The 68,447-nt window shown below is 50.5% G+C and overlaps 5 protein-coding genes across 6 annotated transcripts in view; 3 read left to right on the top strand and 2 right to left on the bottom strand.

Annotated features, from left to right (window-relative positions):
- HSPB2 (heat shock protein family B (small) member 2) overlaps positions 1-1,602 on the bottom strand; it is a 1,958-nt gene extending 356 nt beyond the window's left edge. Inside the window, exons 1-2 of the mRNA XM_082330522.1 lie at positions 1,485-1,602; positions 1-593 (exon numbers count right to left, since the gene is read on the bottom strand). The exon at positions 1-593 is cut by the window's left edge and continues 356 nt beyond it. Of these exons, the coding sequence (XP_082186648.1) occupies positions 142-593; positions 1,485-1,578 (546 nt within the window). The 5' untranslated portion in view covers positions 1,579-1,602 and the 3' untranslated portion in view covers positions 1-141. The remainder of the gene's footprint in view (positions 594-1,484) is intronic.
- A 2,124-nt stretch (positions 1,603-3,726) lies between these two features.
- On the top strand, positions 3,727-7,148 carry CRYAB (crystallin alpha B; the record flags this gene model as incomplete). The annotated part of the gene is made up of 3 exons (XM_082330589.1): positions 3,727-3,924; positions 5,530-5,652; positions 6,818-7,148. The coding sequence occupies 3 exons, from the start codon at positions 3,727-3,729 to the stop codon at positions 7,019-7,021; spliced, it is 525 nt and encodes a 174-aa protein (XP_082186715.1). The 3' UTR covers positions 7,022-7,148.
- Positions 7,149-8,281: 1,133 nt separating this feature from the next.
- On the bottom strand, positions 8,282-9,919 carry CFAP68 (cilia and flagella associated protein 68; the record flags this gene model as incomplete). Its single annotated transcript, XM_082330535.1, is given in 9 exon segments — positions 8,282-8,467; positions 8,470-8,517; positions 8,521-8,585; positions 8,937-8,975; positions 8,978-8,999; positions 9,523-9,601; positions 9,603-9,633; positions 9,636-9,744; positions 9,857-9,919. Coding segments are annotated over 9 exon segments (642 nt in total).
- Positions 9,920-10,560: 641 nt separating this feature from the next.
- FDXACB1 (ferredoxin-fold anticodon binding domain containing 1) lies at positions 10,561-14,251 on the top strand (the record flags this gene model as incomplete). The annotated part of the gene is made up of 5 exons (XM_082330663.1): positions 10,561-10,729; positions 11,032-11,188; positions 11,328-11,531; positions 12,167-12,325; positions 13,063-14,251. The coding sequence occupies 5 exons, from the start codon at positions 10,561-10,563 to the stop codon at positions 14,249-14,251; spliced, it is 1,878 nt and encodes a 625-aa protein (XP_082186789.1).
- Positions 14,252-30,001: 15,750 nt separating this feature from the next.
- On the top strand, positions 30,002-64,601 carry ALG9 (ALG9 alpha-1,2-mannosyltransferase). Of its 2 annotated transcripts, none has more exons than XM_082330665.1 (15): positions 30,002-30,122; positions 30,781-30,919; positions 31,115-31,249; positions 32,100-32,170; positions 33,081-33,169; positions 34,215-34,350; positions 34,719-34,806; positions 34,949-35,054; positions 40,185-40,307; positions 42,227-42,381; positions 44,632-44,737; positions 45,478-45,625; positions 45,948-46,077; positions 53,631-53,761; positions 64,232-64,601. In XM_082330665.1, the coding sequence occupies exons 1-15, from the start codon at positions 30,028-30,030 to the stop codon at positions 64,353-64,355; spliced, it is 1,776 nt and encodes a 591-aa protein (XP_082186791.1). In that variant the 5' UTR covers positions 30,002-30,027; the 3' UTR covers positions 64,356-64,601. The 2 variants fall into 2 exon arrangements, with proteins under 2 accessions (XP_082186791.1, XP_082186790.1); XM_082330664.1 differs by having other exon boundaries at positions 44,608-44,737.
- The last annotated feature ends 3,846 nt before the right edge of the window (positions 64,602-68,447 follow it).

The following is a 68,447-nucleotide window of genomic DNA, read 5'->3' as shown; positions in this document are numbered from 1 at the left end:
CCTTAAGAAGCAGAAGTCTGGCATATATATGGCTGCCTCACAGCCCTGCTAAACACTGATGGTGAGAAATAGGGGTCTGGTACCATGGATTTCCCATCCCTGTCCCCCCTCCCTCCCTGCTCAAGCCCAGATCTGGGGCCTTTAGGACTCTTCCTTCCCTTTTCCTTCCTCAGACTGTTCTTCTTTCTCCACTGGCTGCTCTTGTTGGGTTATCTTCACCTCGTTGACTCTGGCCTTCACCTCCCTCCCCGTCCGGGGAGCCACAATGCTTAAGATTCCATCGTGGGACAACGTGGCTCTCACCAGCAAGGGGTCGACATCCAGAGGGAGGATGTAGGTCCTGGTGAACTCTCGGGAGATGAAGCCATGGCGGTCAGCCTTCTGTGGGTGCTGCCCCATCACCTCCAGCAGGTTGTCTACAGTGCGGACAGTGAGCTCATCCGGCAGGAAGTGACAGACATCCAGGAACACCTGGAATTTGTGCTCATTGAGGCTGATCTCAGAGGTGCCTCGATCCAGCTGCTTATTGATCCGAGGCCTGATGTAGTAGCCATGGTACAGGGCAGGGGCTAAAATCTCACATGGGGACACACCTGAAAATGAGAGTAAGGAGTGTGGGGTTTCCAGGGGAAGGAGTTGGAGAAGGATGGTTGGCAGCAGATAGGAGAAGGTGACAGGAGGAGGCTGGGACCTGGCAAACACCTTGGTTTTGCCACTACATCAGCACAATATGGACAGAGTCTCTTGCGGTTCCTACCTTTGTGTGTCCAAAACACACACAGACCCAGATGCCCGCCAGCCCCTGCCTTCCACCACGCACCCGGCAACTGCCAGCAAGCCAAGGGCTGGCATCCAGCTTTCACATGTCTGCTGGGTGGACAGGGAGGGACTGGTAGGTGCGCTGGGCGCTCTGCAGTGCAAAGCCCACAGCCAGGGTTGGGCATGGAAAATGCTGATGGTGAAGAAACTGCCCTGAAGAACTAAAGGCCTTTTGTGTGCCATTGTCCAGGAGGCTTTCCTTGGAGCTTTTTGCCTTTTCATGCTGTTGTGCTGGTGTTGAATGGTTCTGCTGCTGCCCACATTCCTTCCCCTCCGCCAACCACTGCCCAGCTTTGTGCTGAATACCCCAGCTCAGCTTTTCTCCACTGCCCCCGGCTGCACTCTCCCCCCCACTTCCCCCCCTCCCCCGGCACATTTTGCTCCATGTTTGCACAGCATGTGCATGAATACCAGACCACTGGGGGCATAAGGGAGGGACAGGAGAGACAGCAGTAGGCATGGATGGAGGAAGTGGACCTGAAGAGAGCAACCCTGGCAATTCCCTGGATATTCCCCCCTGATTTGACCTGGGTTCTTACGCTCAAAATTCCTTGGCTCCAGCTTCCCTGGCCTGCTCTGGAGCTCAGTCTCCCCAGGGGGACTCCACCAGCCCTCCTGAACCAGAGGAGAGAAAGGTGCCAGGGGGATCCCATCTCCTTTCTTACCTTCTCCAAAGTTCTGGTCATATATCTTGCTAGGGTTGGCAAACTCGTACTCCGAACTCATGGGGTAGGCGTGAGGGACAGTCCGTGCAGCCATGGTGTGTCTGGGAAGGGGACCTTCTGAGCACTCACTGCCTCTGAGAGTGAAGGCTGCAGATTGCAAGGTTTTAATTGGGCGAATTCCACAGGGAGGAGTGTGTGATAAAAAGATGGACCAAAATAGCCACGCGCAAAGGCCCCAGGATGCCTCGCCAGGGTGACGAGGGAAGCTTCTCACTGCATTCCAGCAGGGAGTGCAGGCACTGCCCGCAGTCAGGGAAAATCCCACACGTCCTCCCAGCCTCTGAGATCCCCTCCTTGAGCAGGGGGTGCAGGAGGCAAATGGGAAGCCAAATACAGCAGGGAGGCACACAGGTGAGCTGAGGGAGGCTGAAGTAGGAGAAAGCAGGACAGACCCCAGGCTCCGCTGCCTGTGGTGCTCCCAAAGGCAAGGGCCAGCAAGAAGGCTCATTGCAAGCAGGTTCAAGGAGACCCTAACACTGGTCCTGCTGGCCCTGAAGCACCCCATGGGATCGGGGCAGTACCTAATGCTGGCTGGTGCTTCATCAGGTTGTACAAAGTCACGTGAAGTCACTATCACACCCATCACCTCACCGTGAGCTTAGGGCCCAAATCAGCCCCTCCTGTGCCCTACAAAAAGGAGCTTGATTTTCCCAGAAGCTGAGTGGACGGCTCAAGCTCTTTGTTCCTGTGAGTGGTGAAGTGCTGCAGGTAGTTAAGCAGGGGTAGACTGGATCCAGATCCCACTACTGACACCTCCACATCCCGAATTGTGCTGCTGCAAGCTGACTGTCCAGACTGTCCCCTGGCCAGGGCTTTGGCACAACATAATGAGGCCCAGAGAAATGCCTGTGCCAGAGACCATGGGATCTGAAGCTAGCATAGATCCAATTTTATTGAACTGGGGGATGGGGAAGTAGTGCCCAGTTAAGCTCCTTGTACCCTGAAACCAGAGATTTCCTTGTCTCCATGTCCCTGCTGTATGAGAGAGCAGGTGCACTGCTGCTGATGTAATGGGGAATTAGAGAACATATTTATGGCCTGAGCTTGCACAGCACAAATTCTGCTCCCTATTCTTGCAGGCAAGCTGAGAGGAAGAGGGTCAGACCCTTTTGCAAGGGTCTGGTGGTGCTAGCAGTAAGAATGATGTGCCTCTGAGCCAGTAACTGTATTTAAGTTGCGAGCTCTGAGAGGCAGAGACTAGCTCTTGCCCTTTAAGGACAGTTGCTAGGCGGAACCCATTCCCATGATTTAGGTTCGCAAGCAAGGCAGGAATTAAAATAAATGTGTGAATTAAGACATAGTAGGAGCATAATTACAGGAAATCAGCTTACTGCAGGGGCACAGGCAGACAGAGGTAGCTTGCATCCCCGAGAAGGCACGTTGCAGTGCAGCACCATGGAGGCCGTTGGCATGCCTGGTTTCTCTCTGCTAACAGCCCTCTGGAGTGCTCTGCGGTCACAGTGTCCAGCTCTTCTGCTCTCTCCAGCAAAGTGGTTTCTGTAGTGGGCAAAGGACGAGAGGTGTTGGGCTGAAGCACTGTGGAGAAAGCCATCCTTCATTCACACACACGCCGACGGGCGTGCACTGAGGCAGCAGGGCTTACTGGGCTGCAGAGAGCCGCACTGCCAGGGGTATCTCAGCAAAGACCTCCTGGGATGTGTCCTGCCCTCTGACTAGAGCCTTACGGAGAGGCAAGGGAACTCTCTAGTCTCTTCCTAGACTGGTGGGTGATGTGGGGAGCTGAAGTCTCAGTGCTGGCAGTAGGAACAACGGCCCCTTGTCATTTTCCCTGTGAGCCAAAGATAGGAGCTGCATTGATCCTGCTGGCATCCAAAGCAGCTGGGAACATCCGCCAAGCCTGCCTGGGACTCTGCAGATAAACAGCACGTGGGGAGTGGGGCGGGCGGCTGGGCAGTTTGGCTTCTTGCTGCCCCATTAGGCTCCTTTTCTTCTTCTCCCCTTCCCCCTCCTCCTCAGAAGCGTGTTCAAATCCCCGAGACAGCTACTGGGCACCGCTGAAGGGACCAGCCCAGGAGTGGGACAATAAAATCCCTGACACCACTGTTCAAGAGGCCTCGGGCGGGGGGGAAGGCCAGGCCAGCTGCACGGGTATAAAGCTGTCCCCCGCTCCCGGCACAGCACTGCAGCACAGTTGTTTGCCAGGCTCCTCCAGCGCGCTCCAATGGATATCACCATTCATAACCCTCTGATCCGCAGACCCCTCTTTTCTTGGTTGGCACCGAGTCGTATCTTTGACCAGATTTTCGGAGAGCACCTGCAGGAGTCAGAGCTGCTCCCTGCTTCCCCCAGCCTCAGTCCTTTCCTGATGAGATCCCCCATTCTTCGGCTGCCCAGTTGGCTAGAGACGGGACTCTCTGAGGTAATCTTCCCTTCTTAATGCTCTTTGTTATTGCTGTGTGCACATCCTGATGGGTCTGGAGCTGGAGACCCACGAGAGCTGAGAGCTTGGAAGCTGCTTGTAGGTGGTTATTAGGAAAACGCTGGGGAAAAGGGTGCTGTGTTTGTGCCTCTGCTCCTCTGCATTAGGCAAGAACCTCTGCATGCTCTGCTAATCATTTGTGACTGAGAGCAAGTATTGCCATAGTGTTAGGAATAGAGGCAAACTGAGCTGAGCGTGTTCGAGAAATGACTGTAAGAGCTGACGGGAGAAAGGAGGAAGCCTAATTTCCCTGTCTGCTCAGCAAAACTTTCAATCCCACTCCCTCCTGAGAAGCAAACAGCACGGGGTAGTGGGCAGGGATAGTGGGATCCTCATGTCAGGCAGTGTGGGAGCTCACAGTTGCTGAGGAAAAAGAGTCATTGCTGAGGAGAAGAGCATTTTAAGTAAGATACAGGACCCAACGGATCATGAAGCAGCCGTCTGCTTGCTTCAGGGGCTGAGCCAAGAGGCACACAGTTCAAACAACCTTGCCTGTTCTGCAAGTCAACTGTCTTATTTACAGATAACTTGTAGAGCTATTCTAAGCCACAGGAGTGAGAGGAAAGTATTTTTTTAATCTTTGCGTAATGTTTCCCTTGATTTAGTGACCTGGGTCTGGCTGTCCACTGAAGCAGCCATAATAAGCACCACAGATAACAACGTCTGACTATCTCATTGGAGAAATCTTCACAAATAATCTAGAAGGAGGAGGAAGCACTTAGACTCCGAGGTCAAACTGCGGAAACCAGTAAGCCTAGAGCTGGCACAGAGGCTGCCTCCACATCCCAGAGCAGAGCTCCAGGAGGCCAACAAGCTCCCTGACCACGAATGCAGCAGAAAGACAGAGACACCCAGCTCATATAGCACAGTTCCACAAGCATGTCCAAGACAGGCAGAAAATGCAAATTCAACCTCAGGAAGCAGCAAAAAGCAGTATTTGTTAGAGGTGATAAAGTGCAAAATGGAAGGCAAGGAGGTGAGATTAGCAGCAGGTGACAGAGTTCTGGCAGAAGTCCTGATGCTCAGATAACAGAGGTGAGCAGTGAGGCAGTAGGGCTCACCAGTGACACACTATTTTGGTTACTAAAGAGTGACAATGCAGGGGAAAGCCTGCAAGCCTGCAGATGAGCTGCAGTCAGCTGCACAGTCAGGGTTTCTTTTGCTTGAAAGACTGCAAAATCCAGTCACAGAAACAGGAAACCTCCAGACATTCTGTAAAAAGAACTGGATGCGAAACCTGTACACCAACTAAAGAGTCAGTTTTAACAAATTCAGATTAAGAGAATCTCTTCCTCACTCCCAAGGAAAACATTTATCCCATGTGATCAAGAGAAAGCATTCAAGTTTTAGATGCCGTAGTGATGGGTATTAATGTAACAGGCCAGCAAGGGACAAATCCACCCAGATCAGAATCCCAGGATCGAATGAGAGTCAGACAGTGCATGTGTAGATACCAGTTTGAGTCTTGAACTGCTATATTCTGAGACACTTTTTAAGCTGAAACCCTCACCTGCTCTTTTCTGAAGTCACCTCCTTGTTTTGCAGATGCGACTGGAGAAGGACAAATTTTCAGTAAATCTTGATGTGAAGCATTTCTCCCCTGAGGAGCTAAAAGTGAAGGTGCTTGGGGACATGATAGAAATTCATGGGAAACACGAGGAGCGCCAGGTACTTCTACTTTAACTGTGCAACTGATAGAGTCAGTGTGAACTTCCTCATCTATGGTTAAACAAGGAGACTGCAAAACAATCCTCTCCTGTGCTCATCTCAAATTCTTCTAATGTTTTTTATCAACCAATCTTAATACAAGATGCTCTGTGCAACCCCCCCCCCAGCTGATCCCAGACTGGGCAGAAACAGGGTGGAGATTTATTGCTGATGTTACCTGAACTGTGAACTGAACTGGAAAATCATCTTTGAAGTGGGCATTTCTGGGCCTCCGTCTTTCTGGGAAAAGGCCAGGAATGCAGGGAGGCATTCAATAAGCTAACAACGAACTGTAATAATTAAACCACATAATGAATCAGTGCATTGCCCTATTCCATTAGCATGAGGCTACCTCTTCCTGAAAAAGGCCCACCTGGCAGTTTGTAATCCTTAAAGGCTGTGTTCTGCTGTCAGTCATCCCACTGGTTGCTGGCTCTGGAGACCTGTGTGGCAACTGGGCAAACAGAAGTCAAAAGCCATGTCCAAAGCTGTATGTAACAGGGTTTTCCATTCCCCCGATCCCTCCCACCCCCCACCCTCACCTCCTTGCCAGAAGGAAATGAGTCCGCATGATAAAGTAGCTATGTCACTGGAATTTTCAGCTCTAAGAGCTTCTGTCAGTCAGGAAATACAGCATTACTTGTAGCTGGTGGAAGCCTGTCATCCTGACACAGCTTCTGCAAATTTTTTTGGCTAATAAAATAATCAAGCATTATAGCAGAGATCCGCTCACTAGAAAGCTGTATATTACTAGAGCTCTAGAGACCCTCAGGAACAGGCGTGGTTGGCAGTGCACGTAGGTCTAGCTGCTGCATCTTAGGAATGACAGCACATCACTGTGCAACGAAGCCAGTCTCTGGCTGGCACAAGAGCCGGAACATAAAGCCTCCTCCTGTAAACAGTGTACCTGCAGGCACTGCAGCCTAGGCAGGGCACTGTCTCACTTCGGCCAGTCTTGGCTCTTTAAAAAGGGCATCTCATAATAAAAACCTCTTTTAACTTTCTGAAGTTTTCCTTTGAGAGCTGGAGCTTCCTGATCTCAGACTTTATGCAAAGGGCCCATGGTTTAGGTGGAACTGAGTCAACATTTCTAATCAGGGCTGTTCCTTCTCTTCTCCTTTTGAAGGATGAGCATGGCTTTATTGCCAGGGAGTTCAACAGGAAATACAGGATTCCAGATGATGTGGACCCTCTGACCATAACCTCATCACTCTCTCTGGATGGCGTCCTGACAGTGAGCGCACCGAGGAAACAAAGTGACGTCCCTGAGCGCACTATCCCTATCACCCGTGAAGAGAAGCCTGCCATTGCAGGAGCCCAAAGGAAGTAGGCTGCTATTTAAAGTCACCCTGGGGGGCCATTCAAGAGCACTTTTCATCAGATGCCAGCTATAGTGAATGGCTACTCTTATTATTTATGCTGAGTAAGTTTACTAACAAATAAAACATGAATAAGCAGTTTGTATTTTTTTGTTTTGAGCACTGAGGACAAGGGAAGTTTTGGGTCAAGAAAGCTGTGTAAGGTTGCCGTGCAGGGAAATATACCTGGCATCATTCTTGCTTACAGCTTGAGTGGCAGGTGTGTCCAGAAAAGCTTGTCCTGGTGTTCAGAAACACTTCGCTAGTTTCACTTCGTGTACTCTAATGTTTTGCAAACATCTAATTGCATGGGCCTTTTCCTTCAATGTTCCCAGAGGATTTCAGAGTGTTTCACAAGCAACAGAAAAGTTTTTCCAGTGGAGATTAGACTGGTAAAACAAGTTCATGACAATCAAAACCCATTTGAAGTGTGGGTATTAGATAACAACTGAATGGAAGACAATTGTATCTTAAATCTCTAGAATGACTCATGTTATGGAGAAGCATCCAAGTGCTGCAACCAATTCAGAGCAGTTGCAGATGAAAACTGCATAGCTGCAGTAAACACAGATATATCCAGAGAGGAGAAAAACGTCCTGCTCTCACGGTGCAAATCACATCACTTTGAAACTATAGGTTGTCAGTGCCCTTCAAACGATGAACAGGATCTGACATCTACAGTATTAATCTGATTTATGCTAACATTGTTGAGCGGTACAAAACACTATTAAGTCCTTCTCAGGTGTCATCATCTGCTTAGCACCTCTCTTCAAAGGGATATGAGCATAAATGAAAGTCTGTATTACCGGAACTGAATTTCTAAAATTCATCTCCAAAAAGGACAGAATGCCATAGATCTGTTGTACAGATCATCAGACTCAGTTATGACCTGACCTATTTTCTATGTTCCTTGTAGCTGCTAAGACAAAAGTTATATTAGAAGGGATCAGTTTAAATCTCAAATGAACTGAGAGGGCATCCTTCTTCCACGGTTTTAAGTGAGAAAAATAAAATGAGCACTCAGTGATGTGGGGTCATTGTCAAATAGTGCAAATCCCACCTAATTGCCAAGGTCTAGTGTTTCCTATTAGCTGGTTCTAATAAGCTCTTGCAGTTAAGGTGTTAGTTGGGCTCGACTGAGAAGGCGCAGGGTGACCTCTGTACACAAGACAAATGACAGAAACACATGTAGGTTACAAACAATACAGCTTAGAAAGCAGGAAGAACGTTTTTCACAGGATGCTACGTTTGGCTTTAATGTGTGACAGGTCTTTTTGCTTGAAGGATATCCTTGTAGCACTGCTAGCAGACAGGCCTCCTGTTTTTCTGAAGCCATAGTCTGCAGATTCTCTCCATCTCTGTTGCTTTTCCTTCATCCTTCTTGTTCCTTCTCTGAGTGTTGGACACGAGCAAAGAAAAGGCTGCCATATGGAGGTCTGTAGTCTATTGTGGAGCAGGACTGAGCAGTTCAATTGAATGAAGGAAGTTCCAGCTCAGAGTGGTGGCCTGGAAACCAATGAGGTTCTGGTTCAAATCCTAAGAGAATAAACACAAAACCACTCAAGGAAGTAAGTGCAAAATAGTAAGAATATATCCAGAAAATACAACTGAGGGAAATCTTTTCTATAGAGGAGGGTTTTGTTAGGCTCAAACTCAGGAGCTCCTTGGGTATAGGTGTGAGGTTAGCTAGACAAGAACACTTGAAATGCAAATGCCACTTCCTGAATGACTCGAAATACCTGTTCTGTGGTGGCACAGGAGCACAACTCTACAATGAGAAACCCACAGAAAACAATTCTGTCATCTCTAAGCACAAGTGTCATTCAGAAGCTCTTCTTTAACTACACTACAGATCCAACAGACTATGTTTTAGTTCTGTGCACGTACTTTTTATTCTCCACCGCTTTCCCTTGTAATCTGAAGAGATGTTGTTTCAAAGCAGTGAGTATACTGAAATGAAAAACTCACATTTAGCATGGCTAAATATAAGTAAAAAAATTTTATAAGTAAAAAACATTTTATATCTTACAGGAAGACCAAAGTACCTGCAATTGCACTACTACTTTCAAATCAGTCAAACCTAAGATCACAAAGCTTCGGTGATGACTTTTGATTCACCATCTGAACAGCAAAGGAAAGAGAGCTGGACTGGGGCCACTGTTACAAGGAGCAAGACTGAGTTTAAACAAAAAAGCACTCTTCCTCACATCTTTACTCCTGTAGTGGGACTGTTGTAGGGCATGCATCAGAGAGAAGGGTGCTGACTGTTGCCTTTCTGCATTTTTAAAAAACAGTAGAAAAGACTAGGAGTGGGGCTGCAGGAAGGGAAGCTACTCACGGGAGGCTTACCTCCAGTGTATTCGTAGCTGGGGCTGGAAAGGATAATGCCCTTGTGCATGACAAATTAAGTGGCCAGTGATCATCTCCACTGAGATTTGCTATATCCACAATAAGGAAAAGCACAAGGACATACCTGGGAAGGAAGTGGCTTGGGCTGCACAATTCTCTGGATATCGTATCGCTCTTCATTCCAGTTCCCTCTAAGGGTTTTTGTTATCATTTTCATTGGTGGTGCACCTCCAGCATACTGGGAAAACCTAGAAGTGCTGTCCCAGTCCATCCACAGTTCCCCATGGCCAATAGCATGCATTAAGGAGCCATGGAGGGAGTTGTACAAACAGATCTTGGACGTGATCTGGGAATAGAAATCAACAGCTCCCCAGGATCAGCTTGGATCTCAACAGCAGGTAACATGACATGGACATTGCCCCTTCCACCCCTCTGGTGACTGGAGAGGGATCTCCTACACTTCCACGTGTGACAGAGGGCATCAGAGAAGAACTGTGCTCCTTCTTGATGCCAAAAAGCATTTTTTTTGGGGGGGGGGGGGGGGGGGGGAGAGGTGGTATGGTAAGTATCTGTTTTCCCAAACTGTGATACTGCATTTGTCAGCTTCACCTTACTGAATACCTCTCAGAGTAACTTGCCCACCCTCTGAAACAGACGAAGCCATTTCCCCAAGGCCACGGGGGCCTCATGCCTGAACCAGGACCGGACCTCATAAACTGCGGGCGGCGGGTCTGTGTTGGAGCTTGCCTTTGCCAACTTTCAGCCTTCCGCTGTCGTGACTGATGGGACTCCTGGGACGCTGCCCTTGCCCCGTGCAGCAGCTGAGGGCACTCAGATCGAACAGGCCGCAGTAAAGCACCGCTATTCCCTCTCAAGCCGTCGCTGGCGGCCCCGGCAGTGCAGCGGCCCGCCAGCCACGGCTGCCGGCCTCGCCATTCGGGCCCCGGGCAGGGGGACCGGGGGGGAGCGGCTGCCGACAAAGCACCGGGGGGGACCCGCGGAGGCCCGGGCCGCGCCGAGGGGAGAAGCCGCTCCCGCGGCTGACAGGGGACGGGGGCGGAGCGGAGCGGTCTGACGCCACCGAGAGGCGATGAGCTCATCGGCCGCCCGCCGGCCGGCAGCAACGTCATGAGGGAGCGCCGACGGGCGGCGGGGCGGGGAGATGGAGGCGGTCCGCCGCGTCCTGCTGCTCGGGGAGGGCAACTTCTCCTTCGCCGCCTCCCTGTGCGGGGCCGCGGGGACCCACGTCGTGGCTACTTGCTACGAGAGCGAAGAGGAGGTGTCCGGGCGGGGGCGAGCGGCGGAGAGCATCCGGCGACTGCGGGAGGGAGGTGGGTCGGTGCCGGCGGGGCTCGGCGGGAGCGGGGACCCTCGGGCAAGGCGCTAAAGCAAATACCCTAAAATCGGATCAGAGCGAAGTAGTACTGAAACAAGCAGTTAGCAGAAGTCTTTGAAAGAGAGCAGAAGGAGCCTGGGCTTTCTGGTTTTCCTGATGCCCATGAGTGGGAAGATGTCTGGCAGCTGCCTCTCTGACGTGCTTAAAAACGGACCGGAGGATTTTAATTGCTCCCTTTCTTTAAAATTTTTCCCTAATGATAAACATCAAAGTCTTGTTTTTCATTTACTGTTGAAGGAGCTGAAGTTGTGTTTTCTGTGGACTGCACCAAGCTGAAGGACTATTTTTTACCAGAAAAAAGACAATTTGATTGTATTTATTTCAACTTCCCTCACTGTGGGAGAAAGGCTGGGGTAGTGAAGAATAGAGAGCTTCTTGCCCGCTTTTTCCATAGGTGAGTAAACCAGAAGTAGTTCTATGCTAATTGACTGCTGTGGTACGGATTTCTAGCCGTGTTACAGGTGTTTTTCTAGCACTATAAAATTTCTGGGTGTGCTAGCAGGACTTTTCTTGTTGCCTGGCTTTCCTTCCAGCTCCGCAGAAGTGCTGACAGAAGAGGGAGAGGTCCATGTGGCTCTTTGCAATGGACAGGGTGGGACACCTGCTGATCAACCAAGGAGAGAATGGCACAACAGCTGGCAAATAGTGGCCGTGGCAGCAGGAGCTGGATTTATCTTGAGTAACGTTCATCCTTTTAAAGCAGAGACTATCCACGGATATAAATGTACAGGCTACAGGTAACCATCATGTGGTAAAACTGAAAAGTTGATATTCGTGCTCTTGTACTACCTAGCACTAGTATGTTCTTTTAGTATCTTTTTTGTTGGAGGGAGGAATTCCCTTTAATTTTCCTTAAAATAGCTACTGTTCTTTTTTGCCTCTAAGCAGAATAGCCAAGATAAAAATTCAAGCTTCCTGCCAAAGTACCCTCTAAAAAATAAGATTATCTTAGGATTTTAAAGGTCAAAATGGTCCATTTCAGAACAAATGTCAATCCCGGCCTAAAGACAGCAGGAGGACTGTGGTATGTGTATCTGCTTAGCAGACAATCACAGAATCACAGCAGGGACCTCCAGCAATCATCTGGTCCTACCCCACAGCTCAGCAGAGCCAGCTAGAGCAAGTCACTCAGAGCCACATTCAGTCTCCAGGGATGGAGACTGTACAGCCTTTCTGTGCAACTTGTTCCAATGTTGGACCACCGGCCCAGTAAAAATATGGTAGTGTTGCATTTTCGTCACCTTATAACAAGACCTGGGATTCAACAAGAGTTGAATTAGTGTTACACAGAGTTATCTGTGTAATGCTGACTTGTAGCACATTAAATATAGGAAACGATCAATGACTTTGCTCTGCTTCTGTGTATTGTCAGGAGTCAAGATAAATCTTTCTGTGTGGAGGGTGCTTTAAACCACATTTTCACACGAAGCACACCACTTCTGTGTTTCAAACCTGTGATCTGCGAGACAGAACTGGAAAGCCGAAAAGTTTCTTTTCAAGTACCACAAGTACTTGTGGATAAAATTAATAGGTAAGTTTTATAATTAGTTTCTGTTTGGCAATAACACACACTCCTGCTCTCAGTGGGAATGACCACCATAGGTGTCAGATAAAAAGGAATTGCTTCACTTTCCCTTCTTTCCCCTTTACAGAATTTCCTGTTCCATTTTTTCTTGAAGTCTGCTTCATGTTGGCTTGTGGTTTTGGACTACTTAAAAACAAGTCTACGGAACAAAAAGAAACTTTATGGTTGAAACCAAGCTGCTGTACACTTGAACACACAAATAAAGATGAAAACTTTAATCTATTTTACTGTACTGTGGGAGAAATTCAGGAGCTGACTTGGTGTCTGCTAATACCACAATACTAAGGCTAGCTAGGGTAAAAAATGCCAGCCTCTTAGGTGAACTGCTGCATACTTTGGAGACTACCCAGGGCTAGCATAATTTGATTCATTTCTGTAGTTCGGTAGTGCCTGTGCTGAGTGGAATTGGTGATGCTGAATGTTAAGTCCCATTCCTTTTTTACCAGTGAAAGTGCAGTTAATTCTTGATTGCAACCTGGAGACAATCACCTCTGTCCTGAAAACGTGTTAGCCATTGCAACACCGTTGATGAAAGACTTGGCTTGTTCAGGTAGTTACTAGAAACCGGCTTAATATCTGAGATTGTTTTGGGTAAATTGCTGCACTCAAATTATGATCACAGGAAGGCATTTCAAGGAAATCTGTTTAGTGGTGTCTGTAATTTGCACTTTTATTTTTCACAGGGGTTTCCTAGAACTAAATTCAAATCATCCAGTACGGACAGTAAAGGAGAAGCTCACTGCAGACCTCAGCCAAGCCTTTCCGTTGCAAAACATTGACTACTGCCTTCCTCTGCTCCACCAAGGTCATCTCAATGGTGTTTGTCACTCAAATATCTTTTGGATCATTCTGAGCCCAGAGGAGACTCCAAGCACTGAAGAAATGTCTAACGGACTAGCAAATGCAGTTTTATTTTCCCATGTTGATTTTTGCAGGGACACAGATAAGAATGGCTGGGTGAATGTACAAGAGGGATGCCACGTTTCGAAACAGTATTATCTTAGACCTTCCCTTCTACCTTATGCTCAGGCAATAATACAAAGAGGAGCCTTTCTCCCGGGGACACTTCATGTTCTTTCTGGTCCAGTTTTCAGGAAGTGTCTTATCACTCCTTACTCCATGACTGTTTTTCATGAGATAGTTTTTGTATGTGCAGTTAACAGGGGTACAGAGAACAGCTATATCCAGATGTTGGTGAATAACATTAAAACCAGCATGCATTCTCTTCACCAGACTGTTTCCGGCTTTAAGCTGAATATCAGTCTGCAGGAAGCAGCGAGCTTTGAAACAGCTGAGCTAAATGACTTTGCTGCTTTTGAATCTCAGCTTAGTAAAATTCAGTACTTCATCTGTATGGAGATAGATACTTCAGGCTCCTGTGAGAAGGGCTCCTGCGTGGGAATTATAAGGACAGCTCATTATGAACTAGGAAGCAGCGAGTTGGTTGTTGTCTTCGCTTCACTGAATCTTGACCTCCTAGCCATGCTGATCTGTGGAATATCTGACTGGCGAATGCTCTGGACATCAGACACACGGTTCCTCTCTCAATTTCCTAGAGGAGAGTTAAGGCTTTTCAAGAGTTTTTCTCTCTATCCACCTTCCTATGTGCATGATGTCAGCTTTTGGGTTCCTGATGGGGAACAATTTGATGAAGTTGCTTTTCACACCATTGCTAGGCAGGTGTCAGGTGAAATGGTGGTATCCATCCAGTTAATTGACAGTTTCCAGCAGTCAGAGACTGGACGGAAGAGCCTCTGCTACAGGCTGACCTTTCAGTCCTGTGACAAGGCACTGAGCCGCCAAGAGGTGGCAGAGATGCAGCTGCTCTTTCGGGAGGAAATAAACCAACACTTGCGTGTAACTCTTCGGTAGAGCATTGTATGTTGTTTTCAGGTGCTTGAGCAGCGTCTACACTGGTTTTTGATCTGGAAAATGTGGCCGGCATCTTGTTGGACCTAATACTGTGTGTTATTGCAGTGCTTCTTATAAAGGTGATGTGGGCTTCGAGTACCTGCACACATCATAAATGTGGAAATTCCTGTTAATGAAGACCAAGCACCTTCCCGTTCTGCATGTGTGTAATGAAACCTCATTTTAAAAAGTGGAGCCTTTCTTTGCTAGGGTCCTGTGAAACTGGGCTTAGTCTCCTTACTGATGCCAATTCACTTTTCCTATTCTTGCTTGTATTTGCCCAGCGCCTTGTGCCGGTGGCGACTGTATGTAGTACACTGAAAGAGGGAGGATCTTACTATTTCCAAAGGGAAACAAACTTGTACACAAGTACAGTTTGAGCGCTGAAAGCTCCCTGCGCAGGTGCTCAGCGCCTATGGGAGGACGGTGTGTGCTGGGCTGCCAGTGCCAGGGGTGCACCCAGTGGGGCCCCGCTGCGTGCACCAGCAGACTATTTTCTGAGTAGATAACACAGGCAGTAATTGCAAATCGTAATTCCATTGCTAGATTCCAAAGGATGCTACTACCTGATGCTAAAAGATAGCTGTGCCACTGGTAGTGCATTAATAGCTTCAGCAGATGTAACCGCTGACAGAGAACTCCAGTAACACCCCAAGGTACTGGAATCTGCAGGATCACACTGGGGAAAGGTATCAATTGCACGGCGGACACTAACAGGTCTTTCTGCTAACGAATGTCACAGGCTCTAGGGCCGCAGGCCATTGCTGACTCCCAGGTCGTGCTCAGTGATTGCTGGCTGCCGCAGGCAAGGGGAAGTGCTGCCAGGGAGTCCTGTCAGACCCTTCTACCAGTGAATAACTACAGCAGGCAAGTCTGCTCCTGACTTCTACCAGCGGAGCCCCCCAGAGCCTTTGGGAAGGAAACAGGCATCTCCCACAGCAGGCGCCGCGTCCCGGCGGGGCCGAGCCGGCTCCGCCGCGGCCGTCGGGGCCCGGCGCAGCGCGGGGAGCGGGTCCGAGGCCGGCGGGAGCCCCCGGAGCTCCGCCGCAGGCCGGCGCCGTGCGGGCGCTCCCCGCTGCGGGGCGGCCGGGAGGCGCGGGGGCTGCGGCGGGCGCGGGGCGCGTGCCCCCTGCCCCGGGCGTCGCGCGGGCCTCGCGCGGGCGGGCGGGCGGGAGCGGGCGTCGCGCGGGCGGGAGCGGGCGGGAGCGGGCGTCGCGCGCGGGGGTCGCCAAGGGTCGCGCGCGGCTGTGAGGGGGAGAGCGGCCGCCTGAGGGGAAGGGGAGCGGGACCCGCCGGGGGAAGGGGCGGGCGGGCGGGCGGGGGCCGGCGCCGCCTGGGGAGCGTCCGCGGTCGCCTCGGGGCGGGCGAGGGTGGCCGTCGCCTTGGTGGGTGCGTCCGCGGTCGCCTCTCAGGGCGGGGGTCGGCCGTCGCCCGGGGAGGGTCCGCGGTCGCCTCGGGGCGGGTTCGGCCGTCGCCTGGGGAGGGTCCGCGGTCGCCTCTCAGGGCGGGGGTCGGCCGTCGCCCGGGGAGGGTCCGCGGTCGCCTTGGGGCGCGTTCGGCCGTCGCCTTGGTGGGGAGCGTCCGCGGTCGCCTCGGGGCGAGGGCCGGCGCCGCCTGGGGAGGGTCCGCGGTCGCCTTGGGGCGCGTTCGGCCGTCGCCTGGGGAGGGTCCGTGGTCGCCTCTCAGGGCGGGGGTCGGCCGTCGCCTGGGAAGGGTCCGCGGTCGCCTCGGCGCGGGCGAGGGTGGCCGTCGCCTTGGCGGGGAGCGTCCGCAGTCGCCTTGGGGCGCGTTCGGCCGTCGCCTGGGGAGGGTCCGCGGTCGCCTCTCAGGGCGGGTTCGGCCGTCGCCTTGGTGGGGGGGTCCGCGGTCGCCTCTCAGGGCGGGGTTCGGCCGTCGCCTTCGGGGGGTCTGCGAGCGCCGTGGGAGGGCTGGGGCTGGGGCTGGGGCTGGGGCTGAGGCGCCGTCGCGGGGAGGCGCGGCCGGCCATCGCCGCAGGCGGTGCGGAGGGTCCGGCCCCCGGCGGCAGCGGCCAGGAGCCCGGAGCAGCAGCGGAGGCTTCCCGCTCGTCCCTGCAGGGAGCACCGGAGCAGCAGCTGGGTGAGAAAAGCCGATCCGCGAGGGTTCTGCCGGGGGGCGGCGGGGGCAGGGGCGGGAGGACGGCCGGGGCCGCGGGTGCTGAGGAGAGCTCCCGGCGGGGCCGCGGGTGCTGAGGAGAGCTCCCGGCGGGGGCCGGCGTCCCGCTCGGTGCTGACCGCGCCCGCCTGCCCGTGCAGCAGCTGGCGGAGCAGCCCCAGGAGGCAGCCGTCGTGCGGCCCGGCGAGAGGCGAGAGGCGGCGAGAAGAGGAGCGGAGGAGCCCGCCGTGGAGGAGGAAAGAGACAGGCGCCCTGGGCCAAGGGGGCTCCCTGTGCGCGGGGCTGCGGTCCCACAAGGGCGCCGCCGGCACCTTTGGTGCCCTGGCCGGCTTTGCGCTGGGCGACCCCCCTGTAAGCAGGGCTGGGTCTGTCTTTCGTTGCCCTTTGGCCAGGTTGCCCCAGGGTGAGGCTGCCCCGAGCGAGGGGCGCGCCTGTCGGGAGGGGGAGAGCCACCGGCTCCGCACCCTGGGGGGGAAGCGGAGCCCCAGGGGGAGCGAGGAGAGGCCAGCGGAGGCGGAGCGCCCCGTCAGCAGGGCTGCGCTCAAGGGGAGGTGGCGGGAGGGACCCCTGTAAGCAGGCGGGTGTCCCCGGCCCCGGCCTTGCCGCGGCGCGGGGCCGAGACGCGTGGGGCTGGGCGCGCCCTGCCCTAGGCCTCTTCCTCTCTGCTCCCAGCGCCGGGAGCGGCCTGGGAGAAAGGGAAGCGCGGGGAAGGCGGGAGGCTGGGAGGAAAGGGCCCCCTCCGGGCACCGGGCGGCGCCTGCAAGCGGGGCCCGGGTCCTGCCCGGGAGGCCCTGTCGGAGCCTCGAGCTGGGCCATCGCCCCAGAAGCGGGGCTGGGGCCTCCGCTCTTTTGCCTCCCTCCAGGCCGCTGGGCGCCGTGGCGGTGGGAGAGGTGGGTCTGCCGCTGAGTCCGGGGGGGTAGAGGGTAGGAGGGGGGAGGGACGGCTGGGGGGCGGGGAGCGCTGTGGGGACCTCCCTCCGGGGGCCGGCGTCCTGCTCTCCTCCGGGCGGAGGAGCCGGTGCTTGACCGCGCCCTCCTTCCTTGGCAGCAGCTCCCCGCGAAGAAAGACGAGGCGCGGTGCGGGACGGCGAGGCGAGAGGGAGCGAGGGGAGGAGCGGCGGGCTGAAGCGGGGGAGAGAGAAAGGCGCCCCGGGCCAAGGGGCCTTGCTCTCCCCGGGGCTGCGGTCCCACAAGAGCATTGCCGGCACCTTTGGTGCCCTGGCCGGCTTCGCGCCGGGCGACCCCCCTGTAAGCAGGGCTGGGTCTTTGGCCTTTTGCCACGTTGCCCCGCGGTTTGGCTGCCCGGAGAGAGGGGCGACCCCGTAAGGAGGGTGAGAGCCGCCGCCTCCGCCCCCGAGGGGGAAAGGGAGCTCTCTGGCCCCCGAGCCCACCCTGTAAGCAGGGGAGGGCCGTTTCCCCGGCCCCCTCCTCCGGCCCCGGCGGCTTTGTGCCTGCTGGCGGCCTGGCCCGCGTGACCCCCGGCGTCGGGGCGCGTCACTGCCTTTGCCCCTTGGCCACCCATGAAGCCCGTTGGCGTGTTGAAGCCCCTGTGGCCTCCACGCAGCCCGGGGGCAGGTCTGAGGCTCTCCTGTCCCGCTCGGCGGTAGGGATGGCTCCCCAGACAGCGGCTGCGCAGAGCTGGCTCTCTCTTCGGGGAAGTTCTCTTTTTCCCTGTCCGTGTCCGTGTCCGCGGGTGTCTGCGTCCGTGCGAGTGAGCGAGCGAATGAGCTTCTTGTTTAGGCCCCTGTGCAAGTTGCTGCAGCGTACTTAGCTTAGACTTCCCCGGAGGGAGAGACGGGCTCTGTGCAGCAACAGGGGGGTCCCCTCGGAGCCCGCGAGCGGAGGGAGAGGCCGGGCTTGCCCCTTCTTTCCAAGGACGGAGCGAAGCCGCTTAGTCGTAGCGCGGGCCAGGCGACCTGCCTGTGGCCAGGGCCTGGGTCTCTGCCTGCGTGGCTGCCTGTCCTGCTGGCGACCTGCCAGCGTGCCAGCCCTGCCCTCGAGGCGTGTGTCCCGGAGCCCTCTGTCCCCAGGAGCAGCCCGAGCTCCCTGTAAGCAGGGCTGGGGAGGCTGCTTTAGCCAGCCCCCAGGAACGAGCCCTCCCTGGCCCTTTAGAGGGTGCAGGTTGAGGAAGTGCTGTGCCGGAGGGCGCAGTCCCGCCTTTGGCGCTGCTTTTGGCCGGGGCGACCTCCCCGCCGGTGGGGTCGAGGTCGCTCCCTGGGCTCCCGAAGACGTGGTGGTGTGCCGCAGCCAGGCCGGCCGGCCCGTAAGTCGGGCGCCGGTCGGAGCCTCGGGCTCCGTGGGGCTTGTTGGGAGCGCCGAGGCGAGGGGGAGCCCTGTAAGCAGGGCTGTGCGTGCCCCCTGCGCTCGGCGGGACCCCCTGTAAGCAGGCGGGCGTCCCCGGCCTTTCGGGGCCGCAAATTTGGAAGCCGTCTCTTCTTAACGCAGAATCGGAGCGGCTTCTACAAGTCCAGGGAGCGGCACGGAGCCAGCTGCCTCCCCCGGAGTCACGAAACCCGTCCCGACAGCGCCAAGGATGCTCCTGTGCGACCGCAGCCCTGAGGACTGCCCGCAGCGCCTTTCTCTTTCCTCAGTTGCAGCCCGCCGCCCCTCCTCTCGCTCCCTCTTGCCTCGCAGTTCCGCACCCGACGGATGCCTCTTCTGGCTTTTGCCTTCGCTCTTTCTTCTCCGGGAGCTGCTGCCGAGGAAGGAGGGCGCGGTCAAGCGCCAGCTCCCCCGCCCGGAGAACGCAGGGGCGCCAGCCCCCGGAGGGACCTCCCCGCAGCGCACCCTGGTCCCCGGCCGTCCTTCCCCCCTCCGCCCCCCACCCGCCCAGGTTCAGCCTTTTTCACCCCCGCTTCTCTCACCGCGTGGCGCCCCGCAGCCCGGACATTTGCAGAGCAGAGGCCCCAGCCCTGCTCCTGGGGCAGCGGCCCAGCTCAGGGCAAGGGTCTTCCCCGTGCCAGGGCCGCCCGGGCAGGACCCGGGCCCCGCTTGCAGGCACTTGCTTGCCGATGCCCGGAACGGGCCCCTTCCCCCCAGCGCCCCCCGTGCTTCTCGTTCTCCCAGGCTGCTCCCGGGGCTGAGGGCAGAGGGAAAGGGGACCAGGGCCGGGCAGGGCAGGGCAGGGCCGGGCAGGGCAGCAGATTTAGGGTGGCGAGCACCGCTTGCGGGCCCCAAACACCAGCCGCTTTCCAACCAGCTGCTCCGCCTTGCAGCGGCAGCTTCCCCCAAGCGGTGAGGAACCCCCCTCAGGAAGTTCTGCCGCCCAAGCCCCCAGCGCCTCCCGGGAAAAGCCCTTGCCAAAGGCACCGGCCGCGGCTGCCGATTGCCCTGCCTCCAGGGCAGAAAGTGCCCCGCGCTCTCCAGAGTCCCCCGCCGGCAGCCCGTGTGGGGTGCGCGCCCCGTTAGCGGGGCGCGGGTCAGGGCGCCCCGAGTGCGGAGAGGAGGCGCCTCCGTGGGCCTTTGGGACCAGGGCCGCCCTGTAAGTCGGGGCCCGGCCCGTGCCCTTTGCAGTCCAGGCAGCGGCCGGAGCCCCCTGTAAGCAGGGGTGCGGCCTCTTTGGCCGCTGCTGTCGTGCCCAGCTGCATTTGCCCAGGGTGCCCCCCCAAGCCCAGCTCCAGCACCGGCTGGAACTCCGCAGGCGCCCGAGGGAGCACCGGAGCACCAATTCGGTGAGAAAAGCCCATCGGCGAGGTTTTTTCCGGGGGGGGGTGGGGGGGTGGGTGCGGCCGGCCGGGCGTGGGGCGGTGCGGTGGGGAGCTCCCTGCGGGGCCGGGCCGGCCTCCCTCTGTCCTGACCGCGGCCTCGCGCCTCTGCAGCCGCTGCTGGCGGAGAAGAAAGAAGAGGCATCCAGCGCGTGGGTGCGGAAGGAGCCGCGAGGCGAGAGCGAGCGAGAGGAGGAGGAGCGGCAGCGGGCTGAAGAAGGGGCAAGAGAAAGGCGCTCCTGGGAAGGGCACCTCCCTGTCGGCGGGGCTGCGGTCACCTAAAGCCTCCCTGGCCCTTTGGGGACGCTCTGTGTGCCCCCCCGCAGGGACTCGGCTCATTGCAGCGCCCGAGAGTTAAGACGACGCCACTTCCCCAAGCTGCCTCCGAGCTGCTTTTGGCCCCTCGACGTTGCTGTGGGGAGCGGGAGCGCTCTGCAGGCACCCGAAGCGTCCTCGGAGGCCGCGCGCACGCGGGGGCCGCGTAGTCGAGAGCAGGGCTTTTGAGGGGGTTTCCCCCGCCGCTGCCCTTTTCCCAGCTGCTCAGCGCTGGGGTGCCCAATAAAGTGCTTTCTCCAGCTCTGTGCTCCCCGTTTCGCTACTTGCCTGCCCCGCCGCGCTTTAACGGACGCCGGCAAAGTTGCAGCGTGCGCGCTGTCTGGAACTGGGCTTTGTGCTGCGTGTGCTGGTCCCGGCCGGTCGCAAGGGGATCAGGTGGCGGTTTCCAGAGAGGAGGCTGGCGGTGGGGCGGTGTTGCCGCAGGAGTGCTCGGTGTGGGTTCGTCTCGGAATGAGACAGTTAAATGTTTCTGATTTTTGTGGAACCGCAGAAGAACAGATGAGAGTGAAGGAGCTGATGGCTGCAAACCCTGGTCTAAATAGCTGCCTACACTTAATCCAAGGAGGTCTGCACGCAACTTAGAGTCTAACAAGCCCTCTAGCATTAAACAGTTTGTTCCCCTTTCCTTTCCTTTCCTTTCCTTTCCTTTCCTTTCCTTTCCTTTCCTTTCCTTGCCTTGCCTTGCCTTGCCTTGCCTTGCCTTGCCTTGCCTTGCCTTGCCTTGCCTTGCCTTGCCTTGCCTTGCCTTGCCTTGCCTTGCCTTGCCTTCCCTTCCCTTCCCTTCCCTTCCCTTCCCTTCCCTTCCCTTCCCTTCCCTTCCCTTCCCTTCCCTTCCCTTCCCACTCAGACCTTTTGCGAGTCATACTTTCTGAAAAAAGGCTACTTTTAAGCACTGAACTTCATTTTTATTCTTTGACACTTTAAACTGAAGCTCAAGTATTTCGTAAGCAAACAAAACCTACTAATGTTGATTTTTACAGGCAGATATGTTGCTGTCTCGTTTGATTATCTTTCTGGTAGCTACATTTAATTCTGAGGTTTTTTTAAAGGCAGTCCTGCTGAGAGGGCTCGATAGGGCGTAAATTAGGCAGGCGGATGTCACCATCCTAAAAGATGCATTCTGAACTCCCACTCCCTTTTAGCTGCAGATGGCAGCCTGACGGCTGTCACGGCAGGGACAGGAGAACTTGACGGGCTGGTTTGTACTTTTCGTGCGGTTGCAGTCTCGTATCTCGCATGATACCGGCTGCAGAACAGCTCCCTGCAAGTTCTGTATCAAACTCCCATGTATTTTACTGAAGCACAGTGTATCTTTTTGAAAACCATCCAGTCTCAAATTAATTTTTCAAGTGAAAAAGGTCGTTACAGAGTCACAGTAGAATCTCTCCAGTTGGAAGGGACCCCTAAAGATCGTCGAGTGACAAAACGTGAAGGAATGTGGCCCCTGTCTCTTTGCCGCACGTGTGGAAGTAGGAAAAGTTACGCAGTCTCGGTTGGAAACGCTCCTCAGTGAGTTGGTAACGCCGCCCCGGCTGTAACTCGCGGGTGAGGCAAGGGAAGTAACAAGGCAGGCGTCTGGGCGTCCGGGTTGCTGATGTTTCTGTTCTCATTCGTGTGACGTAACGGTTCGTGCTCCACAGGCGTAGTTGCACGTGGGTCCACTCCACAGCTTTCACAGCTGTTTCCTGACATTCAGCATCAGGCCAGCGGATCCACTAAGTGATCCAAAAGCAGAGTCAAACAGCCACAAATCCTTAGAGAAGAGGCACAATTGCCTCCGTTAAAAACAAACAAATAAGTAAATAAACTGTTGATACTGCTCAGACTTAGAGTTAACTTTGGTTTTAGACATAGCTTTATGCTACTGGTAAATTTACTACGAAATAGCCAAGAAAAAACACGTTTTATGACCACTAAAAAGACGTTGGTAAGAACTGCCTCTTGTAGTTCTTCTCTACGTCCGGAAAAGGAACACACAGTTGAAAAAGAAAAGCACAAATGCGATGCCTCGTTAACAACAAATTACTGAGTCTGCCTTTTCCTACGACTGCCACATACTTCTGAAGCGGTAATCAAAATGGGGAAGGGGGCCCCCCAGATTTTGTTTTTAAAGGAGACCTGTGTGAATACATGCACATAAACGTCTTCCGCACCTCCTTCTAAAAAGGAAGCACGGCAGCATTCTGAACCACTTCTGGTATCGAATTAACGTTTGTGGTGCTTTTATTTAAATAGATACTGGAAAAACCAAGAAATGTATTTCCATTGCCTTTGAATCTTTTTTCTCCCCCCCCGCCCCCCCGCTATTAGAGACGGAAACCAAGTGACCCTGTAAAACAGGAGGATGGAAGCGGAAGGCATTGAAATTGTGCTATGAAATGGTGGAGAGTTGCCAAGTAAGACCTTACACGTCTGCCCTTTCCGAACTTCTCAGAGCACTAGTCAAAGTTTGGTCTCTGATCCGCTGCTTGCTGCCCTGTATTTTAAGCGGCTGGACTGCCTAGATTCCAGGAAAGGAAAACGAAGAAAACCATCCAAGACATGAAAACTTTATGAGATTTGAGTCACTGAATGGTCTTTTTCTGTTCCCTGCTACCAAATTGTTTATCAGAGAGCAACAATGATAATGTTGGCTAGCGGGCCTAGAATGCAATTAAACCAAGCAGCACATGAAATTCAATACACAAGCAGTAAGGCAAACTATCATTTTTACATTGATTTGTGCATGCAAAACACACTCTAAACTGACCTCGTGTGCAATTTGTCGTGGGTAGATACCAACAGCGGCAGCTGAGGAATTTGCTTCTAAGAAGGCACGTGATCAAAATAAAGCTGTCAGAAAATTGCAGAAGGCAGGTCCCAAATTTTCATCCATTCACCTGCAGACCTTTCTGGGGGTGTTAGAGGGCGGGAGCTCCCATGCGAAAACCTGCTCTCGGTGCTGTCACGTCAACACTCATCGCTTGGCCGCGTCTTTGGCCGTCACCCTCTCACGGAAGGTATCCCATCATCTCGCAGGCTGGACGGGGCTCTGAGCAACCTGGTCTGGTTGCAGATGCCCCTGCCAGTTGCAGGGGCGACGGACTGGACGGCCCTGAAAGGTCCCTTCCGTCCCGAAGCGTTCTACGGGTCTCCGGCTCTGGGGTCCCCGGGCTGGGCTGCAGCCGGCGAGGTTCTAGTTCGGGGCAGGGGGACGGGTGTGCGAGCTGCCAGGGGCAGGGCTGAGGTTGCAGCTGCGGTGCAGCGGGGCTGGGGTGCAGAGCGAACCGGGGCTGGGTTTTCGGGAGTGGCCAAGGCCCCAGCCCTCCCCGACCGCCTGCACGGCGAGGCTGCGGAGGGCCATCGAGAGCCGGCAACCACCCTTCAGAAATATTCCTTATTCTGCGTACGGCAGCAGCGCTAAGGAAACCAGCCCCGCGTTGCGTTTGACACCGACTTAACCCACGGGGATGGCCGCCGTGCAAAGTCCCTGCAGCCGTATACGCGCGGGAGGCAGACGAGCGTCGTCAGACCCTTCTCACAGCTGCCGCCGGCGCCGCGTCCCGGCGGGGCCGAGCCGGCTCCGCCGCGGCCGTCGGGGCCCGGCGCAGCGCGGGGAGCGGGTCCGAGGCCGGCGGGAGCCCCCGGAGCTCCGCCGCAGGCCGGCGCCGTGCGGGCGCTCCCCGCTGCGGGGCGGCCGGGAGGCGCGGGGGCTGCGGCGGGCGCGGGGCGCGTGCCCCCTGCCCCGGGCGTCGCGCGGGCCTCGCGCGGGCGGGCGGGCGGGAGCGGGCGTCGCGCGGGCGGGAGCGGGCGGGAGCGGGCGTCGCGCGCGGGGGTCGCCAAGGGTCGCGCGCGGCTGTGAGGGGGAGAGCGGCCGCCTGAGGGGAAGGGGAGCGGGACCCGCCGGGGGAAGGGGCGGGCGGGCGGGCGGGGGCCGGCGCCGCCTGGGGAGCGTCCGCGGTCGCCTCGGGGCGGGCGAGGGTGGCCGTCGCCTTGGTGGGTGCGTCCGCGGTCGCCTCTCAGGGCGGGGGTCGGCCGTCGCCCGGGGAGGGTCCGCGGTCGCCTCGGGGCGGGTTCGGCCGTCGCCTGGGGAGGGTCCGTGGTCGCCTCTCAGGGCGGGGGTCGGCCGTCGCCTGGGAAGGGTCCGCGGTCGCCTCGGCGCGGGCGAGGGTGGCCGTCGCCTTGGCGGGGAGCGTCCGCAGTCGCCTTGGGGCGCGTTCGGCCGTCGCCTGGGGAGGGTCCGCGGTCGCCTCTCAGGGCGGGTTCGGCCGTCGCCTTCGGGGGGTCTGCGAGCGCCGTGGGAGGGCTGGGGCTGGGGCTGGGGCTGAGGCGCCGTCGCGGGGAGGCGCGGCCGGCCATCGCCGCAGGCGGTGCGGAGGGTCCGGCCCCCGGCGGCAGCGGCCAGGAGCCCGGAGCAGCAGCGGAGGCTTCCCGCTCGTCCCTGCAGGGAGCACCGGAGCAGCAGCTGGGTGAGAAAAGCCGATCCGCGAGGGTTCTGCCGGGGGGCGGCGGGGGCAGGGGCGGGAGGACGGCCGGGGCCGCGGGTGCTGAGGAGAGCTCCCGCCGGGGCCGCGGGTGCTGAGGAGAGCTCCCGGCGGGGGCCGGCGTCCCGCTCGGTGCTGACCGCGCCCGCCTGCCCGTGCAGCAGCTGGCGGAGCAGCCCCAGGAGGCAGCCGTCGTGCGGCCCGGCGAGAGGCGAGAGGCGGCGAGAAGAGGAGCGGAGGAGCCCGCCGTGGAGGAGGAAAGAGACAGGCGCCCTGGGCCAAGGGGGCTCCCTGTGCGCGGGGCTGCGGTCCCACAAGGGCGCCGCCGGCACCTTTGGTGCCCTGGCCGGCTTTGCGCTGGGCGACCCCCCTGTAAGCAGGGCTGGGTCTGTCTTTCGTTGCCCTTTGGCCAGGTTGCCCCAGGGTGAGGCTGCCCCGAGCGAGGGGCGCGCCTGTCGGGAGGGGGAGAGCCACCGGCTCCGCACCCTGGGGGGGAAGCGGAGCCCCAGGGGGAGCGAGGAGAGGCCAGCGGAGGCGGAGCGCCCCGTCAGCAGGGCTGCGCTCAAGGGGAGGTGGCGGGAGGGACCCCTGTAAGCAGGCGGGTGTCCCCGGCCCCGGCCTTGCCGCGGCGCGGGGCCGAGACGCGTGGGGCTGGGCGCGCCCTGCCCTAGGCCTCTTCCTCTCTGCTCCCAGCGCCGGGAGCGGCCTGGGAGAAAGGGAAGCGCGGGGACGGCGGGAGGCTGGGAGGAAAGGGCCCCCTCCGGGCACCGGGCGGCGCCTGCAAGCGGGGCCCGGGTCCTGCCCGGGAGGCCCTGTCGGAGCCTCGAGCTGGGCCATCGCCCCAGAAGCGGGGCTGGGGCCTCCGCTCTTTTGCCTCCCTCCAGGCCGCTGGGCGCCGTGGCGGTGGGAGAGGTGGGTCTGCCGCTGAGTCCGGGGGGGTAGAGGGTAGGAGGGGGGAGGGACGGCTGGGGGGCGGGGAGCGCTGTGGGGACCTCCCTCCGGGGGCCGGCGTCCTGCTCTCCTCCGGGCGGAGGAGCCGGTGCTTGACCGCGCCCTCCTTCCTTGGCAGCAGCTCCCCGCGAAGAAAGACGAGGCGCGGTGCGGGACGGCGAGGCGAGAGGGAGCGAGGGGAGGAGCGGCGGGCTGAAGCGGGGGAGAGAGAAAGGCGCCCCGGGCCAAGGGGCCTTGCTCTCCCCGGGGCTGCGGTCCCACAAGAGCATTGCCGGCACCTTTGGTGCCCTGGCCGGCTTCGCGCCGGGCGACCCCCCTGTAAGCAGGGCTGGGTCTTTGGCCTTTTGCCACGTTGCCCCGCGGTTTGGCTGCCCGGAGAGAGGGGCGACCCCGTAAGGAGGGTGAGAGCCGCCGCCTCCGCCCCCGAGGGGGAAAGGGAGCTCTCTGGCCCCGAGCCCACCCTGTAAGCAGGGGAGGGCCGTTTCCCCGGCCCCCTCCTCCGGCCCCGGCGGCTTTGTGCCTGCTGGCGGCCTGGCCCGCGTGACCCCCGGCGTCGGGGCGCGTCACTGCCTTTGCCCCTTGGCCACCCATGAAGCCCGTTGGCGTGTTGAAGCCCCTGTGGCCTCCACGCAGCCCGGGGGCAGGTCTGAGGCTCTCCTGTCCCGCTCGGCGGTAGGGATGGCTCCCCAGACAGCGGCTGCGCAGAGCTGGCTCTCTCTTCGGGGAAGTTCTCTTTTTCCCTGTCCGTGTCCGTGTCCGCGGGTGTCTGCGTCCGTGCGAGTGAGCGAGCGAATGAGCTTCTTGTTTAGGCCCCTGTGCAAGTTGCTGCAGCGTACTTAGCTTAGACTTCCCCGGAGGGAGAGACGGGCTCTGTGCAGCAACAGGGGGGTCCCCTCGGAGCCCGCGAGCGGAGGGAGAGGCCGGGCTTGCCCCTTCTTTCCAAGGACGGAGCGAAGCCGCTTAGTCGTAGCGCGGGCCAGGCGACCTGCCTGTGGCCAGGGCCTGGGTCTCTGCCTGCGTGGCTGCCTGTCCTGCTGGCGACCTGCCAGCGTGCCAGCCCTGCCCTCGAGGCGTGTGTCCCGGAGCCCTCTGTCCCCAGGAGCAGCCCGAGCTCCCTGTAAGCAGGGCTGGGGAGGCTGCTTTAGCCAGCCCCCAGGAACGAGCCCTCCCTGGCCCTTTAGAGGGTGCAGGTTGAGGAAGTGCTGTGCCGGAGGGCGCAGTCCCGCCTTTGGCGCTGCTTTTGGCCGGGGCGACCTCCCCGCCGGTGGGGTCGAGGTCGCTCCCTGGGCTCCCGAAGACGTGGTGGTGTGCCGCAGCCAGGCCGGCCGGCCCGTAAGTCGGGCGCCGGTCGGAGCCTCGGGCTCCGTGGGGCTTGTTGGGAGCGCCGAGGCGAGGGGGAGCCCTGTAAGCAGGGCTGTGCGTGCCCCCTGCGCTCGGCGGGACCCCCTGTAAGCAGGCGGGCGTCCCCGGCCTTTCGGGGCCGCAAATTTGGAAGCCGTCTCTTCTTAACGCAGAATCGGAGCGTCTTCTACAAGTCCAGGGAGCGGCACGGAGCCAGCTGCCTCCCCCGGAGTCACGAAACCCGTCCCGACAGCGCCAAGGATGCTCCTGTGCGACCGCAGCCCTGAGGACTGCCCGCAGCGCCTTTCTCTTTCCTCAGTTGCAGCCCGCCGCCCCTCCTCTCGCTCCCTCTTGCCTCGCAGTTCCGCACCCGACGGATGCCTCTTCTGGCTTTTGCCTTCGCTCTTTCTTCTCCGGGAGCTGCTGCCGAGGAAGGAGGGCGCGGTCAAGCGCCAGCTCCCCCGCCCGGAGAACGCAGGGGCGCCAGCCCCCGGAGGGACCTCCCCGCAGCGCACCCTGGTCCCCGGCCGTCCTTCCCCCCTCCGCCCCCCACCCGCCCAGGTTCAGCCTTTTTCACCCCCGCTTCTCTCACCGCGTGGCGCCCCGCAGCCCGGACATTTGCAGAGCAGAGGCCCCAGCCCTGCTCCTGGGGCAGCGGCCCAGCTCAGGGCAAGGGTCTTCCCCGTGCCAGGGCCGCCCGGGCAGGACCCGGGCCCCGCTTGCAGGCACTTGCTTGCCGATGCCCGGAACGGGCCCCTTCCCCCCAGCGCCCCCCGTGCTTCTCGTTCTCCCAGGCTGCTCCCGGGGCTGAGGGCAGAGGGAAAGGGGACCAGGGCCGGGCAGGGCAGGGCAGGGCCGGGCAGGGCAGCAGATTTAGGGTGGCGAGCACCGCTTGCGGGCCCCAAACACCAGCCGCTTTCCAACCAGCTGCTCCGCCTTGCAGCGGCAGCTTCCCCCAAGCGGTGAGGAACCCCCCTCAGGAAGTTCTGCCGCCCAAGCCCCCAGCGCCTCCCGGGAAAAGCCCTTGCCAAAGGCACCGGCCGCGGCTGCCGATTGCCCTGCCTCCAGGGCAGAAAGTGCCCCGCGCTCTCCAGAGTCCCCCGCCGGCAGCCCGTGTGGGGTGCGCGCCCCGTTAGCGGGGCGCGGGTCAGGGCGCCCCGAGTGCGGAGAGGAGGCGCCTCCGTGGGCCTTTGGGACCAGGGCCGCCCTGTAAGTCGGGGCCCGGCCCGTGCCCTTTGCAGTCCAGGCAGCGGCCGGAGCCCCCTGTAAGCAGGGGTGCGGCCTCTTTGGCCGCTGCTGTCGTGCCCAGCTGCATTTGCCCAGGGTGCCCCCCCAAGCCCAGCTCCAGCACCGGCTGGAACTCCGCAGGCGCCCGAGGGAGCACCGGAGCACCAATTCGGTGAGAAAAGCCCATCGGCGAGGTTTTTCCCGGGGGGGGGGGGGGGGGGGGGGGGGTGGGTGCGGGCGGCCGGCCGGGCGTGGGGCGGTGCGGTGGGGAGCTCCCTGCGGGGCCGGGCCGGCCTCCCTCTGTCCTGACCGCGGCCTCGCGCCTCTGCAGCCGCTGCTGGCGGAGAAGAAAGAAGAGGCATCCAGCGCGTGGGTGCGGAAGGAGCCGCGAGGCGAGAGCGAGCGAGAGGAGGAGGAGCGGCAGCGGGCTGAAGAAGGGGCAAGAGAAAGGCGCTCCTGGGAAGGGCACCTCCCTGTCGGCGGGGCTGCGGTCACCTAAAGCCTCCCTGGCCCTTTGGGGACGCTCTGTGTGCCCCCCCGCAGGGACTCGGCTCATTGCAGCGCCCGAGAGTTAAGATGACGCCACTTCCCCAAGCTGCCTCCGAGCTGCTTTTGGCCCCTCGACGTTGCTGTGGGGAGCGGGAGCGCTCTGCAGGCACCCGAAGCGTCCTCGGAGGCCGCGCGCACGCGGGGGCCGCGTAGTCGAGAGCAGGGCTTTTGAGGGGGTTTCCCCCGCCGCTGCCCTTTTCCCAGCTGCTCAGCGCTGGGGTGCCCAATAAAGTGCTTTCTCCAGCTCTGTGCTCCCCGTTTCGCTACTTGCCTGCCCCGCTGCGCTTTAACTGAGCTTAACTAAGGGGCTGTTGTGAACAAGGTGTAAGTGATGTGCACACCTGCCTCACTTTTTGACTATTTTCCAGTTCATTCAGGTTGAGGCAGAGCCTGGAACGTGTGGAGCCAATTATCAAGAAATGCCACACAGCTGTAAGCTCTGTGGAGGAGGTGATGCAGGTGCCACTTTGCAGCCATGGAGGCTTCTCGTCTCCTCCCTCACCTTCTGAACTTTCTAGAACAAAACTTGAGTTGTTTAGCGCGGGTTTGTCCTGCCTGTGCCTGAAGACGGGGGAACGGAGCCCCATCGCGTTTGTCTTCAGCTGTGAGGTTGTGGTGGCAGGGGAGCGCCGGCAAGGGGGAGCGGAGGGGGTCGGGGCCAGAGGCATCGCACTTGGGGGGCAGCTCTTGGGGAGCGGCAGGGAATCGGCAACAGCCACGTGTCAGAGCCGAGTGCTTTTTTTTCCCCTAAAAGGCTGCAGAGCCTGGCTGGCTTTTTTCCTTTTCCTCCTGTCCCCGCTCCGCCCGGGCAGGGCCGGGCGGCAGCAGCGGTGGCTCCCGTGTGCGAGCAGGGAGGGAGCTTTGCCGAGCGCCGGGTGCCCGGCGCAGCCGCGTCCCTGCAGAGCGCCTGCTCGGGAGGAGCGCGCCGCCGGCCGCCCGTGCCCACACCCGGCATGGCGGCCGGCGGCTTCGGCACCGCTCCCGTTTCCTCCGCCGGCGGCAGGGAGCGGGCGCTCGGCTTCCTGTACTCGGCATGGCCGCCAAGGGGGCCCGGCAGCGGCCGCGGGCTGGAGGCGGCGGGGAGCCGGCCCGGCCGCGGCCGGAGGCGGCGGAGGAGGCCCGCCCGGAGTAGGTGTCGGAGCGGGCGGCGGGGGCCGCGGGGAGCCGGGGCCGGGCTGCGGGGGGGTGGGGGGGGGGGGCGCCGGGCGCGTGCGCGCTTCCCCGGGCGGCGCGCGGCCGTGTCGCGGACCCTCCCTCGGGCGGGGTGGCCGCTGCCCCGCGGCGCCCGGCGCGGCGGCGTCGGGGGCGAGCGGCCGCCCGGGTGTTTCCTCGCTGCCGGGTTTTCTTCACGCCTCAAACGCACCCACGGCCCCGAGCGAGCCCCGCTCCGGGGCGCCGCGGTGGGGGCCCGGCCGGGTCGGCGTGCGCTGTGGAAGCGGGGCTCCCCGGTCCCCCGTCGGGGGAGCTCCTCACGGGCCTGTGGTAGTTAGTGCGTGGCCTTGCTCTCTGTTGTTGGGGGGAGGCCCCGGGGGGCTGCGTTGCAGCGGCGGGTCATCACTCGGGGCCGTTGCTCCGGTGTGGTGAGGGGGGACGGTGGCCCTTCCTTGGAAAGGGACCGGCCTCCCCCAGAGACAGCAGTGAATGAAAGACTTGTCTGTACTTACACAGTGCTTAAATGGCAGGGATGCAAATATGCTTTTCAGGTCTTTGCCTAGTGTCACATTGCTAGTCTTGGTCTTGTTACTAAGTCATCTTGGTGCATATTTGTATTTTTTCTTTGGACTAGATCATCTGGGAGCAAAGCAGGACAAGTCTGGGCCCCCGAAGGATCAACAGCTTTCAAGTGTCTCATCTCCGCCAGGTTCTGTGCAGCTCTCTTAAGCAACATCTCTGATTGTGATGAGACGTTTAACTACTGGGAACCGGTAAGTGGCTTTCTCTCCTTGGAGATACTTGGGAATTTGTAGTTGGCCTGTGCAAGTGCAGATTTATCTAGAACCTTGTGCTAATCTCTGTGTTTCAGTGAGAAATTTTCTTACTCAAGAATTCAGAGATGGGAAGTGCAGAACTGTCTACTCTGTGTGATGCGTATTTATTTATTTATTCAATCTCCATTGTAGACACACTACCTCGTTTATGGAAAGGGGTTTCAGACATGGGAATACTCTCCAGCCTATGCCATCCGCTCCTATGCTTACCTGTGGCTTCATGCCTTACCAGCCTTGTTCCACGCTAGAGTTCTACAAACTAACAAGGTAAATCAGATGTGTGAAAGCTTCTTTTATGATGAATAAATATGCCTTTAGTCTGTGTTAAACAGCTGCTTTTTTGTTGTCAGAGGTAAGAGAATTAATGTTTACAAAACACCAATTTGTTTACAAAACACCGATTTGTTTACAAACACTAACCTCCCTGTAAGGATTTGCAAGGATTTATGAGCTGACTCAATGGGATTCAAGGAAAAGTGACTTGGAAGTTGCAGGGAAATGCTGTCAGGCTCTGGTTTGATTGAGAAGCTGTCCCAGAGGGGCTGGTAGCTCCTTGGTCTTTTGAGTGTGCGCAGGCCTGGGTTCAGTTACCTGGCAGCCTCGGGCTCTCATTCTCATGTGAGTTTCTCATTCTCCTGTAAGTTTCACCCTGGTGCTTTAGAAGCCCATGTTGTTTTTTGTGCTAGCTATCAGTGACTTTTGATTTTTTTCAATAAACTATAAAAAATAATTTAGTATTTTGCAAGGGATATTGCAAACTGCACTCATAGAAATGCACAGAAAAAGCACTGAATGTGCATTCTGCTTGGGTATCCGTTGCCACACTTGGCATGTTTCTGCAGAACAGAAAACAAAACAAGGGTAGTTCTGGTAAGTTCAGTGGACTGTGTTCACTTTCTGTGTTGCAAAGGACTTCAGCGTTAGAGGGCTAGGCCTTGAGCTGCCGGAATCTTCAGCATCCCTTAGTGTGGGATCTGGATCTGCAAGAATAGGCTCGTTCACTACTGCTAAACTTGCTCCATCCTGTTCAGAACTTTTGTTTTTGGGACCAACTTGTTAGTAATAGGTGCTTAAGCTTCATTGCAAACCTTGTTCAGACTCTGAGTATGTCTCCTAGGTTCTTATCTTCTATTTCCTCCGATGCTTCCTGGCCTTCCTGAGCTGCATTTGTGAACTCTACTTCTACAAGTGAGTATTAGAAGGTGTCTACAGTGAATGTTTTGGAGCAATGTGAGTAATATATTCAGTTATTGGCACAGGAAATACACTCTGAAGCTCATGCGTAGAAGTATCTGGTAAATTGGGCTACTCCATGGTGAAACTTGGCAATATGTGTTCTCATGATAACTTAATGAAATATTGGTCAGAATTCCACTGTTAGGACAAAATTGTATTCTCAGATCTGCCACCCACATCCCCACTCCAGCATTTTGTTGACTACACTCCTTTTCTCACTGATACCAGCAAGCAGGGAGTGGGAGTGTTGTAAACTGAGCTCTGCTGGAGGAGAGACTGGTGCTGTGTTTGCTTATCATAGTGAATTTTAGTGGAATACATTGATTGTTGCTGTCTGTAACGTATCTGACAATGGTGTTTACATCCACTAAAAGCAGTAGCCTGAACATACAATTATCTTGTCTAAACTGGACTTTTATTTTTACCTGCTGCTTCTTCATTTGTGACTGTCAAGCTATTACCTTGTGTGACTTTTCTGTTAGCAATAGTCTGGTTTTAAGAATGTGAGCTGTGGCTTTTTGCATGATGGGATTTTGTGAGAGGTGACAGTCTTAGATGGATGTTGCTACAGCAGTACAGACTCCCGAAGTTGCTGAGATTTGCATGAGTGCAACTGATGGTGGTAGAAGCCAAGTCTCTTCGAGAGTTTTGCACTAGTGTAACTTAGGAGGATCTGGAATCCCAGGCCAGAGTCAGTCATGCTGCTCTTTAGGTTGCCTTCAGCAGCTGAGTAATGAGAATCACCCACCTTAAAGCTCTTGGGATGCTCCATGGATTGTTTGTGGTTCTGCGTGCATTGGGTACTTTTCTTTTATGTACTGAGGATATTTTTGTGGTCTCTAATTCTCTCTTGCTTCCTTAGGGCTGTGTGCAAGAAGTTTGGGCTACATGTGAGCCGGCTGATGTTGGCCTTCTTGGTACTCAGCACTGGGATGTTTTGCTCATCTGCAGGTAAGTTTGCTTAGCAATGACGCTAACAATTACTTTGCACATAGAAACCAAAGACAGGTCCAGAGAGAAGAAAATCCACAGCACTAAAATCTCTCTCTAGCAATTGTTGGTTGTGTTCTGTTGTGGGTGTTTCTCATGGTAGGCGTGATGACAGAGTAAGCGTTGATTCAAATGATGTTCCCTGCATCACTCTCTTGTCTCTTTTTCATTTCCAGGGCATGTTTGTTTCTATTGCTGCCTCCACTCTCTGCAGTGGGCCATGCCCTTTAAACAGTGTCTTGGCTTGCCTTCCTTGAACATATTTTAATCCAAGAAAGGAGGGTCATATTTTGGCTTTGTCATTTGTCTTTGCGTCTTCTCCCGCTCTGGCTGGTTGTACCCATTTGCTTCGCCAGCCACTGTAAGACTTATAAAACACCTGCTGTAGGTATTGAGTAAAGTGCAAAGAGAGACTTTGAGCAGAGGTTTTCTGCATTGTGTGCATACAGAAACTTAAAGGGAAATACCACAACTTATGAATGCTGAGATTTCCTATTTTACGCCATTTTTGTTTATGGTGAGTGGAGAAAGGACTTTACCTTCGTTGTTTTTGCAGTGGCGTAGGTCTTTTCATTCTTCACTTACTTCCCACCAGTCTCTGCCCAGTTGTTTCAGAGACTGTACCCAGTCAGCTCATGTTTTCTGCTGCCACTTGAGCAGGTTGGTTTCACTTTTTTCGACCTAGCAGAATATAGAGGATGCCGCAAGTGTTACAAGCGGTAACCGTGGATGCTGTCAACTGGTTACCAGTGCTGAGTGCCACCGAGGAAAGAGCCCTTCATACTTAAAGGAAGTATTTCTGGTCTTGGCAGAATAAAAAAAAAGTCGTCTTTTTTTGTTGTTGTTGTTTGTTTTTTTGTTTTTTGTTTTCACTGAAATGAGAGTGTCCACTATAGCATACCAGCTCCAATGGAATGAATGAGAGATGATTAGCCTTATCTTGGCCTCATGCAGTTCTCCTGCTGTGGGAAAGCCGTGCTAACCCTTTTCTTTCCTTCTGTTGCAGCTTTCCTCCCGAGCAGTTTCTGCATGTACACCACTGTGATTGCCATGACTGGCTGGTATATGGACAAGACCTCTGTAGCAGTGCTGGGGGTGGCTGCTGGAGCCCTTCTGGGCTGGCCCTTCAGTGCAGCTCTTGGGTAAGGAGAGGAGGGCTCAGGAGTTTTGCACTTGTCAAATATTTCTTGCCTGGCTGGGGAGAATGTAGGAGCTGGAGAGCTGGAGGAAGAAGCTAGCAGGCACTGAGCTGCCAGCCTAGTCTGGGATTATTGGTACAGGCTTCCATAGCCTGATTTCTTTACATTTGAAGAACTTGGGTCAGGAAGATTTCCTGACCCTAATATACTGAGAGTAAGAACTGAGCTGAATGACTGGAATATGGAGTAGAAGCAGAGCCCAATGAAGTCATGGTTCTCTTCCAGCTACTGCTGTGCTTGCTTTGAAGGGGCTGGAAAGCCTGCAGTGGGGAAAGACAAAGTCTCCGGTTGATACCTGGTCTCTCTTTCAGGCTTCCTATTGCCTTTGACTTGTTGATACTGAAGCAGAGGTGGAAAAGTTTCCTAAACTGGTGTGTGGTGTCATTGATCCTGTTTTTGGTAAGTGCCTGTAACGACACAAAGAGGGAATGGATTGGGCTTGCAATAGAAGGGGTGGGTTTCATTAAGAAAATCACATGGAGCTTTTGGGCAGTCCAGCCAAAAGCTTCTGGCACTTTAAATAACAGATGCTTTCTTCCAGGTGCCCTTGGTAGTTGTGGACAGCTATTACTATGGGAAGCTGGTAGTTGCACCTCTCAACATTGTTTTATACAATGTCTTCACCTCTCATGGACCTGATCTCTATGGTGAGTTTAAGATAACAAGACAGGAAGGGAGTCTGCGGTTTTCTTGCTGCTGTCTTGCTACTGTGACCCACCAGGTCTTCATTGCCCGTCCTTTTTCTGATGTATTGTAAAGCAAAAGCAGCCTGCAAGCTCCAAAGGGCTTGCAGTTCCAGCTTTTCGCCACAGGATGACTCTCTCGAGCTGGGAATCCGCAGGCCATTGTTGGATTTCTCCATGCTGTGAGTTAAGCTGCTTTTGTTCACTTTCAAGTTCTGTAAACTGTTGTGAGATGTCTCAGCGACGCAGCAGAAAGCTGTTAGTAGCAAACGTGTCTGGATGCTACGTCAGCGCGGTGGGCACAAGTGATACATGCGTGCGTTTCTCAGCTTTAACAGAGTTCTTCGCTGTTGTTCCTCACAGCTGGGGGCAGAACCTTGGGAAAGTGGGTAACTGCAGAATCCATATCCTTTCAGTTCACATCGTGTCTCTGCAGACTTCCTGAGCCCATGCTGTGCCTCGGGAATCTCCTTGCTTATTGGCAGTACATGGCCTGGGCTTTGCTGGCAAGCAGAATCTGAGGTTACCAGAATGACATCTAATCTGCAGGCAAATCATCTGCCTACAAGGGGTTCCCTGGTACTGGCCATTTAGGATACTGTGTTCATATTACGTACTTCTAGAGCTGAAGGTAGAAAAGTATATTTCTAGCAGGGCTTCAAAGGGGCTGGCAGAGACTTCAGGGAGCTTAGGGTGCAGGGTCCCTGCATCGTCTCTGTCATCTGTTTAAGCTCTGTCGAGATATTCTAGGAGGGAGGGATTCAGCAGTGGTTAGCAGCAAGGCTTTCTCTGGCAGTACCCTGCAGGCCAGATTTGTTGGTTCATTTGAAGGGCTGTTTTGGGTGGTGCTGAGTGGTGATTTGTTACTTGTGCTCTGGCACAGCAGGGCAACAGCTGCTTTGCTGTGGTTCTTCATCTCTGCAGGAAGGCTCTGAAGTCTGTTGCTGTGAATTTTCTGTAAGGAGACTCCAGGCTCTGTCTCTGATAGGTTTTGGCACGGGCTTGTGCCTGACCTTTTCCACACTGGTGCATGAGTTGTTTCCCGAAGCCTCCAGGGACCAATCTATTCTGAAGTGCTTTATTCATAGTGACATTCATATAACATCCTCAGGCTAGTAAAAGAGCCTGCTAGAAATTGCTCTTTAATGCAATGTGGCCAGGACAATGCTGTGTGTTTAGAGAGCTTCAAAACACTTGGGAAAAATAACACTACCAGGGCAGATGAAAAGCTGGCCAATCCCTTTTGGCTTTGGAGCTGGGATTTCCCAACTTTCACATGATGGGAGCAGGAACTGCTGGAGTTTGCAGAGTCATCAACCTGTATCATCTTCAATGTAAGCACCACAATATTTTTCCCTTTGCCTGCAGACTGGAGTTCTGGAGACAAGGTTTGGGGGTTTTTCTTGTTTGTTTGTTTGGAGTTTTTTAGTGTCTTTAGCAATACACTCCTGCTGGATAAATACAGTCTGGGCAGTGAATATTTCCCTGGGGTGATTAGGTTTCTACAGCAAAGGGAAAGTAGCTTCTAAGCATATACCCCTAAGCCTGATTCTGAGGCTTTGAGATGTTTTTGTGTACATATGTTCTAAGAACGCACAATTTGTGACTAAAGTTTTGTCCCGCTTCCTGTGACCAGAGCCTTGGCTGTGACTTGAAGTGCGATGGCACTTTGGGAAGCTTTGTTCGGCTTGGGCGGAATATGCTGGAGCTGTTTATATGACACCTTGCTCTGTTGACTCCTGCTTCTTAAATAGAGTGAAAAAAATAAATGAAATGCAGAAAGCAGACTGTTTATTATACTAGCACTGAATCAGACTTGCTTAGAATGAGGGCTGTGACTCACGATCAAATTATTGCGGCTTAGTTACTGCTTAACAGCTGAGCTACAGTTCTGTCTGCATGCAGGCTTTTAGCCTGTGACAAACATAGGGTGGGGCACCTTAGCTTAAACCTATTTTACAACTTCTCTGCTTTGTCCTGGGCCACCCTCATCATTGCTGTGGTCAAGCTGCAGCATGGTAGCGTGTTAAATTCTATTAATTTGTGTGTAAGTTTGATTTCTAGAATTGCTCCTGGAGCCTGGCACAGAGCACAAAGTTCAAACCAGTTTCTGGCTCAGTGTCTGACAGTGCTTCCAGCTGGTTATCCCTATGGAACCATAGTGCCATGAACTGATCGGGCCACAGTGCCATGAACTGATCCCACTGCTTTCGTCAGTCTCTCTTCTACAGCCCACATCTGCTCAGCTCTAGCAGGATATTTGCAGGAAGTTAAATCTTCTGTCATGGTCTGAAGACAATGCTGTGGAAGCATGTTCCCATCAGGACTGTGCATGGAGAGTTCTTTAGTGTCCCTCTCTGCTTGAAAGATGTTGTTCTGGGACAGGACTTCTTGTATGCAATGGGGTTGTTCTTTTTTTTATATTGCAGTTCTTTCTCAGATCACCTTGAGTCGTAGTGGGTAACAAGAATAAAAGCATTTTGCCTTGGGAGGCATTGAGACTGAATGCCTCTGAATGGGTGAGTCATCACAGTGGCCAAGCCTATTGCTTTTTGCCTGGTGTCTGAATTATTTAACTTGCCTGTATAATGCCCTGTTCTCCTCTCATATTTTTTCCCCCCTTTTTTTTTTCTCCTCACCCAGAGAAGAAAATCCCTCATTGGAGAAGGAGGGGAGGTTCCAGTGCTTAGTTCTTAAGGGCAATTCAGTCACACTGCAAAAAAGTCTGAGAAAGTAGCCTTTTTGCTAAAGATGTGCTTCAGACCAGCTGACCTCTTTATTACCAGAGTCCCTCAGGACACCTCTGGGCCTTTAAGGCTGTGTCTGGATTATGGAGGAGGTATGCTTCATGAAGTGTCCTTCATTCCTGAGTCCTAGGCTACCAAATCAGAGACCAGACTAGAGAGCGCCATAGTTAATTTGCTTTACTTTCCATCGCAGCCAGGGCAGGTAGGAGGGTGACAGTATGGTCCCTGGTACTATCCTTTAAAGACTTGGGACTTGGCTGTGCTGTGCAGCTTAATTGTAGCCAGAAAACACTCAAGGGTAACAGTTTATATCAGTTTAATAAGCTTTCTATCTCATCCTGGCATCTTCTGTGATAAAGTGGCTCTTGTTTATAGCATTCGGAGTGGGGAAGCAGGCTGTGGAACCCAGTTCCAGTCCTCTTTTATATAAGCAGAGGCCTTGGTGCTCCACAGAAGTAGTTACTAGAGTGGCGTAACCAGTGTTAACTGTGCTGTAAGTCTTTAGAAACCTGTATTATTGCCTCAGAAGAGAATCTGGAGGCAGCAGGGCTAGGAAGAAACCAAAGCCCCCTTTACACACACTTTTCCTAGATGTCCACTGGAAGATTTACAGTGTGATACCCCAGACTGCCTCAGGTTTTCCCTCACAGACATATCCCAGTCAGCAGCCCGGATTTCTAGGAAGGGTAGTATGCTTCAGTGCTAAAATGATCTGCTTTCTGCATGTGTTCAAGATCTGTCACAGTGATTATTTAGAACTGCAGTCCTTAAATATGGAGAGTCACCAAGAGAGCCTAGAGGAGGAGGAAGGGACGTTGGCACTGTTGCAGTGTTGCCATACAGATAACTGTCATATCCATCACTTGACATAATCTTTCAATCTACTGTATCCCATATTCAGCCTTCCACAGGCTGAGGATTGTGCTCATGTGGGACTTGCAAGAATTATGAGGCAGGTGGAAGGAGCCATAAGGTGAATTTCTAATAATTCGCTCCCTTAAGGCCCCCTACTCCCCAAAATCCAAATCTGTAACTGCTATTTGCTTTCAGTGCTAATAGCTAAAGGTTTCCTAAATGAATCTCAGTTGTTTGGACTTGGCCTTAGTAACTCCAATGACATGTATCTGACATTACTATGCAGCTTCTAATCATACTTAGCTGTAGGAGCTGCAGAGGTTTCGGGTTTTCCTTGCTGCTTTTCAGTTGTCTGATTAATTTCAACATGGACCCTATTTAAGTGGCTCTGATTGCAGGAAATTGCTGTGGCATGTGACACATGTCACAACAGTGCAGTGATTAAAGCCCCCGCATGTCATTTACTGATTGATTGAGCTAATCACACTGAGACAGTGGCAAATGCGTGGAGAGGAACTGGCATTCCTTATTGTTCAGGATTTTAAGCATCCTGAATTAAGAGTCCAAATAAATGACAGTTGGACTGGGATTTCTTTCAGTTTATATCCTTTGAAGCTTGCAACCAATACCCAAGTGTGTCATGTTAGGAGGCAGAGTTGGCTTGCTCTTGTTTGAAGCTACACTGTAAGAACAAACTGAAGTAGGGACATTTTAAATAGTGTTGACTCTAAGGAGGCACCCAAACTAGCATCTGGGTGAACTTTAGTGGCAGAGTCTTTGTTGGGGTGAAGTGTGAATGTGAATTCTTTTTCTTGTTCCTTTTTAGTACGTTTTCTATTTCTGCCAACATGGAGTATATGTCATCACTCCAGAATTATAATGGTCTCTTATTAACATTGTGTGTTTCTGTTATTACTCTTTTACTTCTCTGCAAATAGACAGAATGAATTTGAAGTCAAATTTCCTTGTTTTACAAGTTTCTGCTTCTACTTTCTTGCTGTGTAGGCTTTCTTAACACAAGGGTGAGTTCTGTGTCACAGAACTCTGCTGGGCCAGGCTGACAGCGGCCTGATTCATGAGCAGCAGATGTGATATTGACTATGACCCAGTGAAAAAGGAAGGAGAAAAATAATTTGTGAAAAGGAAGACAATGAAGTTTCTTGGGCAGACATGATTGTGAGATACTCTGGCGCCTTTGTATGGCTATTGACCAACTCATGCTACTGTTATGGCAGTTTTATGGGGCAGAACCATGAGACTGCTTTGAGATGGCTCAGGCTCATTCCACGGGGCTGCATCCTCTGTCCAGCTGCAAGATCTTCTGTCCACATCCTTTCCATTCTTTGGTTCCAGTATGCTTGCAATGGGGAGAATTGATGTCTGCTGCTGATTATCTCAGTCTGTGTCAGGCAGAGAAGGAACGAAGCTGCTGTTACATGTAAATCTCATGCATGCTTGTATTTAAAACTCGTTTCCTTTTCTCATCCTTTAGGTACAGAACCCTGGTCCTTCTATTTCATCAACGGCTTTCTGAATTTCAACGTGGCATTTATTTTGGCTCTGCTTGTGCTGCCACTGACTTGTCTCATGGAGTGTCTGCTTCAGAAATTTCATGGTGAGTGCACGACAGCCGTGAGAGCCAAGCACAGACAGCCCGGATCTCAGCCTTGTTACTACAGGGAGAGCTTGCCTGCCAAAGAGCAGCTTTCCTTTATTGGAAGTGAAACTAAGTTCAGGGAAAGTCTTTGGAATAATAGGAAAGTTGCTAGAGCTCATTACTCAGTTCAGTATTGATGCCATGATGGGGGTGCAGAAAGAACACGCAGTGAGATGTATCTACTCTACATGCTGTCTGCCAAAGGGCAGAAACATTTTTCTCTTTAAGGATGATTCCTGTGTTCCCTGCTTCCACCTCAAGAAGAACAATGTGTTATCAAGGCTGAACTATCCATACCCAGAGTAATCTTAACAAGTTGTATGGTATATAACCTTCAGCCAGATATGCAAATGCATTAGAAATAGCCCTGTCAGAGATCTTAAGGGGAAAAGAAACTGTGTACCCATTCTAGTTTCCATCTTATCTGCAGTTGGAAATGGTTGCCTTTGGAGTTATTTGCGGAACCTTTTGCTGGCTCTTCCACCGTTACTTTTTTACACCACTGCCAGAGTGTTTTCTGCAGCAGCTTGAGAGAACAGATTAATTATTTCCTTTTTGATTGTTGGGGCTTGAGCCTACAATAGGCATCCTGTGGTCTCTGTTGCTGCCGCCCATGTTGGGATTGAACCTGGACTCTGTGCACTGTGAAAAGCACTCGTCAACTCGCAGGACTGAGCCCTGGCAGGACAATCTTGCTACCTCATGTTTTGGGAAGTGTCCCTGTAGGTGTGGATATACTGAGAGTAGAGAAAGGAGGAACCAGAATATTCCCAACTTCGTGTTGGGCTTTCTTTTAAATAAAATGATGTCAGTTTAAACACATGAACGTTTGGCAAGTGACTAGAGAGGAAAAAGGTGTTGAGGAAGTGTGAATTCTTCTCTGCTGTCTTCCTAAGGAAGATTCATTAAGTGTCAGCAGCAGCCTCCAGACTCATCAGTTCAGTTAGTGCTTTGCACTCTTTTTTTTTTTTTTTTTTTTTTTAACCGAGTACAGGAAACAATAACATCATAATCTTTGCTGAAAATGTATGTTAACGGGTATTTGCTTATATCTGTTTCTTGGATATGACTGACATACTGTCAGAAACCAGTAAAAGCTCAGTAGGAGATCCTGTAAATGCAAGATTTCCTGCTGTTCACTTGGTGTTCTCGTACTTAACAGCAGGAGCTATTCTGCCAAGTGCTTTGTTCTTATTGTCTGTGAAATGCCGTTAGCTTAATTGCTTAACTCTGCTGTTGGGAGTAGCAAGGGGGCAGAAAAGGGACTGAAAATTGTCAGGCACTGTAGAACCCTCCTCAGTGTGACTAAAATTCAGGGTAATTGTTGTTATTTTTGAATCAGTTATTTCCTCCGTTAAGCAGAAGGTGCCTGAGAGACCTCTCATGCTGTTATTTTTGTAATGAAGCAGTGAAGATTGCGGAAACTTCAGTCACTAAACAACCATTTGTAAGTGGAAGGGTAGGTCCAGAGGAGATCCTTTCTGGTCTTTGTATGTATAGCATAAGACACAGCAGGAAATACAGTATTTCTGACTACCTGTTTAGACATGTCAGTTCTTGATGGGTTTTGTCTCTTAGTTGGATTCAGTAATGCAGTCCCTTATTTTCTGCTTTTGGTCTTCTAAAGTCTGTTGAAATGGTTAATATCGTAGGAATCTACAAAAATTCTCTGATCAAAATTCTATACTGACTGTTTGGACGTATTACCTGGATTTTAGCAACATGGCTGCTCAGAACATGGTGTGTTTGTGTCTGAAGGTAATGGTTTGTGTCTGAAGAATGGGCTTTTGAATGTGAGATACGATTGTTCAAGAGGGGGAAGAGGATAAATCCCTCATTCTTACATTACGACTTTGCTGAGTGTTTGTTTCTTTCAGTTCAGAATCTGGGCCGTCCCTACTGGCTGACACTAGCTCCTATGTACATTTGGATCATGATTTTCTTCAGTCAGCCCCACAAAGAAGAGAGGTTTCTCTTTCCCATCTATCCCCTCATCTGTCTCTGTGGTGCTGTGGCTCTGTCTGCTCTTCAGGTAAGTTTTAGTGGAACATTTTTTTTTAACGAGCTTATACCTTTAAGAAGCATAACTGCTAGCTGACTTTAACATTGTTTCCCAAAGTTTGGGAACCTCTGCAGAATACCTGTGTCTGTGACACAACCTATAGTGATTACACAGTTCAGGACTGTCCTATGCATAACTTTTGATCATCACCTTTAATCTGTTAGCTGGTACAGTTTTCATTTTCAAACCATGTTTCATGGATAGGTGTTGAGGCTCTGGAAGCAAAATGCACAGCTGTTCTAATACTGAAGTGTGGAGTGTGTGTGTGTTGCTTATTTTACAAGTTAAACCATAATCTTCCTGTACAGGATGATTAAGAGTATGTGGAAAACTATTAGCCCTGTGTAAGATGTGATGTAAAAGCAAAAATATTTGGGATTTCCCTCCTGAGTGTCGTACAGAATGAGTTCATCTAATAATCTTGGACTTCAGTGCAGACTGCTTAACAGCCCAGCAAAAAAAAAGATCAAATTTCATGGCTTTATAAGGTGATCACATTAGGAGCTTATCCGGGATTGTGTGAAGTGACAAATAGTTGAGAATATTTCCTTGCCACTAGTTATTTCGTGATGACTTTGAGCTGTTCTCCCATCCCAAGTGGGAATTTCTGGTGAGGAGGAGTTGTGTTGTGGTGCCAATAACACAACATGCAAGAGGTGTCATGAGGATTAATAACTTGCTTATAGCATTGTGCATCCTTTGCCTGCTGTTAAGCGAGCTTTAAGGGGCAGGAATGCGTGTGTAGGAAACGCATTTTGTTGTATCCTAGTAGGAATCCTTCTCTGATTTGAAAAAAGGAAAAGTGATCTTGTTTAGGCATCGGGAAATTGCATTGGACATTTGGAAGAGCCAAAAATTGGATGTTTAGTAAATATCACCTGAAACACTTCATAAGTAAAGTACTAATATAGATTGATATAAATCTTCCCAAAGCTCAAAATTATTCCTCTTTCCTCTGTTAAAGAGGCACAGGAATGCAGTCACTAGTCCCTGTTAGAGCCTATTCCAGCTGTTCAGCCTCATTCTGCTGTTACTCCTGTCCTGCTGTGCACCACTGCTGGCTGTTCCTGTCCTGGGCTCCCCACCAGCAGTGCTTGCACCCCTCAAATCACTCTTGCTCTTCCCCTGTTCAGTTGCTATTCTGACTGTTAATCTCCCATCACTGCTGATGCTTTGCAGGGCGAAGCTGGAGCACCCCAGATGAGTTTCAGTCCTTGCATTTGTACGGGATCAAGCTCTGTAATGTCAGCAGTTTTATGGCTCTGACTGAGAATTGCTATGTGCTGTCAGAACATTCATCAGAGGGCAATGGTTTAGGACCTTTGCCAAATGTGGCTTTAGGAAAGCCTAGTCTATATTTGTGTCCTGCATATTTTAAGTTTGATGACATTTTGTCCAGTATTCAGTATCCAACTGAGAATTTAGAACCGATTGCCCACTAGTAGTACAAGCTTGTCAGAGTGTACTCCTTCAAACCACGTGGATCTGGCTGCTATGAGAAAAAATGCAAACAAGACAAGAGGAACAGAAATTGGATTAGGATAAGAAATGAATAATCAGTCCTGCAGAAAGGCAGAGCAGGAGGGAAGGACCAAGCCAAGTATTGGAGGTAGTTCCTCCTACGTATTCCCAGAAAGGCTTTTAAATTAGAAGAATCTGAAGGGCTTTTCTTTTAACAATTTCAGAGTGGCTTGTGTTTAAAGGTGGATGCAGAATGTGCTGTGTGTTCTTTTATCGACTTCAAAGCTGTAGTTTGTGCAGACAGGGTAAACAACCATAGGTCACTCAGTAAATCTGGGTCATGGAACTTCTGTTGGAGAGGAAGTCAGTCCAGCATTGAAAAAGAGCTCTGTGTTGGGAAGTTCTACAGAGCTGCCCGAAAGGGACACTTGCTGCAGGTTCACCTGGGAACAACCAAGCTGCACCCCTGGTAGAGAGCACTTTACGGCTTGACTAGAAGCATTCCTAGGGAAAAGAGCTGAAAACGTATTTAAATACACCCTAGATTATCAGTTAAGAAATGTGACTGAACCATGTGAGTTTGTGGGTTTTTTATGGGTCTGAATGAAAAAGTGAAGACCAAAGATCTGGTGGGAGATGCAGGCACTGCTGTAAGGTCCTTATGAAAAACAGAATTTTGCTAAACGTATCAGAGTTTGAGTAATTTTATATTGTTTTTTTTTAATCTTTCGTCAGAAATGTTACCACTTCATATTCCAGCGCTACCGCCTAGAACACTACACAGTCTCCTCCAACTGGCTGGCTCTGGGGACTGTCTTTCTCTTTGGCCTTTTGTCATTGTCACGCTCTGTTGCCTTATTCAGAGGTTGGTATTTTGGACTTGTTCTGTGCTTTCCTGGGTATTGGTCTTGGCAAGTCTTAAGGCCTGCCGAAGTTGTGCTGCTTTGATTATAGCAGCACAGTAGAAATAAGGAACCTTGAAAGTTTGGGTGTCGTTGTTGCAGGGAAAGGAGTAAGTTCTAATGGTCACCATTAATGAATGATTATATGTGTGAGTGTGTGTATCTGTATGCACATTCATACATGTATGTATGAATGTATCACTAGAATTATATCAGTTAAAAATCTGCTGACCGTCAGCCAGTACAACTATACTGATATAAAACCTGTACCCAGACTAGTATTAAACCAGATACTTTAACTTTCAAGCATATGATTCCACTTGAAAAAGCATTTTGCCATGTAAAACTTGTAATTAAATGCACGTGTCCTTAATGGAGATGGATTAGATACGGTCCTTAAGTACTTTCTTGAATCAGAGCCATGCAGTGAAGCTTCCCACCTCATCATTATTTTTTTTTGCTTGATGGTAGCCATTGACAGTCAGGACAGGAGACTGTGAATAAAGGTGGTAGGGTACAAGCACTTCTGAAAGGAGGAGGAGCTTTGGAATCCAGCCGCTTTTTAGCATAGACCAATTCATTTATTCAAGAAGTTATCAGTTAAAAAGTTATGTATGAACAATTTTTTTGTAGTCTTTCAAATGTAGTCATGTAAATATCACCTATTTCTTTAGTCTGATTTACAACTTTCTGCCTTCCATAGGCTACCATGGGCCCCTGGACCTGTACCCAGAATTTCACAGGATTGCTACTGACCCAAGTATTCACACTGTGCCAGAGGGGAGACCAGTTAATGTCTGCGTGGGAAAGGAGTGGCACAGATTTCCAAGCAGCTTTCTCTTGCCAGATAAGTAAGTGGTTTAATAGAAAAGGTACAATTTCATGAGATTCATAAGGAGTGACACTTCTTATAAGAAGTATTTATGGGAGTAACCTTCAAGACCTTGTATCTCTGTTGACACCAGCATATCCAAAACAAAGGATTTCAAAGTTTGTTGTCAGCAGATCATGTTGGCCACAAGTTACTGAAAATTTGTAGTGTGACTGCTCCTCTAGCAGGGCTGTCTACCCTCAGGAATGAAATGTCCTTGGTTATACTTCTGGTTTTCTCCACACAAAATGTTACTAGCTCCTGCATTTTCCTGCGGGGCTTTCTGACGCTGTTCTCTGTAGTTGGCAGCTCCAGTTCATCCTGTCAGAATTCAGAGGCCAGTTACCAAAACCGTTTGCCAAGGGGCCAATGGCCACACGGATCATTCCCACTGACATGAACGACCAAAACAAGGAAGAGCCATCTCGATATGTAAGGATCCTGTTTTCTTTTCCTTACCTTACTGTATAATTTGTATTAATATAATGTCTATGATTGGGTCTCCCCATTTTATTTCCTGGGGACCATACAAGTTACAGAACAAAAACGGGCTCTCTGCAGCACTTGGAAATTTCCCCATTTATGTGAGTGGTTTCTGTTTGCATTCCATCTGCCTATTTTTCATTTAAAGACGTAAGAATAATTAAAAAAAGAAGCAGAAGAAGCAATAATTCCTAGTTATTGCAATTTTGGGTTCAGTGTAATGTGTTACTGTGATCACAGGAAAGTGAACTGAATGAGTAGTTTGAAATCCCCCACAGAAAATGTTTGTCACTGAGCAGGAATTGAAATTTTCCTTTGTACTTTCCTTTCTTTTTAAATATAAATGTATTAATCATATTTGCAGCTGAGGAGGAGGAACTTAATTTGGAACTTCACTGAAACAGTTGCATCAATGACTTCAATGGGAATCTGTTAAGATAATGTATACTGGTATTATTTATTTGTTACTTTTCCTGGTTGTATTGTGTTACCTAAACAAAAACAGTGCACACATACGAATATTTTAAAATCATTGTCAGCTAACTTCTTTAAAATTATTTAGCAGGTTAAATCTTAGCAGTGCACTAAATAATCTTTGCAGCGCACTAGATATTTAGTCATCCTTTCTTTTTTGTCCTAAGTGTTGAATGAGAGGAACTGCCGAAAAATGCGTAGTCCTTTTCATTCTCCGTTAGCACCTTGGAGGATAGCTTTGGTATGTCCATCAGTATATAGGAAGCACTCGGATGTAATGGACCAGGTCTCTGGTTTGCATGAGTGGGTCTATCCTGGCTGATGATAGTAGACATATGCTTGTTTATGTGGCTCATGACTTTGGCCGGTTAGACATTGTAGGAGCACTTGTGATCTGCTCACAGAAGTGGATGGAAGGCAGTAGTATAACACAGGAGCAAACTGTGTGGGTAAAAGCAGGGATCAATCTTCTGGGTTAAAGCTCTCTTATTTTGAGCCTCATTATGTAGTTACTGGAAACAGGAAGGAGGCGTGTTCCCACCTGAGAGAAGCTGTCTGCTGCAGTGCATTTAATTTATGAAATCTTTAACTGTGGCATATTTTTAGCACAGACAGCTGGCTGGTATGCAGCCTGTGACTAATGGAGCAAAACACACTTTTGTTTCATGGTTGTTTCTTAATGTCACCCTACAATTTTGTTATTTCTCATGCAATCAAAAGGGCCTAGGACATTAGAAATTAGCTACTAAATGTGAATTTTAAATGGGGTTTTAAAACTTTTACTTCTGACCTGCTAATAACACCAAGAGAACATGATCTTTTCTCAAGTTTAGTGAGCTTATGAGTGCAAGCATATCCAGAATTAAAAAAAAAAAAAAAAGTTAGCAAGTACTGAAAAGGACCATCATAGCGAATAAATTTAAATAGCATGAGTCTGTTGGTTATTTCAAGGGGAGAAAACAAATGGTTCAAAAGGATTATCTGAGCCATGGACAGGTTAAAACCAATTAATGGCTGCAGAAATGGGACTGATCTTTCTGTTTCAAGTGTAAGTATCTATTACTGCTCTGCTTGAAAATTGAAGGGTAAATCTCAGTCTTTCTGTTGCTATGAGACACTGGGGAAAAGAGAGATTTGATCTTCTTGTTTTGCAATTCCTCCTTCCTTTATCATGTTGAACAGCACTTAACTTGTCCTACTGGGGAGATGCATTTGTCTCTGAAACTGCTAAGAAAGAGATAAGGAGTATTCTCTGTTACAAAGATGTATCCAACCAGGAACAGTAGATAAGGCCTAAAAGCTGAAACTGTTAAAAACTCCTAACTTCAGAGGAAGTTTTTTTAACGACTTTATTTTCACTTCTTTTCCAATTCCCTTTAGCTCTGCTTTGAACCATAGGAACCACCTGAAGCTTGGTCTCATTTTTGAAATATGCATTTGAGTGATCAGTGAAACATCTCTGGTTTTGCTCAGAACAGTTGAACTTTATCTGTGGTAAACCAGACAAGCTCCTGTTGTGCTCTGTGCGGCCAGGCTAACATCTATCCAGACACCGATGGGAGACACGTGGCTGCAGCAGTACAGCAGCAGGCTGCGCCCTTAGCTCCATCTGTGTACTATGCTGTGCCCACTCCTGTTACTCAGGATGTGATCAAATGTAGTTCTCTACCACTTAGCGTAGCGGTTGCATCAAATAAAAAAGGAGTGGGAGGAGGAAAAGGAAAGGAGAACAGAAGAGGATAGGATGTAATTTAGAAATTCCTTGAAGCTCCATTCACTAAGAATGTCTTCTTTCTACAAAGAAACATTTCAAGGTCTGTACACCACTGAAGTCTTGGGTAAATCCTGAAATAAATGCATAGGTGCTGTGCTGGGCCTCTGACTAGGATGATTATTACCCTTAGCTTCAGTGTAACTTGTAAGAATGCACTGTGCTCTACTTGGAATAGTGGAAGGGACATCTGTGTTTCACCTGGTGGATAATTCATATGCATTGGAAGTGCCAGCCCTTTTATGGGTGAGATCAGTCTTAGTGCTTGAGGCAGTAACTTGTCTTTCTCCGAATGATTCTACATCGCTTACAGAAAAACTTGGTTAGTGGTTTGGGAGTCTTTTTGCTAATGAGCCAGAGCCTCTCTCAGGGCCTGGAATGTTCTTTTCATACAGTGCAAGAAGTGGATTCAACGTTCTCCTCAGCTGAGTTTCCCGTGGTGTAATTTCATTTGCCACTCAGTTGTGATGCCAGGGAGCCATCTGGTATCCACCTAATTAAATTGTTTTCAGCCTAAATTGTTACAGTAAACCCCAAAGGTGCTTCAGAAAAGTGAATTCAAGCATGTCCAAGGAAGTTTGCAATAAAATTTTGTGGGAGAACAAACTGAAATGTGGGATACCTCAAGGGAGCGTTTGAGGGAGTAAGAATAAGACATAGTCATCCTGGCCTTTGCAAACCTGGCTTAAGGGGCCTTAGCTTTTCATTGGACTATTGCAGCTATAGCTGCCCTGCCTTTTTCTTCACCTTTTCAATGTGGCAAACTTATGCAGTGACTGTAAGGAAATTTGTTTCCTTGTTGAAACACCTGGTCATCACACATTACCTTTTTTTCTGACTTGATGAGATGCGCACACTGTTGTGCAATCAACAAGACACAACTGTGTATGTTGTGTTCTGCCATTGTTAATTAAAGGGAAAACTGCCACTTGGGAGAGCTGGCCTCCTAAGGAGTGCATACAGATCTTTCATGAAGGTCATGGGGCCCTCTGTGTAAAAGTCAGTGAAACCAAATGGATCAGGACTTGTGGCTCCCCAAACTTGATGATGTTCCTTCCATCAGGCGTGTAACTTATTAATGCGAGTCCTCCTCCTGATAGGGTCCTTAGGCTTTCCCTTCCAGCCTCTGTTGCCCTGACTGCAAAAAAAAAAAAAAGAAATCTGGAGGGGTGTGTCATTTTACAAAGGTCAGTGGTGATCTGACCTTGCAAGAACTCCCTTGTAGCCTGCCTTGAAAAGCTTGTGCATGAAAAAGGTGAGATTGCAATCTACATTCTGTTCAGAGCCCCTGAGGGACAAACAAGGACCAAGAGTTTGTGTCACCAGCTGAGAGACAATTTTTTTGTGTGCACTGTTGACAGGATCTGGTTATGATGCTGTGTGATGCTGGGGCCATGGAGCCTGTTTCCAGAAAATAATTCAGCACAATGATTTGTTTTTCTTGCTGTCTTCAGAAAAAAACTTCTAACCAGTTTACACCAAGACGCATGATGGAAGTTCTTAGCTTAGCACAAAAATTTCCTTACAGGTCACTTAGTCTCCTCATGAATTTCTTTCCTGAAAGTGTAGTGGATTGCCCAGTGGAAGGAGTCCTTGTTTACGCCTGGGAGTGGGAAGGAAGCGTGTTAGAAGCATGCACCTGTCCTCCTCCTGTTCATGCAGTTGGGAGTTCAAACACAGGCTTGGCAGCAGCAGGGTGTTTGGGAGGAGCTGGCTGGACCTTTTATTTGCTTGCCAGTTTCCTTGGTGTTTGCTGATCTAATAGGGCTAGGATTAGATGGTACAAAGTGGCCCGCCACTCTGATAACGCTGTCCTGCTGGATGCAGGGATTGGTGGCAGCTGTAAACTGAGATACCACAGTTGAAAACTCAGTATTTTTCCTAAGTTCCCATGTCAAGTTTCTTTCCTTTCACCCTTGTATTCCACCTGGGTGAAACACCTGCACAACTAATGAGACTCATGCTACAATTTGCAAATATTTATTGATCAGAAGTTATGTCTTGTCTTCTGTTCCACTTAACCTGAGGAAAGACTCTGGTGATGTAGCTGTTTTATACATAAATACATGTATTTTAGTTCCCTGATGTCTCCCAGATCAAAATATTTACATTAATGAAGGAAACCACCAGTAAGTACTAGGATGTGCTGTACTTCACTGGTGTCTTTTCTCAGAAATTTCAAAATACTGTACTACATTTTAATGTACAATGCTTAATAACATATTGGAGGCAGAAGTGGGAATCGTTAGTCCCCTTCGGCAGTTGGGAATACTGGAGTGCCACAAGGGCAGCTTGTGGACCAGCAGAGCCAGAAAAAGCCTCCAAGAATTCTGTGCGTTCTCAGTTCGCAGAAGGAAATACTGGAGACAGAACTTTGACATTAATTTGATTGGAAGTGGCACAAGAGCATAAGATAGTTGCAGGCGTCAGTCCTGTTGACTTCTAGTGCCTCTCAGGTCACTACTGCATGCTTTTGCCAGAAACCTCAGCCAGTGCCAGATGTGAGAAAGTGTGACCCTTGGCTGACAAAACCTAATGTCAGCAAAATACCCAAGTAGAGAGGCAATAACTGGTAGAGCTTGCTTTGCTCCAGTGGCTGAAAATCGTTATGCCAGCAAAAGCTCAGCCTTGCTGCTATACACTGCATCCACGAGGGGCTCATTTTTCTGATGTATTGTAATGATATAGCTACCCTGGTACAATTTAAACATGGCCTTAGGCTTGGGATTATTTCACTTTTGAAAATATGACTTAGGTCACTTAAAGACAATTAAATCTTCAACAGGAGGACATCAGCCCTTATTTGTAACCTGTCCTCTCCTCTACATCTCTTATGCTCAATGCAGAAGTTTCTACATGATGTAGCCTCTTGTTGGGCTACGTTGTATGAAACTTATCTCGCATCTGATGGTTATTATTAAAAGGAAATTTGTCCTTGTAGGAACTCAAGTCTTTGAAGCGGACAGTTCGCATTTGTCTTGGCAGAATTTTTATTCCTCAGCAGCTCACGTGCACGTCTGTAGGGGTACCTGTGAGGAGTGGGGAGAAGAGGGCAGGAGGTAGGGGCTGTTAGCCAGAAAGGACACAGGGTGTTCGTATAAATGAATAGTACAGCCTGTTCATATCCAAGAGCACTCTCCCCAGCAGGAAGGAGAAGGTTGCATAACGCAAGTCTCCCGAGGACGTTGCCTGCAGCTCATTTAACTGGGAGGTCACGCACATAATTCATTTCTGTGATGTTGCTTCCTCGAATGCATTTTCATAATTTGGGAGGGTGTCACCAAACATTTTGGTCAGGGCAGAGCAGTTACTTGCGTCATAGGCAGCTGATAAAGGCATGCCTGTGCTGATACCAACTCCATATGGTCTGTGAGGTGCAATGTGATGTCCATCTGCTGCGAGTGAGGCAGCGAGGGTCATCAGTGCTACAGGACAGGTTATTCATGCACAAACCCTGCCATAACTTGTGCCAGAAAACAAGCTTACTCTACCAGAACTACTTACTGTTTTCCATAATTCTGCTTAAGCCCTGCCATGAGATGACAAGACCATGAGGCTTGCAGAGTTAACAGGTTGTGGAGCTTGCGTGACCCTTGTGGGTAATGCGTATTGGTCTGTATGTGTTCTGAGCCAAATGTGCTGGAATTGTGTGCAACTGATTGTAAAAGCACTTCCAAAAAAAGCATGAAAAATTAGGTGAGTGAGGGGGTTTCTTTTGCAGAAAGTTGGCAGATGGCACTGTTTCTTACAGGAGGATAAACAGGGGAGTGTGAGGCACTGGCTCCTCTCAGCCTGATATAGCATGTACTTTGTTGTCTTTTTGGGCAGTGGGTCAAGCCTTTATTGTGTGAACTTGACTGTACATTCTTTAGGGCCAGGGCAGCACCTATAGAAGATGTTAATTGGCAGTGTCTTCAGAAGTTTATACATTACAAACAGTTCATGATCATGATAAACGAGTGCTGAGTTGGTACACTTCCCAGCATCCATACTTAGTATTCCTCTGGTCTACAGAAATATTTCTCTGGATGTCCCTTGACATACGGTACCCTTCTCACTGTTGTGCATGCACTTTGGAGCAGAATTCATGCATTGCTGTTACAGTAGTGATGGGAGTAGTTATCCATAGATCACTCAAAATGAGAGGATGTACTGGAAACTGCAAAGGTCTGTCCTTTTCAGAGTTTTTATCAATGATTTGCAGGGGGGGAGGAGGAATAGGCAATAGGCTTATTAAATAACAAATGATGTGGGAGAAAGTATGTAATTAGAATTCAAAGCGATTTTGACAAATTGGAGAAAGGATCTGGAAAAAAAAAAAAAAGGATGAAATTTAGTATGGACAGTGCACTAGACAGAAATAACTACGTGAATACATGTAGGTTGAAGACCAGCCAGTTAGGCACAAGTCCTTCAGGAAAGGATCCAGGGGTGCAACAAATCACTGGATGAATATAACTTAGTATTGCCATGCTGCTGTATAAAGAGATGAGCCACATAGAGGGTTTTATGCACAGGAGCATGTTGTGCAACTGTTGCTTTGCTGCTTTGCATTAGAAAGTCCTTCATTAAAGTGCTACATCTTGATTTGGGCAATGCAATCAGGATAGATGTGACTAACTGAAGACCCACAAGAATGATCAAAGGGGTAGAAAACAAGACTACAGAGTAAAATAGGATTGTAGAGAAGACAAGAGCCGTCTTCATATAACAGAACTCTAGTACGTAAAAACTATCACAAAGAAAATGATGTTTTCCTTGTTCATGATGTAAAACAAATAGGAATAGGCGTGAACTGAGACAGAAAAAGATTCAGTGTAGACATGAGGAAACTTTTCTAACAATAAAGATAGTGAAGTCTTTTGCCTGGGGAGCTTGTGGAGTCAGCATTGTAAGAAGTCTTTAATAGCTAGTTAGACAACCAGCAGGAAAAACATCAACAGAATTGGTGCTGCTGCCTCAAATTCCCCTCTGTGACTTGACAGTTCTTCAGTAGGAGAGCTGGCAGTGATACTTCCTCAGAGAGGGACCCCAGGACTCCTCCTATGACCAGAGTAGTAGTTGTAGCTTGTATTGCCCCATAAAGGTTTTACTTGAAAACATTCAGAATATTTTACCATGTATCCTGCATGAAGCATTTAATCTGTTGCTAGAAACTTAACCCACTTCTCATTGATAAGTAACAGTCTGTATAAATGAACACATACAACCAGAAGCCTACGGGAAGTAAACCACAAGAATGTCTGTCTTTCTGCAGATTGACATTTCCAAATGCCACTATCTGGTGGACTTGGATACAGCAGCTGAAACCCCAAGGGAGCCAAGATATTCCTCCAACAAAGAAGAGTGGGTAACCATTGCCTACAAGCCATTCCTAGATGCTTCCAGGTATGTTTTACACATTTGAGAGGGAGGGGAAAAAGGCTGGTAGGTCTGTGAACTAATTCTGTTCAATTACCCACTTGCAAAAGTAGCTATGTACGGGGAGGAAAGATACATTGGCAAACACCAGCTTGAAATCCAGTTTCCAGTAAAGCCAGCTTGCTGGCTACAGTGGAACCTTTGTCAAACTTGTACTTGCAATATTTATGACCTTGGTTGCTTTAGAGGGTGAAGTTATCTGAGAAGGGTGGTGAGAAGGATTATTTTTAAAAAGAATCCTCCCTGTGCACTTCTTGCTGAAGTAATGTTTTTTGTTTTGCTTTCTAAAGAAATGAGGTGTATGTCATCTCCTCCCAACAGATTTTTGAATCTGCTGTCTTGTTTCAGCCAAATTGAAGACAGGTGTAAGTCAGTCTCAAAGAGCATGAGCTCTTGCAAATTCTATGAAAGCTGGCAGAGAGAGGAGTCAGTCTCATCGAGTGAAAAGTCAGCAAGGTCACACCTTTATTAGGCGTCAGAGTATCCATGGGAGAGACCTCTGTTAGAATCCATTCTTCATTAGTTCGACTGCTCACTGAACAACTTGCTTGTGTGTCTGAACAGGAATTTCTGTGAGAAGCAGAGATTGAAATTGCTCTGCTCCAGGCTAACGGGGTGGAATCAGGGTTGTCAAACTGGGAATGTTGTTAATACATTCCTGTAAATACAGAAACCTGCAGCTGTAAGGGGATGGTTATTTAGCCATTTAAAGCTCTGGTCATGTAGCTGTTGTAACAGGACAGAGAGGCTGACTGGAAAAATCTCTGTAAAAAAACTAACACAGAGTTCAGTGTCCTCCTGTTTTCTGTGTGAGACCTTATTACTTCCTAGAAACAGGACCCTCCAGGGAGGAGGGCTGGTAAAAGCAGTTGAACAGTGAGAAAGAGCGATAATGTTAGAGCAACTCCCAGGAGTGCTCTAATGTTCCCAGCTTGCTGACACAAACAAGTTTTCTTGGCAAGGTTTGTCATTAACTATGTTTTCCAAGAGACCTGCTGTTACATTCAGGCAGGACTTTAGGAAGGGAGAATGAGATGGCCCATGAGTCTTCTTAATGAGGCAACAGAAGCATCTGCGTAAGAGTGTTTTGCAAAGGACTCCTTGTGCAGAGCATGTACCCCTGGATGTGCATTTCTGCTTTGAAGACACATTCACGTGTTTTTTAAAGCTGGTTTATCTTGCTATCCTCTCCTGAACAGCCAAGCTTTGATTGTTTGGACCTGATCTAAAGTCCTCTGAAGTCAATCAGAGGCACTGAGTCAGGTCCAAATGAGCTTTTAAGACATCTTAGGTTAACCATGGGGATGTAATTTGCTAGGGTTGCTTTCAGAGGTAGCAACTGTCTGCTGTGGAGATGCTAGCCTGCCTAATGAAAGCAGGTATGGCTGGTATGGCTGTACATCTCACAGACATTCTCCAGAATGTCCTGGATTCTCCATTGCTTCTTTCCACTTTTGCTCATTTTTCCTGTGCTTAGCTGATGTTTGGTAGAGAAGGAGTTGGTCTGTCTCATGGGGTTTTTTGGATTATTGCACTTTCAGCCCCCACCCATAGCCTCTGAGCTTTTGATTAAAGCTCGTGAGAGACATACCACTGCTCTCTCTTCTGAACCCGTTTCGTATCCCCTTAGAGGCTGTGCCCTGCTGAATGCAAACCAGCATCTCTCTGGAAGCAACAGCACAGCGTATCTGCGCCTTTTGTGGGGAGAGAGTTGAGTCTGCAACTGTAGGCCTTACCTACAGTGGATGGAGGCAATTGTTTTGAATCCTCCACTTTCACCCAGGCTTTTTTGTTCATTCCTAACTCAGCTGGGGATTTTTCCTGTAAGGTGCGTGTACATCTGATACCATCTCAATCCTGACCCTGCTGCAGCCTGCAATGTTGGCTGGAATCAGTGCAAGGAGTTGAGCTAGAACCAAAAGCATAGCTCAGTACTGAGCTGAGTCCTTGTCACCCTTCACTGCTTTAATGCTGTTTCTGTTTGAGTCACTCTGACATTTTTCTTTCTTCTTTTTTTCCCCCTCCTTCTTATTAGGGGAAATTAGATAGGATTAAGGAATTTCCCTATTTACAGCTAAACCCCTGAATCCTGCCAAGCATAAATATCTGGCTGGCTTCTCAGGAATTTGGCTGAATACATAGGTAGATGTGGTGTTGCAGCTCTGTGCTTCTGGGGAGATGTGCTGCCTGCCAGACTGAGGCTGGTAACTTACTCCCAAGGCTGGCAGTGAAAACCTGTGCAATCATTTTGATTTGATATATGATACTGCGTGTTGCATGTAGATGATCTAAACTCCAGCTAGATTCCCAAGCTGTATGTTTCTTGTTGGCTGAGTATCTCTGCAAGCCTGCAGCCAAACTCTGGTAACGTACTCAGTACAGGGATGTCGATTTCTGTGTGTGGTCCTTCATGTCTGGCTTGTGAAGGGAGAGTGCGTGTGGCTGTTACCAGTGGAAGTAATGGCTTGGCTTGTTGTAGCAAAGGTAGCATCTCGCCACGGGGCAGCAGGCTGTTGCGAGAAGGTGGGAGTCACAGAGAGATTCTGAAACTTCAGAGCATACTGACCGTGGTAACGATGAGATGTAAAGGGAGAATACTGAGGGTGGGGAAAGGGGAGCATGCTCCCTGGCTAAGCAATCACGAAGACCTTAGAACAGATCATCTAAAGGTGGTGGGGAGGGAAGGGGATCTTTCTGGCTGCTGTGTCCTCCTTAACAAAAGATGCTGTTGCATTAGTGGGAGACTGGAATAGAAGAGGGTTTGCAGAGCATCTCCCAAGAGGAGATCAGGCAGTCAGATCATTAGTCCTGCTGGTGTCGCCTGTCAGCCTCTTCTGCTCCTGTTCTTGTGCTGCATGGAAATTCTCCATGCTGTTCCTTATCAACGCCTCACAGCTGGAGCAGAGGGGAGGTGTGGTGCCTTCACCAGTGGAGGAGGCCAGGTTGCCATAGCAGCAGGTCTGATTTCTATCCCTGCTGTTAGTACCTCCAGAGCTCCCGCAGTTTGGAGCGCTGGGCGCTGTCCCTTCAGCAGACCTTTAGCAGTCTGCAGGTGGGGCAGCTGAGTGCACAGTGCTGGTGAAGGGCTGGAAAGGCATGTGCTTACCTGGGGGGTGTCACTGACGCTGAGGGATGAGAGAACCAGCAGTGTCTCCCCATCTTGTCGTCCTGCTTGTCTGACAGATTGTCTCTTCCCCCTGAAGAACAGTAAGCCAGAAACCATGGCCTGCCTAGCAGGGCAAATGTGTAGCGGTGGGCACAGCTTCCCAAGACAACTCATGGTACAGTGAAGAGCAGAAAGAACAAACCATGCAAGGTCTGATCTGCCCTGTTTTTATCCAGTGTGTCATTTAAGGTATCACATTTAAAATTGGATACTACAGACAAGATCAAGGCCTCTTTTGCCAGCATGTCCACAACAGCATGAGCAACAGAAATTTCAGAAAGGCTCTTTTTGGATTGCCTGCTTCATAATTTTTTGTCATACATCTTTAATTTCTTTCTGTAATTTGGCCCTTGGAGAAGGGGTAGGGTGGATGAGTGATTAAGGGGCTCAGCTGAAACTTGGTGCTCCCATGACTCTGTCCCAGGTCTCTCAAAGCCTCCCTGTGTTGCAGTTTTCCATTTGGACCAAAAGTTTGTTAGCTCCACAGTTATCTCCAGGAGTTTGTTGGCAATGAATGAAAGAGTGAGGCGCTTCAATTTCATAATAGCAGTGGCAGGTAAATACCTTTCCATTGTTTTGCATCTGAGTATTGGAATTTTGCTGCAACATCCATATAAAGGTTTCCCATGGCAAATGTTCAAAATCAGTCTGTTGAGCTCCTTGCTCTGAATGCGTCATAGCACTTCTAAAATAAGGCAGCGTTGTTTGCTTTGTTTTTTTTCTCTGAGTGTGACTGAGTTGTAACTTGCATAAAATAATGGGGCTCAAGCAATTGTCAAAAGAGGAAATGACACAAGTTTTGTGGTAGATTGGCAGCTGACAGATGGGTTAGGTAGAGGCAATTGCAAATCTGCCTAGCAACTGAATGAGATGCAAGGGTCTGTCTCACCCTGCAGACCCAGGCATTAGCTATTGTCCTTTTGTTGAGTTTGGAAAACCTCGTTTGCAAAGCAGGTACTACTGGTGTGTCTTTCTGTCTGTGGCTGCAGCAGTCTCTTGCTGCTAGTCAGCCCTTGCTTTGCTTGCTTCTGTCCTTACCCGATCTGTAGAGTACCAAGGCTTCTAGAGCGGGCACTGCAGAACCTCAGAGGGAGGACACTGAGAGTCGCTGCTCTGTCCAGTTGGAAGGTTCTCTGAGGGCATCAGTGATGCCCTGAGACTGTTTCAGGGATGCAACAAGTATTTTTATAGTCCGGAAAGTTGTTGGCAGGCCTGATAGTGGAGAAGGTATGGAAATCCCAGCAAAAACACTTCTGTGTTTTTGTTTCGTTTTAATTGGAGACAACAAATCTAGGCAGTGCTGTCTCTCTTAGAGTTGAGAAATTGGTCATTCTGAGGAGTTTAGCTGCAGGAGAGCAGCAGTTACGCAGTTGTAACAGCATGTTAGGTACTAGAAATCGGTAAGCTGAAAGGATCCCAGAGCTAGTAGATCTGTGGGGAGAGTTCTTCCCAGGGTCAGACACACAGGTCTGTGGGTAGTCAGTGAAGATGCATCAAGGACTCCTATAATAATCCAGGCTGCTCGCGTTTCTGAGCATGTACCTTCCCCCCTCCCCAGCTCAGCAGAATGACGCATCTCTCAAATCCGGCACCTGCTTCCACACAATGATTTGGAAATGTCCCCTGCTACCTATGAAGTAAGTGTAAAAACACCATGAAAATGCAGCTTTTTTTATAAAAGGGAAGGAGGAACAGAAGTGTCACTTTGAACGGAGCTGTGAAGGAAGCTGCTAGTGTAGATTTCAGGTCTGCAGCTCAGTGGCTGCAGAGCAAGGAGCATTTGGGGGAAAAAAAACCATCAGACACCTCCCCACCCAAAACCAAACTCCAGCTCTTGTTCTTTGAAAATAAATGACCCCAGCAGTTCAATTCACTCCTGCTGAACTGGAGGCTTCTGGGACTCACTGCGAGTCTCACATTGACGTCAGCAAGTGCAAATGTAAATCTCAGCTGGCTCTGATAAATGGTGCTGCTAATTGAATTAGAGAGTACTCCAAGCCACCAGCTAATTATGCTCCTCAGGAAGCTGCTTTGTCCAGGTCCATTTAATTCTATATTGGCTGAGCACTCCAAATCTGGCACAGAAAAGGGGAAATATATTACAGCTCCCCACTGAGGAGCACATATTTTCCAGCTCTTTAGGCTGAGCCGTCTGCTTGCTCCAAACGCTTGGGTTTTCCATCAAAAAAAATATTCTTAGTGCAAAATTAATGATTCGGTCACCTTGTTCTAGCATATCATTACCCTGGTTTGATAAGAGACTGTCTCATTCTCTTTAGCGGTGCTTTCTTCCATGTTATATGAAATGTTTTTCCCTACTTTTGTTTTACAAGTAGCTAAATTACTTCTTAGGTGCATGGTCGGTACAAAATTTAACACCTAGAGGAAGTGCAAAAGTTAATAGGTTTTTAGAGAGCTTTGATCGTGAGCTTCCTGTGTGCGCCCGTAGCTAGAAGGTACTAGGTCCTGCCCATGTGGCAGAGATTCAACTTCCTCCTACCTCTTCTTTCTGCTGTTCCCTTCTCTTCTTCCTTCTCATGCTTCTTTCTGAATTCTGCTGTCACTGGGGTAAGAAATTCAGGTTACAAGATGCAATTAGGAAGAATCTCCCACCACTACATGTATTAAACTGCTTCCGTTCCATGTCACTCTGTGAGCTTGGGAGGGGGGATTTTGAACATCTTCACTTAGCAGTCCTTGCTTCCATTCCAGAAGAGCCTCCACTGGCATTAGTAGAACAGGACTGTTGAGTTGCTTTCTCCTGAAGTCCAATAGGTAATTTACAGAAGTACTCTTAGCACCAAACGGCACTGTGGTCCCAGCTCTGCTGGGCATGCTGGTAGCTATGCACCTCTATCTTAACTGGGAGATGCTCTGGGTGCTGCAGTAGTTGCTCCCCTAGAAACCAAAAAACTGGAAGACAATTTAGCCCCACCCCGGAATGTGCAATACCTCCCATGTCTGGAGCATAGCGAGAACTAGGCAGAATTTGCCTCTTGCCTGGCTCCAGCCTGGAGCCCACCACTGAAAGAGCCTGGCTGCATCAGCGTTGCAGTAGCATCACACTAGACCCTTGGCTACCCAGCTTGGAGTGATTGTGGCCTTGATCTTGCTACCAACATGCTGCTTGGGAGCTGTATGCTGATTAAGGCTACACACACTCACAGTCTCTGGGGGACAAATTTAGAAGCAAATGGAAATAGAACTTTATATATATTCACTGTCATCTGTCATCCCAACCCCTTCCATGTGCCATCTGTTGTCTGAGGTTGCTGAGCCTGATGAAGCGAGGTGACAGGAGGTAAAGGTTCCCTGTCTGAATTTAAAGCTCTATCATGACTTCCTGAGCTGTAGGTGCATCAGCAGCCATGGTTCTCTTATGGCTGCTGATGAGAGCAGGCATCCAGGGCTTTGCTACTGTGTAGTTACTGGCAGCAGAGAGAGCAGCCTTGTGCTTTGTGTCCAGTCTGAGTTTCTTTACAGTGAGAAAGTTGCTGCTGAACAAATAGAAAGGCTGACCTTATAGCTCTGGAGCAGATATGTTGGTGCTGCTGTTTACCATGCCATATTCAGGGTTTCACGTTTTTATATCTGAGATGTGATTCTCTGAGCACATAAACGTGATTATTTTTAAGATACCTCTTTTATTTTCTGTTGCCTTTTTTTTTAACCTGTGTCCTTAGACTGGGTAATTGGAACCCACGTAAACTGTTCCCTTTTCACCTTTGTAAGTCTTGTTAGTGAAGAGTCATTTTGCTACAGCACCAGCAGCCTGACTAGCTAACACCGGGTGGAAACCAAGGACTCCTTGTGGACTTGACAGTTTGAGTAATACATCATTTCACCTTGAAGTGCAGGGTGAACTTTGCTTTTGGGGTCTCTTCTGGCTAAATGAGATTTACAGTTCTCCATTCTTGGAGCATGTACTTCTTGTTTTGGGGGAGGAGTACAGGAATGTTGAGCAGCTGTGGCCTTTATGCACCAATTCACTGTATTGTTATTTGTCATGAGTGCCTTGGCATTATGTATGACATCCACTGGTGGGCAGAGCAGCTATCTTTCTGCTCTGCATTTCTCGTCATTTTCCACCCTCGATATTTTTTTCCATCAGTCATTCCTGCCTCTCCTTTTTTGATCTTTTTACCAACAGTATTTTGTCCTCCTGTTTCACTGCTGATATAAACTGAAACAGCGAACACTGACATTTAAACTGCTGCTAATAAGGGCTGAATTGCCAGCAAAGTTAAGAGCATGTGGAGAGTCTTCATTGCTCAGACTTGTTGTTTCAGGCTGTCTGCAAACCCAGGATGGTTACACTGAGCTGGCTCATCTGGGAGGAGGTTTTTGCTACTACCAGCTCCTGGGATATCCTTTTGTTCTAGAAATCAAAGCTGAATCCTGCACATTCTGGCCATAAAGACCATGTGAGCAGAACCACGCGAGCTGCGTTGGGCCTATATTTCAGAATATCAACAAGTACAAGGTATAGGGAGTGTTTCTCACAAAAGGTATGAAGAAGAGGAAGTACAGACAGGATAGCAGTGTTTCTGCAGAGCTGTGAGAGACACCAGCACTGAAGGTAAACACAGGCGCTTAGTTCTGTTGCTCCAGCAATCAGACCCACCATTCCTGGGTGCCCACTGCATTGTACAGTGCTGGCCTGGGCGGGCTGTCAGTATGTATATGCATCCAGGTCAAGGGGAGGATGTGAACTGGGCACTGTTGTCTGACTGCTGTCAGCTCTATGTCTGGACTGAGCGACTGAAAGCCTTTTCAGTGCTACAGACTGTATCCTCGGGACCTCGGCCATCAGCTGAAGGTGCTGCCTTCCTCTCTGTCCCTGAGCTAAACTGCACAAGGCTAATTCAACAAATTACTTCATCTTAACCCAAGCATACACCCTGAGCTCTGGGGAATTGTGCTAGTTTCTGTCCCTTTCTTACAATGTAGCAGCAAGCTGGTACACTCTACCTTATTTTTCATTTTCCTTGTTTTAAACAGCATCCCAAGCAGCTTGAACACAGTTGCTTTTTCTTGTCTGTCTGTCTTTTCTTTTTCTTTGCTAAAGGGAATTCAAGTGAAACCACACCATTCGCAGAGAGCAGCCATGGTAGAAATAGTGGGTTGTCAGGCTCAGAGGAGGAGATGCCAGAATAAGTTCAGCAATGACATGATGTTCATTAGCCACAAGAGATGGAGGAGGAAGATCAAGCACTTGTTTTCAAAGGGATGCCTTTGCTTCTAGTGACTGGAGGGAGGGCTGACTTCCAATTTCCAGGCGCAAGGAAATGACAGCTGCAGAAAATGTTCCTTGTTCAGAATACACCAAAATTACCATCTTCTGCCTAGTTATTTGCTGCTAAGAGATTCTGCTTTGAACATGTTCCCGATTCCAGCACCTCAGGAATTCACAAAGGGCGACCATTTCCAGTGATTCTTTTATTTAGGAACTTTGCTGGGTGCTTTACAATTTGTAAAGGGCCTAAGTATTATCACTGAGCTTTTTGTTTTTTGAAGTAAAGCAATCAGCATTTTTATATCCTAAAGCACAAGCTGAGCGCTTGGCAAAAAGCAGGCTTACAAGATGCTGGATGTTGAAAGGAAGCAGTCTCACAGTTAGAAGTGGGACTTGTAAATTTTAGGAATTCAGACTTGCTCAGTCTCTCTGAGGGTAGACAATACTTTCTGCCTCAGTTTCCCCTCTCCAGTGTGGGAAGAATACTGCTTTGTCTGTCACTTTGTCTGTCTAAAGAGGGAATATTTCAACTGAAAAATGCCTTGCTTTGTGCTTGTATGGCATATTATGTAACAGGACCCTGCTGCTGAGTGGTGCTATGCCAATGCAAGTCGATATCACCAGTCTTTTCCTGGATGGTCCTTTACTCCAAGTTGCAGGAGATCAGGAGCTGCTTGTTCTCAGATGAATTACAGTAAGGCTGTCTAAGAACCCTGGGAGCCTCTGAGGAGATGTCATTCACAGTGGCAGTTCCTGCCATTGTTTTTTAGACTGCATTTTTGAAAGATATCCAGTGCTGCCTTACAATAAGCAAACAAAACACAATTCTTCTTTCTTCTGAAAAAGTGACTTGAATTGGATGTCCAGAACCTTGGCTGTGTTACCAGCAAAGCTGTGTGAATTTCAGTGACCAGCAAGTATGCGCTGGATCTGTGTACCATCCCTGACCACTTAGCATGCTGCAAATCAAATTTGAGTGCTGTTGCTGCTTTTCCAAGCTTTATGTGGATGGAGTTAGACTTATGTCTGTCAAGGGTTGATAGTTTACCAACAAGTTGATCTTAAAGAGAGAGAAGGTTTAATGATAAGGAAGCAAGACTCTGCCCCACCCCTAATTTCAAGAAGTTGCTCAAATTCTTGAAGCTTCTAGCGAGGTTCAGTGCTGCTGCTGCAGGACATTATATTTGTCCGCTTCATGTTTAGACCTGGATTTTACTATTAGTTTGCTCAGTAAGAGAATACATGCATTTAAAATGTACTCAGCTAGCACAGCTCCAGCAATTAGCAACCCAACAAAAGGTACTAATTTGATGCAGCCATTAAACCCTCCATGCCCGAGTACTCCATTGGTCCAATTGTTGCAAAGTGCTGTGAAATGCCAGCTCTCAGCACTAGCAGGGCACGGAGTGAATGCTGACAGCCTGCAGCAAACTGCCTTGTAGGCTTTAGAGCCGTCCATCCCTCTTTAATTCAATACCCTCAACAGAAGTTCAGTACAAGAACAAAACTTCAAAATGGCAGCGCCCATCAAAGCTTCTGTCTGCCCTTCAGGCATGCGTGGAGGAACAGGCGGCCAGAAAGATTGGATAGAAAAAAGGAGATGCCAGGAGCTAAATGCAGCCTTGCTATCTTTCACCTTCATAGCATGCCCTGAGGAACGGGAGTCCTGCCTGTCTGTATGATACCAAAGGCCCACAGGGCTGTACTATCTGCTTTTTGGACAGTGATATCCAGAGTCTAAGTTTCTTTCAATAATTACAACACCTTCTTGCCCTCTCTCCCCCTTGATCCTACTGGAATTGGATAGTGGGCAAGCTGAAGTACTGGGCAGGCTGCTGCTCTTAAACTGGTGATGCTGGCACAAACCAGCTTTGCTCACACCGACAAGGAGAAAATGGGATTGGGCTTCATATGCCTGAACTGTTAGCATTCCTCATGTCACTGACTCACCAGCCCAAAGCCTCGTTTGTATTGTTTTGAACACACTGGCTAATGAGCGCTTTAAGGATGATTTGTTTTTCCTTTCTGGTTTCAGGTCTTCAAAGCTGCTGCGTGCGTTTTACGTCCCTCTCCTCTCAGAACAGTACACGTGGTATGCAAACTATACTATTCTGAAGTCCCGGAGGTCGAAGCAAACCAGGAAAAAAATGGGAGGCTAGCAACACACCTGGGCAACAAAACCAAAAGCATCTGCTGACACTCTTGGACAGCTGCCTAAGCCATCTTCAGTTCCGTTCTTGAGAGATTGCGCTTGTAAGATTCACTAATAAAGATTTCCCATGAAGTGATTTCGCGCTGCAAGCTTCCAGCTGTAAAAAGAGTGCATCGTCTGCTTTCAGTTCTCAGTGTCAGGTCTCTGCTCTGCCTACACAGAACATGTTGGTAAGAAACCATTTGAAAATCCAGCAGCCACCTACGAACGTATTATCCCTGATGCTCCCTGTGTTATTATCTATTACACCAGAGAAGAGAAAAATGAAAAATAAAAAGGAATGACTGAGGTTCTGCTCCAGGTTGCAATTTGGCACTGGGAAAATCCAGCTCAGCCTCTCTCTTTCTCTCTCCTGCCCCCACGCCCCCTCCACTGTCCTCATCTGCTTAAGTAGTGTTCACCTTCTCCTAGGAAATTTTTTTTCTTAAAGAAAAAGGAAGGGGTAAAGAGGAAAACACCTGAGAGACAATTAACTGAAATGCACTGAATCTCAGGGAATGAAGTAGCGTGCACCATGGAGAAACAGGCTGAAGTTGCTCTGTCCAGGAGACACTTTCAAGGATAAACCTGTGCTTTTGGGAGGAAAAAACCCAAACTTAGGAGTTGAGCCTATTATCTGTTTTAACGGGATCAGAGTGTTTTTGTTATCTGTGAAACCAAGGGTTTGTTTGCTGTTTATAATAATTTTTTAAAGATGCCTATTGAATTCTACTCCTTTGAATTCTAGACTACAGCGTCTTGAAATTTCTAGAAACATCCAGAGAGGAGAAAAAGGATTAATTTTTTTTTCCAGTTCTGTTTCCCAGAATAGACAGTATATGTTACATTGGTCCAATATGCTTCAGAGCAATGCTGTATTTATTGTATCTCCATTTTTAAAACAGGCAGTGTCACAAGCTAGACGAAGAGAGTTGTTTTCATTCACATCCTTGGAACTCTGTGGGGATGGAATGGCATGAGATGGAGCAGAGAGGAAGTTCCTTTTGCAAAAAGGCTGCACAAGCTCCGTGCCCCCCTGTGACTGTGATTAGATTGGTCTGCGTGTGCAGTGATAGAGTGCCAGAGCAGGTGGGTCAGGAAGCAGACTTGTATGTTTGGAAGTTGTTGGGATCCAAACAGAAAAGCATGGGCCTCTGAGGATACATGTGTTGGTCCAGGTGCAGAATGCAGTCTAGGCAGGTCTCTTGGCCAGTCTGCAGGTTAACAGCTGAGCAGGATGGGAAGGGCAGGCTGTAGCAACGGGGCTGTGATCTAACATGATACTACTGGGACAAAGCAGGAGGAGCTGGATGAGGAGCAAGGCATGGGCTGAATCATAAGAGTAACTTTAGAAACATAGGGAGAGGTGTTCTGAATCCCCTGCATTTCATTAAGGAGGAGTTTTTTTTTTAACAGTGTTGTGCTCTATTGGAAACACAGCTTATAAAGTGCAAAACATGATAAAAGCAAACACTATGCTGCTTTGTTGCCTGGATGATTACAGCGTGGAGAATGCAGTTCTCTTCCATTGCACCCCCATTGTATGGAGGAGCAGTTTGAGCTGAGACACTAAATTCAAACTTTGAAGGCTTAGGGAACCATCTGTGGCTCTCTTCAGAGAGATGGATTTCACCCTGTGCAAATACCACCCTTCATAAGAGTCAAATGTGGAGCTTCAAGGTTTTCAGCCAAGAAACTGGTGTCTTAGGTGAGTTGGGAGTCACATTGCAGATCAATGTTGTAGTTCATAGTATTCATGCTGTGTTCATAGTATTTCCCCCACCTCCCTCCAGCCGGCTCTACCCCTCATAAAAGTTTACATGTGTCGAACAGGGCTCTACAGTGCCAGTAAATCAAAACCAAAACTCTTGCCCTGCTTGTTGCCTCTCCCTTTGGTAATATCTGACCTTAAATCAAATAAAGAAACAAATGCAGTTAAAGAACCAATCGCACCTCTCTCTGGTGCTGTTTGTGTGACTGTTCCATGTTGTCATAGCCCGTAACCTCATGTTTAATGTGCAAAAGACAGTACAGTAAAGATCCGTTTTAAATGACTGTGGCTGCTTCACCTTCCTCTCCAGTTTGATTCCTGTTTTGGGGTGGCGGTGGGAGACTGATAACCTGACAATAAGTAGGAGTTATCAGTGTTTTCCAGAGGAATGCAGCAAATGTTTGGTTCCTGGTAGTAAACACAGGTGCGGCTCCAGGTAGTGGACAGCTGGACAGCTTTGTATTCCAGAGTTTCAAATCAAGGCAGGGACTTCACTTTGCTGCTTACTGTGCAAACAGGTGCAGTCGGTCCTGCCACCCAGAGCATTTGCAGGCTAAAGAGATGAGGCAGAGAAAGGAAGAGTTGTTACTCTCATTGATGACAGGAGTAGATCACATTTTAATGCTGATTTCAGGGGGAAGTTGGGAGTCTCAGTGCTGCAAAGATCTTGACCCAGCAACCTATTTAAGGTCAGACATGGAGTCTGCCTACAAGTTGTTTCTCAGCTAGTGTCTTTGGCACAGAACCAGCCTTTCTGGCAGCAGGTAAAGGAGCCAGGGCCTCTCTTCCTTTAGTCCCTGCTAATGCATAATTGTTGTCATGGGTAGTGCTACCGGGTGGCCAGAATGTAGCAGAGGCAATCTATCAATCCCAGCTGAGACCACTGGGAACGAGAAGGTGAAGTTGCTGCTGATGGTGTTTCTATCATAGAGACAGAGCCATAGGGGAGATTTCTGATAGGAAATGCTAAGGTTCCCCTCATCTTTTCTTAGTTCACAAGTCAGGACTGTTGCACTCTGTGCGGTGCTGAGATTAAGCAAAAAAGCCATCAATAATTGGAAGATTACTTGTAAATAAACAGACTTGATGGAGTGAGCAGTACAAGTCCAAGAAGTATGTGCATCGGGGCCTGAAGAAGAGACTGCAAGAATTGCCTACCTGGCTTAGGTTTAGCTGGATGAAGGATCTTGCTTTTTGAATGCAGATGTGGATGCAAAGAGGTTTGCACCAAAAGGTGGAGCTGCATCCAAAACAAAACATTTTTAAAAGCATTTTGTAGTTTGCTTTTCTAGTTTTTGTTAGCAAGCTTGAGGGAGAGGCTTCTGATTTTTTTTTTTCTTTTCTTTTTGCTTTGACCCTAATTAAAGCAAATGTATGATCTCATGGTGAGGAGGCAGGTTTGGGACAGCTAATTTATGATCTCTATTAAAAAAATAAAGAAAGTATTGTGGTTTGCGAGCTTGTGGGTAAAGGGTCAAACCACAAATTGCTGATCTGCCTCAGCTGGATTCCCAGCCTAGAGTTGCCTTGGGCAGAGAGGGGTGTTGTGACCAAACCTGTTGGGCAGCACATCAGGATTGTGTAGGCAATCCACCTTCATCTCCTTTCTGTCTCTGGAGAAAGGTCTCTTTGTATTATTCTGGCTGGTTCTGGAAAAGAAGGTATCTAGATGACTTTCTACAGTGCTGCTAGTGTCTGACCTGACACACTGACAGAAGCTGGTTTCTTGCCAGAACCATAGATGGGCACAACCTTGCGGTCATGGTTGTGGCTAGATCAGGCGTCTCGCATGAAGCTGAGACAGTCGCAGTTGGTTGGAGAATGTACAGGGGTTACAGTATTCCTAACCCCCTCTTTGCTGGCAGTATTTCTCTACCTGCAAACTGAGGCTGAGAGCACTGCAGGTTGGACAAGTGCTGCTGTGAAATACTGGGACCCAGTAAATTTCATCTTGTCTGAGCTCAGCCAGTCTTTGCAACAAAGAGTCTTGCAAGTCTCAGTCTTTGCACTGAGGTGGAGAGTCCCTGAGGAAGCGCCAGCAATGAGACAGATTGACACTCTCAGAAATAGGCTGAGGGAAGTCACGATTTCCACAGAACTATTTTTTCCTGCTTGTCTGCTGCAGCATGATTTAAGGTTCATTTTGGTTTTGCTCCTGCTTTTTCTGCCTGTTCCTGGGGTTCAGCTGCAACCCGCTCCAAAGTCAGGCATATGTGTAAGCTGCTCATCTCCACCTAGGGCTCTGCCTGGGCTTGGGGACACATCAGAAGAGGGCACTCCTGGACTCGA

Source organism: Platalea leucorodia, assembly GCF_965183815.1.
Source record: "Platalea leucorodia genome assembly, chromosome: 20".
NCBI classification, from domain to species: Eukaryota; Metazoa; Chordata; class Aves; order Pelecaniformes; family Threskiornithidae; genus Platalea; species Platalea leucorodia.
Note: the sequence above shows the minus strand (reverse complement) of the source record. Positions and strands in the feature narration are given on the sequence as shown.

What these genes read in the sequence shown, in the direction of transcription:
- ALG9 (XM_082330664.1), top strand. Translation starts at nt 30,028, where the DNA reads ATGGCCGCCAAGGGGGCCCGGCAGCGGCCGCGGGCTGGAGGCGGCGGG. An exon ending in GATGTTTTGCTCATCTGCAG is followed by an intron (nt 33,170 to 34,214) that starts GTAAGTTTGCTT and finishes CTTCTGTTGCAG; the next exon opens with CTTTCCTCCCGAGCAGTTTC. An exon ending in AGGAAGAGCCATCTCGATAT is followed by an intron (nt 46,078 to 53,630) that starts GTAAGGATCCTG and finishes GTCTTTCTGCAG; the next exon opens with ATTGACATTTCCAAATGCCA.